At 38.6% G+C, this 60,126-nt stretch overlaps 3 protein-coding genes across 3 annotated transcripts; 1 reads left to right on the top strand and 2 right to left on the bottom strand.

The window, feature by feature from the left end:
• Nucleotides 1-12,289: 12,289 nt before the first annotated feature.
• Nucleotides 12,290-14,324, bottom strand: LOC133709551 (tropinone reductase homolog At1g07440-like). The gene is made up of 5 exons (XM_062135329.1): nucleotides 14,166-14,324; nucleotides 13,702-13,912; nucleotides 13,114-13,333; nucleotides 12,908-13,014; nucleotides 12,290-12,790 (listed from the first exon to the last, which is right to left on the bottom strand). Exons 1-5 carry the CDS (start codon nucleotides 14,240-14,242, stop codon nucleotides 12,605-12,607), a joined length of 801 nt encoding a protein of 266 aa, XP_061991313.1. The 5' UTR covers nucleotides 14,243-14,324; the 3' UTR covers nucleotides 12,290-12,604.
• Nucleotides 14,325-20,426: 6,102 nt separating this feature from the next.
• Nucleotides 20,427-26,188, bottom strand: LOC133709549 (uncharacterized). The gene is made up of 2 exons (XM_062135327.1): nucleotides 25,818-26,188; nucleotides 20,427-24,588 (listed from the first exon to the last, which is right to left on the bottom strand). Exon 2 carries the CDS (start codon nucleotides 24,456-24,458, stop codon nucleotides 23,247-23,249), a length of 1,212 nt encoding a protein of 403 aa, XP_061991311.1. The 5' UTR covers nucleotides 24,459-24,588; nucleotides 25,818-26,188; the 3' UTR covers nucleotides 20,427-23,246.
• Nucleotides 26,189-40,289: 14,101 nt separating this feature from the next.
• LOC133708204 (uncharacterized) lies at nucleotides 40,290-42,509 on the top strand. Its single transcript, XM_062133654.1, has 4 exons — nucleotides 40,290-40,615; nucleotides 40,792-40,852; nucleotides 40,976-41,085; nucleotides 41,580-42,509. The coding sequence occupies exons 2-4, from the start codon at nucleotides 40,841-40,843 to the stop codon at nucleotides 41,944-41,946; spliced, it is 489 nt and encodes a 162-aa protein (XP_061989638.1). The 5' UTR covers nucleotides 40,290-40,615; nucleotides 40,792-40,840; the 3' UTR covers nucleotides 41,947-42,509.
• The last annotated feature ends 17,617 nt before the right edge of the window (nucleotides 42,510-60,126 follow it).

Below are 60,126 nucleotides of genomic sequence, written 5' to 3'. Positions count from 1 at the left end.
ATGATTGTTATTCGTACAGGACGAGAGGAATCTCCATCCGAGGAGAATCACGAGCGACGTCAGGATTGACCGCATATTGTGAGTGGACTTTTATTTTTAAGAATGATGCATGCATTTATTTTCCTGAAATAATAATTTATTTATCATTTTATTATCGAGCATAATATTTTGTCTTGGATTATAATTTTGAGATTGTTTTTTTTATATAAATTTCGGATACGAATTTATTATGCTCGGAGTTGGATTTACTTGTTTTCGGGTATACAATTAAATTTTTGGAGATTAATTATGAGTTATTCTCAATTATGATCTAAGAAATGGATTTGTGATATATTTCGTGGATACTAAGCTTTTGGTGTTTATATCCGATATATGATCATTATTTGAATTTATGATTCATGCGATTTTCGACGAATTATCTTCCGAAGTATTTCCGGAATTTAAAAGTATAATTTTATTCGTCGATTTTAAGATATTTCTGGAATATCATTGGAATTGAGATTTCTCGAGGGAATTATTATATATTATTCATTGCTTCTTCAATTATGTTTTAGAGAATATTTTTGGCGTGTGGGACACGCCGTCGTTTCGTTATTATTTTCTCACTTATATATTTTAAGTTTTGGCGTGCGGGGTCACGTCGTTGGATTACATTTTATCTCGTGACAAATATGGGGAAGCCTTATGGATTTACTGGTTTTTGAATGTTTTTCCTCACCATACTCGGGTCATTCGATTAGGTCTCCTCCTCATTTACTTTGTGTTTGTGAGTGGCAGTTGAGGTAGCTTATTCTCCTCCTCACGTGGGTGGCAGTCGAGGTTATTAGTTCTCCTCCTCGCACAATCTATGTGTGAGTGGCAGTCGAGGGTAGATAGAGCCTGAGAGGCTCCATTCCCGTATGGTGAACTCTCTTCCCCGTATCCTTTTATTGTTGTTCTTGACTAGCGGGGCTAGTCCGATTTCCGTTTAACCAGCGGGGCTGGTCCTATTTCTCGAGCATCGGAATTTATATTCTTCTTTGTGGCTATTTGTGACTAGCCCCATTTCTTGAGAGGAGCTTCTCGTGGCTTGTTTTCATAATTATTGCATGCATCGAAAGTTTTTAATGAAATAAATGTGGGAAAGTATAAAATCCCTTTTGGTTTAAAATTGTTTATTTTTGTCCACTCACGCTAACGTTTTTATATACTTTTCCCCTGGGCCCTTCGGTTTCAAATGCCCAGATTGCAGTATTGCTGCTCGGCGTACGAGAGTGAGCCATAGTGACCGCACCTGCTTCCGCCATCACATTCTGTAGGTTACCTGTTTAGCCTACTGCACTCCTTGTCCATTTACATTCCTAGAACGCTCTGATTACTATGGGATATGTGACCCAGACTTGTATGAATTATATTTGAGGTCTATGACCTAACTTTGGTGATTGTAGTAACTTGTACCCTTTGGAGATTATGTATGATGATATTAGCTTTGGGATGATTGTTTGAATTTGGGAGCAGGGTGGCTCCAGGAGTTGTGGTTGGATAATTAGAAGTGAATTTTGGTTTTCCGCAGGTTTTTGGGTTAACCATTTTTAAGGGAGGTTATGTCGAAATTTTTGGTAAATCTCCTTTAAAGGTGGGTCCCGCAGGGCCACTTCGGATTCCAGGGTGGAATTCGGGGTGGGTCTTGTCATTAGGAGTTTGTAAGGTTTCATTTTTGGCTGTCAAAGATGGGTTTTGATTTCGTGAACGGGAGAGAGACTAATGAGGAAGAAGAGATGACTTGAAAGTAGGGAAAAAAAAAAGAATAAAATTGACATTTTACAATTATCGAGTTGAGTTGGCATAGAAGGGATTGTCACTTCAGCGACTTAATGAAGTATTTGGACTAAGAGTTAATGGAATGGACCTATTCGAGAGAAAATTGAGAGATCAAGGAGTTTTTGGATGAAATTGAAATGTCAGGCATTGAAATGATTTGGAGTCAAAGTATAGGGACTGAACAGATATTACCCTTATATTATCTATTGAACGAAATAAATTTAAATGTATTTATAAATTATATAAAATAACTTAAAATGAATGTTTTAAATTAACAAAAATAATAGAGAGTCTCCTCTCGCTTTCTACATTTAGGAGCGAGATAGCTAAAAGATAAAATAGAGAGTTATTTAGGAGTCTGGTGCAGCTGCTAAAATTGATTAAAAAACTAAATATGCTCTCCAAAATAGCTAAAGAGTCAAGATAGCTAGAGAGTTTGCTAAAGATGCTCTAAGTATGACAATTACAATGGACATAACTATTAGACCGTTACACTAACCATAAACCTTCCTAACTCCGATAACCTATGAAACCACTAACTCACCATTATTTTCACCATAACTCTCAACATAATTCTAAACTTATTTTATTTCCAACATCCTCACTTAACTTAGAATTACTCTAACTTCAAGTTCTTCAAAAGATTCTTGCTCTATTGCCTCTTTATCTTTAACTTACTTCTTTAATGTTGCCTCTTAAAGTCCATTGCCCATTTGCTTCTTCATTCAATGCATGCACCTTAATTTTCTTGGCTTAATTTTTGAGTGACACTTCTCTGGTTACTTTGGGTCTAGGGAGTTTTTTCTCCCTCACAACTTGTCTCCTTTTTATCTGAGATTCTCTTTGCACCTCACCAATGTTTGATGGCCTTCACACCTCTCAAATTTTGACCCAATATGAGATAGCTTCTTGACTCTCAATATTTTACAATCTTCTTCTTCACAAATACTAGGGTGGAAATGAACAAGACACCATCTTGTGAAACTTCTTGTTGGAGTTTTCTCATTCATCTTCTTTTCTTTAACTTCCTCTTTGCTACTTACTTGGAACTTCCATAGACTTTAACTTGTCTTTGTCTTCATCGACTTCATTGGAAAAACAAGTATCTTCATGTCGTGCCCTGAGGGAAATATTTTCTTCTGCCTACCATTAGCCACCAATGAGTACTTTTCTTTGGGACGTTCACCCAATCTTCATTGCAACGTTGTGTGTTTAGGGAGTCTTGTCAACCTCTTTGCACCATTGTGCCTTTAGGGAGCTCTGTCAATTTGACACCATTGTGCCATGCATCTTCATCTTCATTTTGAGACTTTTGCCACATCCAGGGAGCATTTTTCTCTTGGCAGCTTTGTGCCATGCTTCTTTTAGGGATTTGTGTTCTTCATTCCTTCTGTTAGGGACGTTAACTCTGTAGAATATTCTGTAAATATTTACTTTTCTTGTATGTGTAGATTACGTATTCTGTATAGTTGTAGGAGATTTTTTCCTAGTAAGACTACTCTTGTACCTCTTTATAAACCTCCTATTTGGAGATGAATAACATTGAAGTATTCCAAACACATCGAATTCTTATTTTCTACTTGGTATCAGAGCAGGTTCAATCTTTTGAACTTGCACTGTACTCTTTTTGAAACCCAAAATCTTAATCTCGAAGAACGTGCCTAAATCTCGAAAGTCTAAACAATTCTTGAATCATCAATCAATCTGTCTATCACCATAGGCCGACATCACTAAACCGAAATTGTTGCACCTTTTCTTTGATTGAGTACTAGCTAACAAGCATTGCTGCATACTTTTGTTTTTTGATTAAGTACACTAGCCAACAAAGCCTTGTTTGATTAAGAACTAGCCGACAAAGCTTTGCTGCATACCTCTTTTTGGTCACGTACAGGTTGTTAGTCTTACTCAATGGAAGACGACGCTGCCACTCTTGCACTCCATAACATGCCTCCAATCATCAATCATTATCATACCACCGCTCAAGACAATTTGGCGTTTTCAACTGGAATTGCCTTAATTGACTGAATCCAACTATACCATATGGGCACCTCATATGAAGATGAGGATTGGAGCACAACGAAAGGTCGACTACCTCACTGGAGCCAGAGCTGCACCAGAGGAGAACTCAACTGAATTTGAAGGTTGGGCCATGGACAATGAAAAAGTGAAGAGTTGGTTTATTGATTCCATGGAGCCATCACTCATGAATCGGTATATCCGACTCCCAACAGCCAACGATGTTTGGGAAGCTGTTGAGAAGACCTTCTATGATGATTATGATGAAACCAGGATTTTTGAATTAAACAAGTAGTGCTTTGGAGCGAAACAGAATGGTCGGACTCTTCCTACCTACTACAATGAATTGGTGGGAATGTTTCAGGAGATTGATCAGTGTATGGCCTCTCAAAATAACACGGTGGCTGCAGTTGTTCAAGAAACTACTGCCATGGCACGGATGCGAGTTCACATGTTTCTTAGTGGACTCGATTCAAAGTATGATCAAGTCTGCGGTGAGATTTTGCGCAAAGACCCGAAATTCGACTTGGAGCAAAGTTATGCATATGTTCGGAAGGTGCATTCTGAGAGGCAGGCAATAGGACACGCCTCTGAATCCTCTGTCATGGCTGTCCAACGCAAACAGGGTCCTCCCCCGGGTTTCTCAACTCCTCCACAATGCCGCCCTCTGGGTAAAACAAATCCATATGCAAATACCAAGTGTCCAATCTGTGGAGATTTGGGTCATAGGAAGCAACAGTGCTAGCTATGAAGTAATTGGCTACCCTGATTGGTGGGATTTCACCAAGAAACCGCGGAAGAGCCTTAGAAAAGTTGTCGTGGCTACTACAGAGGAAGAGCAACCATCTAACGCCTCCGCTAATGTAGCACAGTTAGGTATGAAGGGTAAGGTATCTATGAATAGTTCTTGGATAATTGATACAGGTGCATCTGACCATATGACTAATGATCCTAGCCTCTTGAAAAAGTTGAAACCCTCTTCTCAAAATATTGTTTCTACTGTTGATGGTACTCCAACTCCAGTTACCGGAGAAGGATCTGTTGTCCTGTCTGACACATTAACCCTTGATTCTGTGTTGGTTGTTCCTTCATTGGCATATAATCTCTTATCTGTTGGCCAAATTATTCTAGCACTAGCATGTATTGTGACCTTTTATCCCTCTTTCTGTGTGTTTCAGGACATTCTGACTCAACGGATTCTTGGTTATGGTGTTAGAAGGGGGAAACTCTACTACTTGGATCTGACAGAAAGTGGAGAGCAACAGTTGTTAGGACAAGTGAATCAGGTCAATGGAGTAGAGAATGCTAAGGAAACAATGTGGCTGTGGCATCGTTGTTTGGGTCATCTATCTTTTAGTTATCTTAAGAAATTGCAACCTCATTTGTTTTCGGTTGTTAATTATTCAGAGTTTCGTTGTGATGTATGTGAACTGGCTAAGAGTGTCACGCCCCGAATTTTGAATAAAGGAATTCAAATCCGAAACACGAGAACAAGCAATCACAAGAAGACTCTTAGAAATTTTTTCAAATAAACTAAGCAACAAACAAACTGAACTCACAATGTCAATACCGACTCGTTCTTTAGAGTCACATATTACATTACAATAGTTTACAAATTAAACTGAATATCAATTCAACGTGTAACCACTCTCACCAACTCACTACACAGCGGAAGACTACAAGTATAAGCGCCCTTCTACACCCACGTGACGGAAAGTCCACCTCAGCTTCGATAACGATCACCCGATATTCTAACCTGCACAATAAACCCTACACCATAGAATAGTGCACCGGGATTGAACAAAACAAACCCGGTAAGCTTTTCAGCCCGTATGAGTAAACTCAATTAAAGTGACTCACGTCACTCATGCTTATAATTTCTCAGCTCGTGAGATAATTAAAGCAACAATATTTAAGATCACAAACACAACCAAACATACAATCACACAAGATAACAATTAGTAATCCCTGCATCGAAAGTTTAGTTCAGGAGATCACCAAAGTCACCCAATTCAAATTATAGTAATCCCTGCGTCGAATTTTAGTTCAGGAGATTACAATTAAAGAAAACAATAGAAATCATATAAATCCCTGCATAGAGTTTAGTTCAGGAATTTACATGAAGACAAACAAAAGAAATCATATAAATCCCTGCATAGAGTTTAATTCAGGAATTTACATGAAAACAAACAAAAGAAATCATATAAATCCCTGCATAGAGTTTAGTTCAGGAATTTACATGAAAACAAACAAAACAAAAAGCGGTAATCCTTGCATATAACTTAGTTCAGGAGATTACAATTAAATCAACAATAGAATTCATAGAAATCCAAATCTCACGTAAACACAAACAAAAAACCCCAAAAACCTTCCCTGAACTACGACAGACTCGAGCTCAACTGAATCATAACCTGTCACATCTGCCGAGGTTCAACCTTACGACCAAACTTCAGACCCTTCGGTCCTCAGAATAGAAATCCAGGTTACCACTGTAACCTTCAAACTTCAGACCCTTCGGTCATCAGAATAGAAATCCAGGTTACCACTGTAACCTTCAAACATCAGACCTTTCGGTCCTCAGAATAGAAATCCAGGTTACCACTGTAACCTTCAAACTTCGGACCACTTGGCCCTCAGAATAGAAATTCAGGTTACCACTGTAACCTTCAAACTTCAGACCCTTCGGTCCTCAGAATAAACCCAGGTTTACCACTGAAACCTTCTGACTCACAATTGTCACATCACAACTCCAAATAACTCTTTCAACAATATAAATCAACAAAAGTCTACATATCACATGCCACACCTTCCAGATATATATATATTCCACGTAAATATATATATACGTAGTCACCCACGCAGGAATGACCACTAATACCAACTATAGTTTTATAAATTAACTACTCGAAAATCATTTAATATCAAAACCATGTTTTAACTTACCCATGAACCGTTGTCGATCAAGTTCATATATTTTAAAACAAAAATTGGTTTCGAAAATGATTTTTTCATGCTAACAATAAAATATACTAAAATAAAACATAACTAATTTATCAACCGAAACACCGTGAGATTTACTCACCTCCAAATCTTGCTGCGTCTTCACACAAACCAAGACAAGCACAAAATCATCCATACTCCGCTCACACAATTCCGTCAATCACCTAATCACATCAAGGTCACACTCAATACAACACAAAGCACACAATTCACAACACACAATTATACGACGATCCAACTGTCGGATCCTCATCCGAGACCATCAAACATCCTCGGAACACTTCTACGATCAATAAAACAAAACTACAAGTCGATTGGACGGCCGAATCCTCACGGATAGAAAACCGAAACGAATCGAAAAACCCAAAAACTTGGAAAATTCATAACATGCTCATACGATTTCCAAAAATTACAAACTTTATATCAAAATGCTCGTATTGACGAGTAGATCGAAATCAGGAACAGAAACCATCCCTGAGGTGGCCGGAAACCGCCAGAAAACACCACCACAGTGGCGGCACCGCCACCGGCCCAAAGTCAAAATTTGACAAAACTTCCAACATCAAAGTTCTTCATCTCAACTCCAATTGAAACATTCATAACTAGCACAAAGTCAGAATCAAAGCCATTTGGCCGGAATTTACCTTGCAAGTTCAGAAATTCGAAGAACCCTAGAATTTCAAAGCTTCGATTCGTCCTCCACAAGTGAAATCGTCCCAAGCCGCTTTGGGAGAAGCATCAATGTCCTATGGGCTGCAAAAGCCCTCAAGAATCACCGTCTATGGTGGCCGGAAACGTGATCTCCGATCTGGGTTCGAAGCATCGCCGCCGCCAAACTTCCCGACCTTGCACCGCCCTCCACAACTCGTTTCATGCTCCAATTCTTCCACAGACCTCAAGAGGGGGGATTGAGACGAAGAGATCATGAGAAGAATCGCGGCATATGGTGGCCGGACGGCGGAGAACGAAGCCGGCAAAGGTCGCTAGGTGAAACTGGGCTCGGGCTGAAGAGGGAGAAAAAGTTTCCCGTCTTGGAAACTTCTGATTTTTCTGATTTTTTTCCTATTTAACCAAAATGGAAACTTTTTCCGACGGTCATAACTTCATCATACGAACTCCGATTTTCGAGTTCCGCATGTCCACGAACTCGTATCGACGCGCTCTACGACTTTCGTGAAGAAAGTTCTCACAGAATCTAAACGTATAAAAAGTCAAACTTTGTGAACCCCCTAAAACGTGCACTTCGAATAATTATTCGTCCGAAAATAATTCCACTCCACCCTCGAACCACGAAATGGTACAAACGAACACCTTATTAATCCCAGGAAACATTTAGGAATTAAGAACAAATTTCCGAGGTCTTACAAAGAGTCATCGAATTTCATATTCACATAGTTTTAATAAAAGTCCTATTCCATTTATGAAAATTCATTCTGATGTCTGGGGTCCTACCAAGATACCTTCTCTCTCTGGAGCTCTATATTATGTAACTTTTATTGATGATTGTACTCGTATGACTTGGGTGTCTCTATTGAAGAGCAAGAGTGATGTGTGTTCCATGTTCAAAGACTTTCACAAGACGGTATCTACACAGTACCAACAGGCTATTCGAGTCTTCCAATCTGACAATGGCGGAGAGTATGTTAATGGCCCTATGCAGGAGTTTATGCAATCTCATGGAATTCGACATCAGACTTCGAATTCGTATACTCCTCAACAGAATGGACTGGCAGAAAGAAAGAATCAGTAGTTACTTGAAGTTGTCAGTGCTTCTTTGTTTGGCATGCATGTTCGGTAGTTAATTATTCAGCTGCCTACCTCATTAATCGTACTCCTTCTCAGGTAATTGAATTTCAAAACCCTCAGCAGTAACTTCAGAAACTTCTTTCACTTCTGTCGTTACCTAACCTGGAGCCTTGTGTGTTTGGATGCGTAGCCTATGTTCATATTCCCAAGCCTCAATGCAGCAAGCTTGATCCCCATGCCCGTCAGTGTATATTTGTTGGTTAGGCTGAATTTCAGAAGGGTTATCGATGTTATGATCCTCTTACTGGCACTATACATGTCTCTCTTGATGTTGCGTTTCGTGAATCCGAGCCTTATTATTCAGGGGGAGATTCAGAGTCTTCCCTTCAGGGGAGAGAGGCTGTGAAGGAAATCCTCGAGATTTATTTTCATTTGAAGAGTTTGAAGAATTAGAAGCTTTGGAATCGAGGTTTGGAGTTGGGAAGTCTCCAACATCGGCTGAAAACGAAACAAGGGAAGTAAACGAAGACGAAACAGGGGCAGTAACCGAAACAGGGGTAGTAGGAAACGGAAAAGAAGATGAACTAGTTGATGGTGAACCAATGAATGGTGATGCCGTAGGGTCCTCCACCTGTGAAACAGAAACAGAAAATAGGACAGAAAATTGTGATGCCGTGCGGTCCTCCAATGAGATAGAAAATGGTGCGGCCGTGGGGACCTCCAATGGGACAGAAAAGGCTACTGTCGTGGGGCCCTCTACCTGCGAGATTACTAAGGATGCTGCCAACAGACCATTGTTTAGTTCCAGCGGTGGACCATTGGGTAAACCAAAGGGGTCCGCCACCTACGAGAACAGCAAAAATGTGGCCAGCCGACACCATGTCATCTGTGATTCCCAAAGTGAAGCCACTAAGCGCCAGAAAATTGCCACGCCCCTTGAGGGTGACAATGACCCTTCAATGCGTCCTCATCTATCAGAGTTCTTCCCCCTCTCTCCATCGTCAACTGAAGAATCTGATGTGAATGTTCCTCCTCAGGTAACTTTAATTTCGAATGAATCATCTGGGCTAGATAATATTAGCCTAGGAAATCACAGAGGGTTACCAAGGGTATTCTTAAGAAACATTATGAACCAGACATCAAAACCAAAGCTAAGTATCCTATAGCTAATTACATGTCTAACCATAGGTTGTCTAGGTCACATGCACTTGTTGTTAATCAATTATCCACTGTATCTATTCCTAGTAGTGTACAGGATGCTTTGACAGATCCTAAGTGGACTCAAGCGATGAATGAAGAACTAGAGGCTTTGCAGAAAAACTTGACTTGGGATGTTGTGATTATGCCGGCTGGAAAGAAGACTGTTGGATGTCGATGGGTGTTTACTGTGAAACTTAAAGCGGATGGGAGCATTGACAGGTACAAAGCAAGATTAGTTGCCAAAGGATACGCCCAACGCTATGGAATTGATTATGAAGAGACGTTTGCCCCTGTAGCAGAGATCAATACTGTTCGAATCTTGATTTCACTTGCAGCAACTAAAGATTGGCCTCTACATCAATTTGACGTGAAGAATGCTTTCCTCAATGGAAACTTGGGGGAAGAAGTGTATATGGACATGCCGCCAGGAATCAGAAATATGCCTTGCGATACTGGCAAGGTTTGTAAGTTGAAGAAGTCTCTGTATGGTTTGAAGCAGTCTCCTAGAGCGTGGTTTGGAAGGTTCTCCAAGTCTATGAGGGTGTTCAGATATAGACAAAGCAACTCGGATCATACCTTGTTCATCAAGCGTAGTCAGGGTAAGATTACCGCACTGATAGTATATGTTGATGATATGATTGTCACAGGAGATGATCTAAAGGAGATGGAGGCTCTACCGAAGTATCTGTCTAATGAATTTGAGATGAAGGACCTTGGCCAGTTGAAGTACTTTCTTGGAATTGAAGTTGTAAGGTCTAGGAAGGGGATTTCTTTGTCTCAACGTAAGTATGTACTTGACTTGTTAGCTGAGACCGGGATGCTTGACTGCAACCCCATTGAGACACCGATCAAAATGAACCACAACCTCGCCATCCATCCGGATCAGGTTCCAACGGATAAAGTAAGGTACCAACGTCTAGTAGGGAGGCTTATTTATCTTTCTCATACTAGACCTGATATTGCTTATGTTGTGAGTGTGGTTAGTCAATTTATGCATTGTCCCAGTGAAGAGCATATGGATGCAGTCTATCGCATTCTGAGATACCTTAAGATGGCACCTGGAAGAGGTTTGTTGTTTGAAAAAAGGGATGAGTTGGAAGTTGTGGGGTACACGGATGCAGATTGGGCTGGTGATAAGACAGACAGACGGTCCACATCTGGGTATTTTACATTTGTTAGAGGAAACCTTGTGACTTGGCGCAGTAAGAAACAGAAGGTTGTTGCTAGGTCAAGTGCTGAAGCTGAGTTTCGAGGTATGGTACACGGAGTTTGTGAGATGTTGTGGATTCGTAATGTGTTGAAAGATTTGGGTTTTAAACTCAAAAAGCCTATAGACTTGCACTGTGATAGCACATCTGGTATTGAAGTTGCTCGTAATCTTGTACAGCATGATCGGACTAAGCATGTGGAAGTAGATCGGCATTTCATTAAGGAAAACCTAGATAGAAAAATTATTCATTTCCCTTTCGTGTATACAGAAGATCAGTTAGCAGATGTTCTTACTAAAGGAGTGTCAAGGAAAGTGTTTGACAACTCAATTGACAAGTTGGGCATGATTGACATCTATGCACCAACTTGAGAGGGAGTGTAGAATATTTTGTACTTCCTTGTACGTGTAGATTACATATTCTGTATAGTTGTAGGAGATTCTTTCCTAGTAGGACTTCTCTTGTACCTCTTTATAAACCTCCTATTTGGAGATGAATAACATTGAAGTATTCCAAACACATCGAATTCTTATTTTCTACTAACTCTTCACCTTCTTTCAGGGACTTTAACCCTTTCATCTTCTTTCAGGGACTTTAATCCTTCATTCATTCTCTCAGAAACTTTTACCATTTCACCGAAAACCATATTATCCTCTTTTTCTTCTTCTCCATCTCATCTCTCTCTCCCTTTTTTTTTTCCTCATTTTTACTCCCTTTCTTCCTTTATTTTCCTACACAATCTTCTCTTCTTCAATTTTTCTTTCTCCCTTCGTTCATCTCTCTCTCCTTTTTTTTTTCTTTCTCATCTCTCTTCTTGCTCCCTTGTTTCTTCTACCACCTAGCAACAATAACCGCAACAACCAAACACGCCATAAGATCAAGCATTCGGCTCTGATACCACTTTGTTGGATATCAGTGGAAGCGTAAATATTAAAAACTAATTTTGGGTGAAGAGATATGATGCATGATTGACACACAATATCAGAAATGCACAGCCCAAAGGCATGTATAGAGCTTATAGATAGAGATATATATGGAGAAGACTTTCAAAATACATGATAAAACTTCTACAAAATACTCTCCTCTACACACCTTACTCAACTAGACTACCCTACTTATATAAGCCGCGGCCTAAACTAGACAATATTATAAGTATGACAATTAATGGACATAAGTATTAGAGCGTTACACTAACTTTAAACCTTTCTAACTCCCATAACTTATGAAGTCACTATCTCACCATTATTTTCACCATATATAACTCTCAACATAATTCTAAATTAATTTTATTTTCAATAGTTACAAGAAATACAAAAAAGTGAGACTTCAAAAGACAATTATTATTGATTTAATTTGATCTACAATTGACATAAACGATATACACATAACCCGTGTTCACTGTATTCTGTGACATGAGACAATCGGGAAAGGTGGACTTTCCAGAAGGCAAGTGTCATTTGCTATTTCTAAAAGGCTGCTTGCCTTTATATGACTTGGCTTGGCTATCGCTCTTATGCAATGGGTGGCCTAAACTGAGTATTTCATACCATATAAGAATGCCTATTATTTAGTGCTAGAAGCTTCGCCATATATTCACCTATTATTCTTGCATGAGCAAATCTCAGCATATTTCATTATGCTTGGAACTGGAAGCCATTGACAGTTAGCCCTCCATCGATGCAAATAGTCTGCCCTGTTATGTATGAGGCTGCAGGAAGGCATAGAAATGCCACCAAGGCAGACACCTCTTCAGGCTCTCCTATACGTCCTAATGGGGTTCGAGAGATGATAGCCTTCATAAACTTTTCCTCATTCAAAATCTGCATGTGCAAAAAAAAAAAAAAAAAAAAAAAACTGTGTCGTTGATCAATTAGGTGGAAAAGTGAAGGTCTACGATCACATACATTTGAAATCATTCATCTATGAATGTATCTTACAGGTTCAACAAGAGGAGTTCTGATGAGCGCAGGTGCAACACTATTAATCCTAATCTTGTCTTTTGCCCACTCACAAGCCAAAGTTTTGGCCAATTGATTCATTGCTCCTAAATTGAAATGAGAAAAGATCAGCAGCCACATTTAATCTTCAATTTATGGCGTAAAACATTTTGCGAAATATATATTTAAGGAAATTAAAAGTGTACCTTTAGTTGCACCGTATACACTCGTACCCTCCCCCATTGAGACCACACCACCAACAGAAGACAGAAAAATAATGTTACCAGCTCCTGAAGTTTTTAGAAGAGGATGTGCTAGTTGGCACATAGTGTAAGTAGATTCAAGATTGGTACTCATGATAAATGAGTAGTCTTCAGCTGTGTACTTAGTTGTTGGCTTTCCTATTTGAGCTCCCACGTTGTTTATCTACAAGATATATATATTAATAAGTTGATTTGGGTTTCTTTTTATATCTTCTTTTAACTAATCTCAGATGGTCTATCATTATAGCATATCAGATAAAACCCATCACATGCTTATCATACAACTATTAGACTCTTTTACTTTTCTTAATTTTCTTTTCTTTTTTTATCAAAACCTCGACAAAGCGAGGAAATACCATTCAATGATGTAGAAGATAGCACGATACATCTAATATTGCTCTCGCAATTTAAACACCTTCTTCGTCATAGTTATAGGGTTTGTCGCAGACTACCCTGGTGCGCGCTTTTAATTAGTACTGAACCCTATGTGGTTGTATTTGCTTTCAACGGATTGATGATTAAAGTACTTACAAGAATATTAAGTTTCCCATGAAACAGTGATGAGACCTTCTGTATTAGTTCCTCTCTTTGGATTTTTGAGACCACATCACACACTGAACCAGTGACTTGATGAAAACCCTTCTTCTTCCATTGATTCAAGCATTCATTGAGTTGGGCTTCATTCCGTGAACAAGTATGTACACTGGCACCTAATCCAGCCAATTCTTCAACAATCGCATACCTAGAAACAATAGATACACGGTCTAGCTAATTCACTAAATTTGTGGCTGTCAAAATGGCCGGTGATGCATGTGTTGGTGTTTGTGTGTGTATTACAGCAGAAATAAATGATAATCTATAGTGAACCTGATGAATACGTGTGCGAACAAAATTTCGCAAACAAATTTAACAACTATAACAGTACCTAAATACCAAACAGTACTGAACTTAAGCACAACAAAAATGAGGAAAATTGAAATGTACAACCGACTAACCCGATCCCTTTGGTTCCACCAGTGACGAGAGCAGTCATTCCTTCAAGAGACCATCTTCCTCCGCCATATTGAGCCATCTCTCTTTGTATAGCTCTCTGCTACTTCGAGCACTATATATAGAGGATTCGAGTTTGATGTCAGTGTATTTTTGTGATTAATATTCACTAGTACGTAGTGTGAACTATGAAGATATAAAGTCCATGTGTTGTTGTATTATTCTTGACTTTGCAATCATGTAGTTGCTTTCATATATCTAGATCTGTCAAATTTGTTTCTGTCCACAAAAACATCATACGATCCTCATCCTCTACGACTTGAAATACTGGAGAGAAGTGCAAAAACACAGAAAATGTCACCTTCAATAATAAATTGCAATTATATCATTATGAATTTCTGATGAAAGCTAATAGAAATCCGGGTCGTCCACGGTACCTTACCTTGATGTATATCATATCTTTATTTTTTTATTTTTAATAATGTTCCAGGAAATCTAATATTTATGTGTCTAGTCCGATGAATTATTATCTCATAAATGTATTCAATATGTATACTCTTATTTGTTTTCAAATGTATTAAGGTTATGTGCTTTTACAGCTACTTGCATGAAGTCTTGAAGAGAGCAAAGATGTCACACATGGTTAGCTTTGTGGACCTTTCACAAATTGGAGCAGCTGGAAGTGGAAATACAACGGAAAGATCGCATTTTCTAGCAAATAGGTTCACAACTGCAGAGAAGGGCCAGATTTTTTTGTTGCCGTATAATGTAGGGTGAATGACTTATCTTTAACTTGTCTAATTAATTACTTCAAACATGTCGTTTAGTAAGTAATATATATATATATATATATATATATATATATATATATATAAAATAAAAAAATTGGAGCTGACTTAATTTCTTAGTATAAAATTATAAGTAACCATTGGATGTTGACTGTTGTCAATCCGGAGGAAGAAACTATCTATTTCATGGATCCATTGCGGCGTCGACTAGTTGGTGGAGAATGGCAAACTGTTGTAGAAAAGTAAGTCTGCCTAAGTCTCTGATTTTGATAAAATACTGGAATGATGATTTTTATGTTGGTTTGTTTGTCGCCGATTGATTAAACTTACTGCTGTCTTCTATTTTATTGTTGAAGTGGGATCAAAATTTACTATGCTCAAAGAAATAGGTCTGGCCGGAAATCAATAGTGTGGCAAAACATGGGGGTATGCTAGTATTCATAATTGTAGGTTCAGATTTTGTACATGCTATGGTTAGTGCACTATTGAGATTTTGTAATGACTGTTTTTAGGGTATTCCGGCACAACAAAATGTGAAGGACTGTGGCATATTCATCATGCGGTACATGAAGAAAATAATTGAGGATAAGAACCTGGGTTTTGCTTCAAAGGTAAAGCCTTAAATTTTAGTTCGACAGCTTTATAACTTAATGTTCTTGTTGTTGCATGATTTTGTGATGTTGAGATTGTACTATGCCTTTTGTTTCAGTGGCAGCGATGATCCGAATTGATCTACACCCAAAAGGATATTGATGTTGTGAGGTCAGAGTGAGCTAAGTTTGTGATGAAGTATCATATTTCATAGCTGTGATGGTTGTTCAAGGCAGGGCTCTTATTTTGGTATTTTGATCACCCTCCTGCTAGCTGGTTTTAGTTTTTGCTTTAGTTATAGGCATGGTTAATGCGCATTGGACGCGTTTATGTTTTCCGGCTTTATGCAGTTATAGGCACTTAGGCAATGTTAATTCTTATGTAAATGTTGGGATGCATATTGCTGATGGAATGAAATGGCTTTTGGAATCAAGGATGTGTTCAATTGTACAGAATGTATGTCTTCTCTTATATCTCAGACAATTCAAAACCACCAGCAAACCATTGTCTAACAAATGAATATGAAGAAAAAAGAAAGAAAAATTTGTTGTCTGAATCATCTATCTACAATAGTTATTAAACATATTCAATTGTCTAACAAGATATAACACAAAAAAATAATAATATGTTCTGTTGTCTGATGAAAAGGAAGACCACAGAGAATTGAAAAGCTACAATTGCATGAATTGATCAACTAGTACAGCATCTTGGAAGGCCATATGGTTGAAAAGAGACTTTAAGGATCCATAAAGCAAGAAAGCTGTAGTTCAAGAAAATCTCAGACAACAGTTTATTTTAGGATGCAATAGTATGAAGCAATGATACACAATGGCTTTAATAGTTTTGCTCTTGTCTTGTTCAAAGTCAGTCAATAGTATTCAATTACTTTGCAGATGTACAAGCTTCCTTTAGACAACAGTTTTTTTACAAATCAATGTTCTCTAAATTTTCATTACACGTCCACATTCTTCTAGGGTCTGTCAACTGAAATTACTTTGCACAAGAGTTAAGGTGCCAATTGTTGTTGTTCTTCGTGGTATTCAAACAACAGACAGTATAGTAGTCGCTGTTGTAGTAAACTTTATCAGACGACAGTTTTTTGGTATTGTCTGATTCATGTATCAGACGGCATTGAGATAGACAACAACAAACTCTATACTCAGACAACAGTGAAAAACTATCGTCTGATTGAAAAATTGGTGTAGTGTATTCTCGTAGATATCCTATTTATGAATAGGATTCATTATTTGCTTGTACATCATCACTATGCCAATAAAGCCTTCAGATGACAGATATCATCTGTCGTCTGATATGTAAATTATATGTTGTCTATCCAGCTGCCGTCTCTTACGGCATCAGACGACAGATATCCTCCGTCGTCTCTTCTCACTCAGACAACAGAAGTTTCGCAAGGCTCTGTCGTCTGAACAACCCAACATTGAAGGATTTGGGACTTTCTGTGGTTAATAATCATATACAACGACACATTAATGTTGTTCAAATGAATTACAAACTACAGTTTTAATAAAACTTCTGTTGTCTGAAAATAAAGGGTTTTTTACTTCAACAGTGTTTGAACTCTTCGAGGACTTTTGAAATGATACCTGAACTTTCAAAGTTATCAATGTGATACCTAAACTCATTTTTTCGTATCAACGTCGTACCTGCGGTTGATTTCCGTCACAGAACCGTTAACTATGACCACGTGTCCAGCACGTGAGGCACAAAATAAGGTTAAAAGACTAATTTACCCTCAAAAGTATATACTTCAACAGTATCTGAACTCTTCGAGGACTTTTGAAATGATACCTGAACTTTCAAAGTTATCAATGTGATACCTGAACTCATTTTTTCGTATCAACGTCGTACATGCGGTGGATTTCCGTCACAGAACCGTTAACTATGACCACGTGCCCAGAACGTGAGACACAAAATAAGGGTAAAAATGATCTTTCCCACTTCCTTTAGTTCTTCACTTGTCCCGTCGTACCTTCAGTTCTTCTTCTCCATTTCTATTTCCTTTTTCATCTGCAAAATGCAATCAGATGGGATGATGACATTTCCTAGCAAAATGCAAAACCCAAAGCAAAACTTGAATCTAATTCTTTGATGGACGGACACCGCCGGGGACTCCATCTCGTCAGAGTTCTCCAAGCACAACTTGCTCGACAGCTTTGCTTCTCTGAATTTATTGCAGGCCGGAGCGGTGTAGACGGTTTCACGACTCTTGGCCTCCAGATCTGAGACTTGGAATTTACCTAAGATTTCAAACAGAGGGATCAGAGAGAGAGAGAGAGAGAGAGAGAGAGAGAGAGAGAGAGAGAGAGAGAGAGAGAGAGAGAGAGAGAGAGAGAGAGAGAGAGAGAGAGAGAGAGAGAGAGAGAGATAATATGGTCGGCGACAATCCAGACCTTCTTGTGCAGCTTGCCGGAGATATGAAGGAGGCAGGCCACGCTGTCGTGGCACTCGGCTTCCTCACCGCAACTAACATCACAACATAAGTTCATGAATTTCCAAAATAGTCCGTGTCTTTGTAATTGAATCAAAATCTGCAAAAGTGAAGGAGACTGAGTGTCTCTCTCTTTCTCTCTCTGCAACTCTCTTTCTCTCTCTCAACAGCGACGAAAAGGCGAAGGATGGTGATGATGGGAGAAAACCCAAAACTGATTTTTCCGCGACTGCGTGTTTGTGTATAACTATATCTATCTGTATATGATTTATCAAACAATGGGGCAATGATCATTTCACTGATTCCAGCTTCTAATCAATTTGTCCAAAAAAGAACCGGCCTTTGGTTATTCGCGGTTGTAATATCAGTACTTAGTGGGAGCCTCGGACGAGGTACTCCGGCGAGGCAATCGGCGGCGGTCGGGGCGGGTGATGAACAATGACTTGGATACACATTTACACAAGCGTACGTATCATTGTCAAGATAGGGAAATATTATGCCCAAAGTTATCGTACCACGGGGATTAGTGGCTAACCCACAATCCTTGGGTAATCGGAAATAAAGACACTTAGCAAACAAAAGAAAAAGAAAAAAAAAAGAAAATAAATAAAAATGCTATTCAAAGGCACCAAGCCTTAGCAATGCTCGGCTTTGGTTTGTACCGAAGCCTAATCAAAACTAAGACCTAGTGATGACTATTTACAATGAAGTAGGAAATGTCACCGAAAATGTAATTTGCATCTCTAATAACTAAAGTGCAAGAATTTAAATAGAAACTTTAATTAACAACTAAATTAAATAAAGGGAAGAAAACTAAAAAATGAATATAAATATGGGATTGGTAGTTAGGGATGATTCCTAACCCTAATTCAATGCTCTAGATGCTAATTTAATTTATATGCAATTTATTAAAGATGGTAGAAGCCGTACCCAAGGCTTTTCAAGGCTCAAGGGCCGAAATTCCCTTAATGGTATTCCTACTCCGGTTCAACGGCTGTAGGAACTCACTTGACATGAATTAGAGCCGGTTCAAGGGTCACTAATTCGCATTAAGAGGCCTAGAGATCGAGGAATGAGGCAACTAAGCTCACCATAACCGCGATCAAGCTAATGATGTAGTGAACCATGCTTGTATTTCCCACGATTATTAAATCGGGGTTCTAGCTCTAAAATCTAAGGATGTCATCGCCTAAATTTTAATCTAGAAATATTAAAACACATACCCAAGAGTTGACAATTCCTAAACATGCATTCTAACAAATTATCACAAAATACAAGCATCCAATAATTAACAAATTACATATATAAATTAAATTAAGCATCCATTACATCAAATTTGGGTTATGGCACACAACCCTAACTCCCAACAAAATTTCTACTCACTACCCATAAATATATATATCATCAATTTCATCAATTTCATATAAATAAAAGAGGAAAAGGTATAGAAGAGGAAGAACAACCAAGACAAGTTACAAATGCTAAAAAGCAAACATAACAAGCCTTGGAATTATAATTTCTCCCTTTTACCTAAGTGGTGATTAAATCCCTTATGCTTTAAGTGCTTCCCCTTAGTGAGGAAGTGTGGATCTTGGTGAGGTGAAGAAAAGATGAAAAGAATGAATCTTAGTGAGGTGGATCTTAGTGAGGAGAAGAAATCTTGGTGAGGAGGTGGAATTTTGGTGAGGTATGTTGTGATTCTTGGTGAGGAGAGAAAAAATGGAGAAGGAAGGGAAAGAGAGCAGCCCAAAGGGCTGCTGCTCTGTTTGGTGGTGCGGCCCTCTCTCCGGGGTATGAACCCTCTCCCTTTTAATTGTGAGGAGGAGGATTAAATATGGGGCTGTCGTTTTTGGTCAAGATACAAGAAGGGATAGGGTAGGCTGACGTGTCAGCATCTGAGAGGAAAGGTGAAAGGAAAGAAACAGGAAAGGGAAAGCCACCGGCCACAATTATACAATTAAACATGCTGACATCAGCATGACGTCATATATATATATATATATATATATATATATATATATATTAATTTCCTTTCCTTTTCTATTCTATTTTTTTTTTCTTCTTGTTCTCTTCTCAATGTACTTCCGCACAAATTATCCGAAGCAATTGGATTCCGCTCCCTTCATGCCATTGATCACGGTCGACCCACATTGACTATTTCGACCTTCTATCCAAACTGCAAATTGCTCCATTTTCGCTTTGTTTCCTCGCAATTTCCGTAACTCCATTTATTACCTATAAATAAATAAAAATGGATTAACTATATATTAATTAACTTGAGGATTAGCTTAATTTTAGTATTTTAGATATAATTACACGTATAAAAATGCATGTAATTACACTCCCACACTTGAACTTTGCTTGTCCTCAAGCAAACTAAATGAAATCTAATCCGAAAATTTACAAACTCAACATGTGTTCAATGAAAGAAAATGTGGTATTAGCCTTTCCAACCATAACCCTCAGAGAACTAATTATGTATATGACTGTAAAGTTGATAAAGCACAACATAGGACTTATGAATTTCTAAGGCAATTAAGATGCACATGTGAGAAATGCTCAAGTATATGCATGTATTGACCACGTGTCAAATCAATCCACCATAATCAAATAGGCATATAGAAGACCCAATATAACCCACTAAACTCACATAGGTTCACTAAATATTACCGCTAAAGTGTTTAGGGGCTATATGTGTTTCACTCAAAAGCAATTTCACAACATGCGCCGCCATATGCTTGCTCTTCGATCTCATCTCCGCTAGGTAACCCACAACATTCAAGATTAAGAGGTCTTTTATTTGGTTGTAATAGGGCTAAGGGCAAGTGGCTATAAGAAATGAAGGATAAAGGAAATACAAAGTTCATAGAAATCGGTGAAGCAACTCTCTCTTGTAGAGATATATGACTTTTGTTTTCGAATGCTAACTCACTTGCTCTAAACCCAATATACAACCCACACTACACTATACACAATACTTTACTTTCTTTCTATTTTTGGATTTTCTTCTATTTGACTTTCTCTTTCTTTTTTTTATTTCTTTCTTTTTTTTCTTTCTTCTTTTTTTCACCCTTTTTTTTTTTGTTTTCTTTTCAAACAACTTTTTTTTTTCTTTCAAAACTTTCTTTTCTAAACAATATCACTCACCCTCACACTTATTCTTTTGTAACCTTACACTTTTGACTTTTTCTTTCTTTTGAAACACTCAAACATAAAGTCATTCTCTTGAATCGCTTCACCAATTATCATGGAATGGTAGGATAGGAGTGTATAGGCTAGGTAGGAATATGTGGTGGTAATGAACAAAAAGGCTAAATATATAAATAGGCTCAAAGTGGCAATCTAGTGGTAAATATCTTTGGGCACATGCTTCTTTGGCCATGGTGGTATATAGTCCTAATGCCTCGATCCTTTCTATCATGTCGCAAGCTAAAAGTAGCCTCGAGAGGTCTCAAGCAAGTTCTAGATACGCAATGTCATGAAATTGTACACACATGAAAGAATAAGTGAATGAACGATACATACACTATAGATATTAGGCTCAAAAGCTCACAAATAAGGCATGCAAGTAAATCGAATAATCTATATGCTTCTCTAACTATGATGAACGAACCTAACATAGGCTATGTGCACACATATAATCAAGCATAGATCACATATACAATTAATCACAAAACAAATTCAAAGTCCTAGATCATGCTCAATCTATCCACAATCATAACAAGTTAAGTCCATGTCTCGTCATTGGGGTTGGAAAAGGCATTAACCACTAAATTCTAATTACAAAAAGCTAATCTAAAAATGGAAAATCATTTTTTTTTTAGGGCGCCCGATTCCTCACCCCCACACTTAAAACCAACATTGTCCTCAATGTTGTCAAATGAGCTCGAAAGCTAAATCCATGTCGGATTTAGGCATGAGAGTGAAGTCCGGGAAAAGGCACAAAAATTAACTACGAAAATGAAAATCTAAATGCGGAGAAAAAATACGGAAAACCCCATTTGTCGACCCTCCATTGCTCATGACCTTCGAAGAAGACCAAAATGAGACACCAACCTCAAGGCACAAGGCCTTGACTTCCTTTACGTATGCTCCATAATAGCTCAAGATGCTCATGTAAAGATCAACTCCATTGAGAAAAATATAATGTCCAAAGAGCAATGCGTCACAAATATCCCATCAAAGAATAAGAACAAAGGTCCTCCATTAAGATCATAGGCTTTGTCACCTCCAATACACCCAAAACTGCCCTATAATGGCCTCCATTGAAGAATTGAAGTGCAACAAGTTCAACCACCTAAGTGAACAAAAACTAGTGAGTGCAGTGAAATTCCAGCAATGACCATTCTGTCTTCAAATACCCATATCTCAAACTCAGAAATAGATAAATAAGTGAGACTTCATGGAATAGAAAGTAGACTTGGAGAACTTATTATCCATATAAAGTGAGCCACCTATATCTAACTGAGATGAAAAATAAAGATGGTCAAAGTTGCCAGCTTGTAATGAAATCTGCTGCTGACCCTCAGTCACCAAAACTGCAATAAGTTGGGCTCCAGAGGTGAAAAGAGAGTGAGACCAACTGAAAATGAAAGTAGACTCATCGAGACACCTTCTATTAAAATTTCACTGTAAAATCAATTCTGAGTCAAAAATCGTTGGCCTCCAAACTCACTGTTGTGTTCTACAGTTTCTGCTGTGCCCTGTTTCTGACCTCTGTCACTTGGAACACTATATCTGAAGCTAGGAAGGTTCAAATCAAAAACTGTTTCTCCTGTATATAGAGAACATGTGAAGACACATCTCTGAAAAATTTTAGCTCCAAATTGCTTGGGATGTAGAAGGTGTAGCTTCCCAAAGTCACTCTACAGTAGCTGTCTCTGTTTTGACCTTCACATATTGACCACCAAATAACTGAAGTTTCAGAGACTCAGAATGGCTCAAATTTTGGCACAAGATAGCAGACACACAGTAGAATATCCCCAGAAAATTTCAGCCAAAAATAGCATGTAAAATGGAAGATATAGTCACCCAAATTCAACTGAAATTTCTGGACAGAAACTGCTCACTGCCAAATTTGTTCTCCTTCACATTTCCAATTCCGGGCACCTCCCATCCACCCAAAAATGACTAAAATTCTTTATTCACGACAAATAAAAACTACCAAAATAATTAGTACCAATGATGTGCTAAGGTTGTCTCCCTAGCGAGCGCTTTGTTTAAGGACTTCATTGCCGGTCCATAGAATGAGATCTTTGTCAAGGTGGATACTTCTTAAGTGCGACCACCCTATTGTTTGGGGCTAAGGGACTCCTTGACATGTCATAGAGGCAAGGCCAAGAGCTACCCATAAATATTGTAATTGGTGACCAAAAGTGCAGCTTCTTAATCTTCCTCTTCTCAATTTTTCTTCTAAGAGCCAATCTTGCCCTCTCCTTCAAAAGTGGTGTAGAAATGATGCTCATAGGAACAATTGGTGGTAGAAGCTCTTGAGTGTGATGGGAAAGGTTGAGTGCAAGTGCTTCACTTCCTTTCCAATCCATCACCTCATTGTAGAAACATTGGCCACTTAATGGTGGATTGAGAGGTAAAAGTACCTTAAGCTCAATCTTCTTATTAAGTACATAAGTGCTCAACGTTCTACTCTCCACCTTGGGAAGCTCATGATGGATCTCCGTGGATGTGGGATGAGAGAGAGTCAATGGCTCTTCAATTTCTTCATTATCACAAGGTGTTGAAGGACTCTCTTCCTCCTTGGGAATATCGGCCTCAACAATTAAGGGAATATGGTGTAAGTCTTCAAGCTCCACATCCTCCTCACTAAACAAGCTATCCTCTTCTTTGGAATCAACTTCATATACCTCCTCTTCATTGTGAAAATTGGAGTTCCAATATTGCACCGATTCCTCCAAAATGTCATCTCTCACCCTACTTGTGTTGGAACTTTCATATCCAAGCTCACTTTCTTGTACATGAACATCACCCTCTCGATCTTGAATAGGCAACTCTTGCTCATGATGCTCATAATATACTCCTTCTCTTGAATTAGGCTCCACTTGATCAAAGAAAGAATCTTGGTCATGACAAATGGTGAGTGGTGGCTCTTGTGCAAAACTAGGCTCAAGTTGCTCATTGGAATGTGAAATCATTTCTTGAGAAGCTTGCAATTGAGCATTAAAGGCTTCCAATTTAGCATGCAACCGAGCTTGGGAGGCTAGACATTGAGCTTGGGAGGCTTGCAATTGAGCATTGGAGGCTTCCAATTGAGCAAGTTGTTCTTCAAGTGATAGCTTCCTAGGCTCAAAAGCTTGCTCTTGTGGATATGCTTTGGGTACAAATATCTCTTGATACACCCCCATCTTGTACTCATACTCTCGCATAAAATCCGGATACTCAAATCTCAAAGAGCATTCAAAAGGTGAGTGCCACGGAGAATTACACAAGGCACAAGCTTGGTTGTAACAAGGCATAGGACTCTCGACATAGGTATTCCGCTCTTGATAACCTCCACTATAGAAATTTTGTTGCTCATATCCCCTAGGATCATCCCATCCATAGCTCTATTGATCCATAGCTGAAAGTGATATTAAAAATAAGTACCTATGGATTCCCAAGAGTGAGATTAGTAACCAACAATTAAAAAGAAAATAGAAAACGAAGCACACAAAACATAACAACTAATTAGAATAACAATTTTTTTTATTTTTTTTTATAATAAAGAAACAAAAATATGCCAATGTGACCTAAAGAACCGATTCACTAAGGGATTAAGGCTATTAAACCCTAATCCCCGGCAACGGCGCCATTGACTTGGATACACATTTACGCAAGCGTACGTATCATTGTCAAGATAGAAAAATATTATGCCCAAAGTTATCGTACCACGGGGATTAGTGGCTAACCCACAATCCTTGGGTAATTGGAAATAAAGACACTTAGCAAACAAAAGAAAAAGAAAAAAAAATAAAAAAAATAAAAATGCTATTCTAAGGCACCAAGCCTTAGCAATGCTCGGCTTTGGTTTGTACCGAAACCTAATCAAAACTAAGACCTAGTGATGACTATTTACAATGAAGTAGGAAATGTCACCGAAAATGTAATTTGCATTTCTAATAACTAAAGTGCAAGAATTTAAATAGAAACTTTAATTAACAACTAAATTAAATAAAGGGAAGAAAACTAAAAAATGAATATAAATATGGGATTGGTAGTTAGGGATGATTCCTAACCCTAATTCAATGCTCTAGATGCTAATTTAATTTATATGCAATTTATTAAAGATGGTAGAAGCCGTACCCAAGGCTTTTCAAGGCTCAAGGGCCGAAATTCCCTTAATGGTATTCCTACTCCGGTTCAACGGCCGTAGGAACTCACTTGACATGAATTAGAGCCGGTTCAAGGGTCACTAATTCGCATCAAGAGGCCTAGAGATCGAGAAATGAGGCAACTAAGCTCACCATAACCGCGATCAAGCTAATCATGTAGTGAACCATGCTTGTATTTCCCACGATTATTAAATCGGGGTTCTAACTCTAAAATTTAAGGATGTCATCGCCTACATTTTAATTTAAAAATATTAAAACACATACCCAAGAGTTGACAATTCCTAAACATGCATTCTAACAAATTATCACAAAATACAAGCATCCAATAATTAACAAATTACATATATAAATTAAATTAAGCATCCATTACATCAAATTTGGGTTATGGCACACAACCCTAACTCCCAACAAAATTTATACTCACTACCCATAAATATATATATCATCAATTTCATCAATTTCATATAAATAAAAGAGGAAAAGGTATAGAAGAGGAAGAACAACCAAGACAAGTTACAAATGCTAAACCCCTTATGCTTTAAGTGCTTCCCCTTAGTGAGGAAGTGTGGATCTTGGTGAGGTGAAGAAAAGATGAAAAGAATGAATCTTAGTGAGGTGGATCTTAGTGAGGAGAAGAAATCTTGGTGAGGAGGTGGAATTTTGGTGAGGTATGTTGTGATTCTTGGTGAGGAGAGAAAAAATGGAGAAGGAAGGGAAAGAGAGCAGCCCAAAGGGCTGCTGCTCTGTTTGGTGGTGCGGCCCTCTCTCCGGGGTATGAACCCTCTCCCTTTTAATTGTGAGGAGGAGGATTAAATATGGGGCTGTCGTTTTTGGTCAAGATACAAGAAGGGATAGGGTAGGCTGACGTGTCAGCATCTGAGAGGAAAGGTGAAAGGAAAGAAACAGGAAAGGGAAAGCCACCGGCCACAATTATACAATTAAACATGCTGACATCAGCATGACGTCATATATATATATATACAGTAACTATTCAGAGCGGAGCTCCGCTTTGAAAATTAAGGTATGAAGTTCGAGTTTTCGATCACTTTTCGGTCGCATATCCACATCTCGACCGTTCAGTTTTTAGGTACTAGTGTATAGATCGTCTCTGCAAATTTTCAGTCAAAATGATGATCGTTAAGGCAATGATAAGTACCTTAAAGCTAGTACGGTTCAGGTTGACAGATTCAGTCCGTCCATTGGTTTAAACGAGTTAGATGCCTTAATGATCATCAATTTGGCTGAAAATTTTCAGAGATGATCTATACAGTAGTACCTAAAAACTGAACGGTCGAGATGTGGATATGCGACCGAAAAGTGACTGAAAACTCGAACTTCACACGTTAATTTCAAAGCGGAGCTCCGCTCTGGATTGGATCTGTATATATATATATATATATATATATATATATATATATATATATATTAATTTCCTTTCCATTTCTATTCTATTTTTTTTGTCTTCTTGTTCTCTTCTCAATGTACTTCCGCACAAATTATCAGAAGCAATTGGATTCCGCTCCCTTCATGCCATTGATCACGGTCGACCCGCATTGACTATTTCGACCTTCTATCCAAACTTCAAATTGCTCCATTTTTGCTTTGTTTTCTCGCAATTTCCGTAACTCCATTTATTACCTATAAATAAATAAAAATGGATTAACTATATATTAATTAACTTGAGGATTAGCTTAATTTTAGTATTTTAGATATAATTACACGTATAAAAATGCGTGTAATCAAACAATCTGAGGGTTTTACGGCGGCAGAGGTGGATGACGAGGCTGGCGGATGGGCTGCCCGTGGGGCTTCAGGCGACGACGGGGCATTGAGTGGCGAGGAGCTTGAATTTTTGCAAGGTAGCCATATCGATCTAGCTTAGTTCAATGTGGTTGTAGTCAGGTAGTGCTTGGAAAGGGTTGGGTGGTTGAGAGAGAATGTGAGATCTGATTTGCGGCCATGGCTTCCAATCGGAGGGGACAAATCAGAGGGAAGAAGACGTCTAAAAAGAAAGAAAGAAGAAAGAAAGAAAAAAAAATAAAAAACAATACTTTTGAGGGTAAATTAGTCTTTTAACCTCATTAAGTGCCTCACGTGCTGGGCACGTGGTCATAGTTAACGGTTTTGTGACGAAAATTGACTGCAGGTACGACGTTGATACGAAAAAATGAGTCCAGGTATCACATTGATAACTTTGAAAGTTCAGGTATTATTTCAAAAGTCCTCGAACAGTTCAGACACTGTTGAAGTAAAAAATCCCGTGAAGAACTAAAGGAAGTGGGAAAGGTCATTTTTTCCCTTATTTTGTGCCTCACGTGCTGGGCACGTGGTCATAGTTAACGGTTCTGTGACGGAAATCGACCGCAGGTACGACGTTGATACGAAAAAATGAGTTCAGGTATCACATTGATAACTTTGAAAGTTCAGGTATCATTTCAAAAGTCCTCGAAGAGTTCAGACACTGTTGAAGTAAAAAACCCGAAAATAAATAAGAACACATCTATATGTTGTCTGAAGTTACCAAAATAAAGGCTTGTTTGACAATATATTGTCTGAATGCATTTTTAAAGACATTTAACTGTTGTTTGAAAATCACTTATAAATGGGTAAATTATGCTCATCTGTCGTCTAAATAGTTTTAAGACTTTATTTTTATGTCTTTTATTTTGTATTCCAACCACAGTTTTAAGTATTTATGTTGTCTGATAGACAATATAACTATATGTAATCATGTAGTTGTGTAGTTTGATTGAGGTCAGAAACTCACTCTTCTGTTGTGTGATAATTAAATGAACTACGCGTTTCTGTTGTTTGTTTGAAGAACTTCTGTTGTTTGATAATGAATTGAACTTTAGTTTTATGTTGTCTGTTAAAAGTATTTCTGCTGTTTGATAATGAATTGAACTTCACTTTTATGTTGTATGTTAGAAGTATTTCTGTTGTTTGATAGTGAATTGAACTTCAGTTTTCTGTTGTCTGGTAAAAGTATTATGTTGTTTGATAATGAATTAAACTTCAGTTTTCTGTTGTCTGTTAAAAGTATTTATGTTGTTTGATAGTGAAATAAACTTCAGTTTTCTGTTGTTACAAGTATGAAGGAACAACATAGAGATATTCTTTTATGTTGTTACTGTATTTGTGATACAACATATCATAAAGACATAAACCTGCATTTGTTGGATTTGATCCATAGCAAACCTCATTCTGTACACTAGTCATGAAAAAGGCATATTATAACATCTGAAATCAGCAAATTCCTCATTGCATCAATTAACCCACCAAAATACATTCACATCAGTAGCATAATACTAAACTAGCTAGCATGCTAGCCTTTACATTAACCGATTTTAATTACTGCCATTGTTGCATGGATCCTAATCTAACTAAGACAAAAACCTAGTAGCTTCCATAGAGTAGTTACAGCAACTGCATGCATTATATTGTTCAACACTTTCCATTAGTTCTGTCAAAATGCACAAAAGCAGTTCCTAGACACTACTACTACTCATAACCTACCAGAAACAAAAGCAGATATATAGGCTGATACTTAATTTTCTGGGAACTTCAAAACATGCTTAGCCCATTCCGCTCAGATCTCATCAATATCCTTGTCTGTGTAAACCAAATTTGACCTCGTTCCCCACTGTAATAAGGAAATGCAGCAAATAAAATATGAAAGTTATATGCACAGAGCATGCACTATATCATTAAACAATAAAGTCCATAGGTAAGCAGTTGATCAATTTTACCTTAATACTAAAATCCAAGTTCTTGTCCTCCACAATTTCTTTCATGTAACGCATAATGAAATATCCACAAGTCTTGTCATTTTTTTGCTCCGGAATACCCTGAAAATAAAGAATTAAGATAAGCGAAGGTGAAATATACAATGAAGTACATAAAACTAACCACTATAAAAATTTCAACCGACTCACAGCAAGATTCTTCCATTGAATTACTTTCCTTCCTTTCCGATTCTTGTGGGCATTATAGATTTTAATGGAGCTTCAAACATAAAATGATAATTAATAAAGAAGTCCAGTACATGAACAAGTAACACCAACTGATCAATCACTATAGTACAATATCAGACACTTACTTGTTGACAATAGATTTCCATTCCCGAGTCGCATTTTAAGTGGATCCATGAAGTGCACGACTTCTTCATTTGGGTTCACAACCGTCAACATCCAATGAGCACTATGGGATAACATAAAAAAAAAAAAAAATCTATTATATTACCATTAACAATATAACTTGGCAGACCAAATGCTTTAATTACTTTTTACGTACCCCGAGTTATATGGAACCACAAAGATTTGCCCTAACCTCCCTTGCCTATACCGATCTGACAAAGACCGAGCCCTTTCAGTGGGATTTCCACACCCAAGTGTACCAGTCTGATCAGGATCGACAAAGGCAACCATATCCACCATCTTACACTTCTTCAAGACTTCATGAAGTTAGCTACAAATTATTTTGGAATATGAAATTGTTAAAAGAACTTCAAAATAAACAGTGATACATGCCAATCAAAATTCAATCGTATAATGAATTATTGACTATATGCACCCAGCTTGCTTTAATAATTCTTTACCTCATGTAAAACACAAGTACACGATTTGATACTTCTAGCTTGTTTGCCATGGTATAGAGATCACTTCTAAACAGAAAGACTTTCTTTGAATGGCCGAAAAGGTCCATAGCAAATGTTGTGTGGATGGTGACCCCGTCTCTAAGAAAATTGTTCCCCCACGTGCACAAATCCTTTAATGTCGTTGGCAAATTCGGTGGCAAGTTTTGAACGTCTTCATTCATTGTCATCAAATACATCTCTCATTCTCTTCTTGGTATTAGCACGATTTATTTTCTAGTTGTGTAAACCAATAAGACTACATGTTATCAACTTTTCCCAGATTAACATATTGCAATAGTACATGAAACAAAATTGCATATTGAACAAAACCATTTTCAAACTAGCTAAAATCTACATAAGACTGATTGATTACCTTCTACTCAATGGCTTTAGGGGGTGCATTTTCTACAGGGATAACAACCAGGTTTCTTGGCCGGGCAACACAAGTACTAATAGCGTCGCTGATAGTGACAATCTCATCCTTCACTGGAATAGGTAACAAGGCATCATAAACAATGGCTCGAACAACTGAGACGCGCATATTGTCCTTTCTCAATGGAACACCATGTATCAGTTGATCGCTCGACCCAACATTCACTTGAATAATTGTTCCAATAGCAACAATGTTGTCCACCCTATTTACTGCCAGTTCACACTCATGCACCGCAGCAGTCATCTCCTAAGACAAACAATGAGAATAAACAATTAGTTCATATATTTTAGTTTCATTCATAGTTCCACTAAAGATGCAAACTATAGGACATGAGAAAAGAGATAAATGAAGGGAATAATGGTGTTACCAGATCATCATTTGCTGAAGTTTTGGGAGCCATGATGTCTCTATCCTCCTCGATTATTGTCGTTAGTTTGTGCTTCCCTTCTGGAACTTCATGGTTCTCTTCAACTAATAGTCCTGCATCATCATTTAAAACCAACCTCTTCTTCACTGCATTATATTGAGCTCACCGTCCGGATTATTTTGCATAACTTTCTCAGCATGTCGGAAACAGCTCCCTTGTCTTGAACCAGGATCCTAAAGTGGTGTGACAGGTTTTGGTGACTCTATTGGCAGCTTGTTTCCATCAATCTTTGTCGCCAATTCTGCAAACTTGGCTGTCCAATATCCACGCTCCTCAGCAACCACTCTTTCTCTCTCCTGCTGCCATAAAGCTCTTTCATTTGCAAGACTGGTTTCCTTCTCTTCCTCCATTATCATCTTCACACTTTTCCTCACTGTCTCTTCAACACTTTTCTTTCGCCGTTTAGGCAGGTCAAAGAATGAAGCTGGTTTGATATAACCTCCAAATCCTCGTACCCTACCAGGATGCTCGGGTCTCCCCAATGCCAAAGTGAGCACATCATCAGAACCTTGTGTGGTAATCGATCCATCAGACTCTTTCAGCTTTAACTTTTGTTGACACAAATATATACACACACTTATAATTCAGGATGTAATACTTTCATGTACAATACCAATAAGCATATTCAAAGTACCATAAAATGACTTACAATTTTATTGGTCGTCTGCTGCACCTCAACTGCTTTAAAGTTACCATTCTTGTCTTGCCGTGCTTTCACCCACATTGTGGCACGATCGAGTTTCTCTATCGGGATTGTCGCAGACTATGACATATGAGAAACATATTAGGAGTGGAACAACATCACGCTTTACCTAGAAAATTTATGTTATGAACCAAGAACTAACCAATTCTTCTTATAAATTAGCGTATCCCTTACGCGCCATACGGTGAGGATACTTGTTTTCCTTTTTTTTTTTTCTATTTGGGCTTCACGCAGCTCCTACAAAGCAAATGATTAGGAACAAAATTGGATTCAACTTATTCAACATAGCTAAACTGAAACCAACAGATGGACTTAGTTTGTAACAGTTCACAAACCTGAAATGCATCTGAAATCCTATCAGCAACAAATTGTTCCCAATGTTCCTTGTTAATGCATCGATAGTCATTTGGAGGATTTTCCAACAGCTCAGGTGTATCGATATATGGTATAATATACTTGTTGGTCAGTTTGCTTTTGAATTTCTGCCATTTGTTTGCAGCGGAGGATATCACCAATTTCCTACATTCTTTAGGAATCACAAATGCCTCCTGCATAAAAACAGAAGAAATAAGGTTAGTTTACATCTAAAACTAGTGAAACTCAAAGCTATAAGGTTAGTTTAAGGGATAGTATAAATACCTCAATCGATTCCCATATTTTATGTTTTTCATCCGGGTCCACTTCTCTCCAATCACCAATGATAATGGGGATCTTTGTACGTGCTAAGATCCCAATGTAAGATTGCATTTCTTTTGCAGTCTTAATTACCAATTGGTTCCCCTTTATCATTAATCTCTACAGTTAGCCGCTTCCCTCTGATCAATCGCCTCGTAATGTGACTCATTGTCACCATTCCTCGCTTTAGCAGCCCCAAACCACCTGTTATGTTGATATCTTCCATTCTTCCTCATTACTAGCTGCTGCTCTCTGTGCTATCTTAGTGGACTTAACATTCTTTCCAGATTTACTGCTTGACACATCATTCATAGACCGATCACTAGAACAGGATGTGCCCTTCTTCTTTTGGGATGCAGCCTTCTTAGTTAGCGACAAAGTCCTCTTCTTTGGGGATCTAGCCTTATTCTTTGGCGACAAAGTCCTCTTCTTTTGGGACACGTACATCCTTCTTATTTAGAGATGCAGCCTTTTGCTTCTTAGACACAGACTTCTTCAATGGTGAAGTTGCCGGCTCCATATCCTTAGGTGTAGCCCTCTTCATTTGCACAGCTTTCATTCTTAAAGTGACAGCTTTAGCAGCTGCTACTCTATTCTTTGATGCCATGATCTGAAACGCATAAGCAAATGTGGTCAACTACATGTTAAGTAAGATGATATATGCCGCATTTATTATGATAATTAACATGATATATTATGAAAAAGCACACACTGAGGTAATAGATAAATGATTATGTCAAATATATTTCATCACCTTATAACTTAAACTTTAACAGGTAAAAGCAACAATTAAAAAATAAACCCTAAACCCTAATAAGCATAAATATAAAAAACATGATAACCCTATTAGCTACCTATTCCCATCAGTCACGAGGCTAGCTTTCATTGTTAACCCATATTCCTTCATCGCTATCTCGCATATGTATGCTAGGCTGATGACCATCTACATCATCAAAGGTATCGACTGATGGCATTGTCGGAACAAATGGACTTTCTTCTACTTCTATGTCATGCAGCTCCTCTTCATCATCAACCTCATGGTAGTCTCTATCTGGGCACTTCACAACGACTGACCATTCAGCATCAATGGGGTCTTGAATATAGAAAATCTGCTTCACGTGTGTAGCTAAAACGAAAGGGTCATTCACATGCCCTATCCTATTCAGTTTCACCAAAGTAAACCCCAGTTCGTCTACTTTGACGCCCCTAGTACTCTCTACCTAGAGGTGGCAAACGGGCAGGCCCGGCCCGACCCGACCCATTTTAAGCGGGCTTAGTCGTGCTTCGTGCCGTGCTTGGGCCAGCCCATTTATTATCGTGCCGGGCTCGTGCCGGCCCATTTACTTAAACATTAAGCCCGGTCCGGCCCATGGCCCGAGCCCATATCGTGCCGGGCCAATAAACGGGCCGTGCTTCGTGCCTACCCACTATAAAGCACGATTTTAAAATCTTAATTTGAATAAATAAAAAATAATTTTATTTAATTATTTAGAAAATTCAAATAAATTAAGTTCTACAACGTTTTTCTCAATCTTAGCTTTTTAAGATTAGTTTTCTAATAATTTTTTATATTCTACTACAAGAAAAAAAGAAAGAAAAAAATAACTCAAAATATATTGCTTTTAGTATATTATTGTGAGATTAATCTTTATTATATAATGAAAATTTAGTATCATATTATTCTTTCCTTCATTCTATAGTTGTATTATTATGAGATTAGTCTTTATTAATAAACATATATTTAATATTTAGAAAAAATACTTTATGTCAAAACAAGGATATAATGTGTTTTATTTCACTATTTTGATAACATAAAAGAAATAGTATTGGTGTAATTGTCATGAGATTTTAAATAAAAAAGTATAATATTCAAATCTCATCATTGTGGTTTTTTTATATTTTTAAAAACAAAATGAAAGTTTGTGTTTGTAACGGGCCGGCCCACAATATGTCGTGCTCGGGTCGTGCCGGACCACTAACGGGCTTAGGCCGTGCCGGACTGCTTTTAAGCGTGCCGGGCCCATGCCGTGCTCGTGCTTAGTGGCCCGTTTGCCACCTCTATCTCTACCCAATCACATTTGAACACTAGTATCCTAAACTTATAGTAGTCTACCTCCCATATATTTTTTTATAACATCATAGAAGTCTATATCATTAACCCTTGGGTTTTGATCCTTTGCACTTGCAACTTGCATTGCATCGGCAACCAAAAAAATTCCACTATTCTGAACTGTTCAGGTATTGTCCCGATCTTTAGTGTTGAAGTCAACTCCATTGAGATGGTATGAAGCAAAACTTGGCACTTCATTTTTTGGGCCGCCAGCCATCCACCTTATTGTTTCCGAAACATCATTGTCCGGAAACCTCATTTGATTTGCAACCTGCAAAATGGACTCCCACATTAAAAAAATGATAAAGTTCACATAAAAGTTCATTTACACCATTGTACGGGTGCAAACTAAACTTACCCTCTCCTTTAACCAGTCTCCAAATGTCGCATTCTGTTTTTCCCTCATCCACTTATTGTTCTTCTTGAACTTAGGGAACGTTAACTCCAATAGTTGCATATGCTCCCTAAGTAGAAGAACAAGATAACCAATCAGCAAGATTAATCAAATGCGTAAATTATTGTAGGTATTGAAATGACAAAGGAAAAAATAGTAGCTACTGTTGAAAACACTTACACGAAGTATGGCTGAGCATCTTCAGTATTTCGTAATACACAAAGGTGTGCTAGCATAAACTCCTTTCCATAAACTGCAACCATGGTTGCGCCTGATAAGGGTTTGCACTGTTTGTAGTGTTCAGGAAGGCTTGTAGAGGGAATTCCCACAGTGGTAGCATCTTCTTCAAGGATATGATCTGAACAAAACTCTATAGCTTCTTCAACGATGTAATTCTCAGCAATACACCCCTCAGGAAAATGTCGATTTCTCACATACCCTTTGAACACTTTCATGTACCTCTCAAAGGGGTACATCCATCGGAAAAATACCGGACCACACCACTCAACTTCTCTAACAAGATGAACTGTTAAATGAATCATTACGTCAAAAAAGAAAGGTGGGAAGAACTTTTCCAGCAAACAAATTGTATCAACCAAATCTGCTTGCATTTGTTTAAGCCTTGAAACATCTATAACTTTACTACAAATTGCCTTAAAGAATAGGCAAAACCGAATAATGACATACCTAACCGGCTTCTTTAAAACTGATCTTAATGCAACCGGGAGAAGAAACTGCATCACTGTATGGCAGTCATGTGATTTAAGACCAACCAGTCTTAAATCTTCCATCGAGACCAGATTCCTCACATTTGAGGAGAACCGCACAGGAACCGTCATACAGAAAAAGGAATTGCACATTATTTTCTTCTCTTCTACCCGCAAGTTCCAACTAGCCAAAGGCAACTTGGCCTTTTTTGGACCAGGTGTAGGCTTCAAATAAGTTTTGATGCCCATATCGACCATGTCCAAACGAGAAGTACCTCCATCCTTTGTCTTCCTGGGAATGTTCAAGAGGGTACCAATTATAGCATCGCAGCAATCACTACTAGAAAACTTGTTTTTTATGACGAGCAAATTACGGCGTGCATGGCATGCACACCGTAAAAGATTGTCTTTTACGGCGTTTTTTTTTGTGCGCTGTAAAAGACTTCTCTTTCTGATATTTTATGGCGTGCATTTAGTGTGCGCCGTAAATGTTACATTTTAAAATGTGCGCAGTATAAGACTTCTTTTTCTAATATTTTACGGCGTGTTTTTATTGTGTGCCATAAAAAATATTACATTGTATTTTACGGCATGCTTTTATGTATCCGTAAAAAACTTTCTACTTTTATTTTTAGCGGCGCATTTTTCATGCGTGTCGTAAATGCCAAAAAAGTTTGAAGACCCCGCTATTATTTTAGCTCAAATTCTAATTTCCCTCTTTTTGAAGTTTGCTATGAAATACCAAGAGATTGAACCGAGAAAAGAAATAAAAAAAAAAACTCAACTGTCTCTCTCGCCCTCCCTCTCTATCCATCATAGCAAACACCCAAATTCACCTACCCATGTAATCCTCGGATCTTCCACCTTCGAATTTCCGATGGCGTTTCCCTACACAAACGTCACGCTCTCTCTCTCTCTCTCTCTCTCTACCTCTCCCTCGCCCTCTCCGCCTTCTCTCCCGTGGACAACTACGTCTTCGACTTCGGCTCCACCGTGGACTCCACCTTCGACGATGGCCGCCGCTTCATTCCGGACTTGTCCATTTAAGCTCGCTCAATCTCACTCCGAAACCAAAACCCCAATCCCAATCCCAATTCCCACCCCCCCCCCCCCCCCCCAAATTTACCAAACCGCTAGGGTTTGCCGGCGGCCATCTGAGTTCCAGATCTGCGAGCCGGAGACCCACATGGTACGACTCCATTTCCAGAGCTTCAATTATTATAATTTTGATTGAAATAGTGCTCAGTTTCATGTCTTGATCAATGGGTTTGTGGTTTTGAAAGTCAGTAACTTTGGATTTGGGGGAGGGGGTATTAGCTTCTCTTTTAGTAATACCACAATCACACAGCTCCGTTATTAGCTTCTAATGCATGTGGTGTGTGACTGGGTTTCAAATTCTTTTAATGCATTATCACTTGAAACTCACAGTTCCAGATTTGCTTTATCAATGATTAGCTTTTACTATTTTTATTACCAGTATGGCTGCAAAAGCGGCATAGCTGCTGGGTAGTCTCTTGTAGACACAGACATTTAGATAATGGAAGGTAGAAGAAGAGAAAACCCTGCATGCCTACAAGTACTGAACCCATTTGTTCTTGTTTAATAAGCTGTTGATTAACAAAATTTGTGGACTACATTTTAATTGGGCAATGTCATGTTGTTCCAATGTTCCTGGCATAAAGGTTGTCTTGCTGTTATTTCATTACAAAAATGATTGAAGCTAACTGGTACTGTCCCAATTAATTTTGTAATGGAGTCTATAGTTTGATCATTATCTTACTAACATAATGGCTCTGTTTATATGATGATGCAAATCAGTACTCCGGCTGGAAACCAAACTCCAAGTTATTTTGTGTGGGAAGTCCTTTTTACAATGGCCATTATTGGCCTAGGTCTCCTGCTTTTCACTCTTCTCATAGGAAATATGCAGAACTTTCTGCAGGCTCTTGGCCGGAGGTACAACTTTTTCACTCTGGTCATTTGTTCTTAGTTCCTCCTACACTTAGTTGCTTCCCTAATTAAATTCAGATCTACTTTGAAAAAGAATAAGGGAAAATTGAACTTTCTTGTTGGTCTTTCTCTTTACAGAAGCTTTTCATTTTTCAGTGTTCTCTTATTAAATTATGAGAAAAATTCAGTCACCATCCCCAAACTATGCTGCCAAGGCCAATTTGATACCCGAACTCTCAAAAGTATCAATGTGATACCCAAACATGTATTTTGACATCAACGTGATGCTTCCGTCAAAAATCTCTAACGGCTCCGTTTGTTTGCTGACGTGGCAAGCACATGGATCCCAAAAAAGGTTAAATGACCAATTTACCCTTTTCTTTTGTTAATTAATTTTTTTTTTCAATATTGCTTTCATTATTACTGCCGGAGCCGGTAAAGCCGATCGATCCAGTTTTCTATTTTCCAGACTTTCAATCTCTCTCCCCATCCCAAGCGAAAGTAGATTGTGGTCATATAAAATCATCATACATTCATGTCCATAACATTTGCTCGGCTTCATTCATATAGGTACCACGCTCCTCCTCTTCTTGTCCACGAATCCTTACCAACTCCAACTCTGCAGCAGAACATCTCACGAGTCATTGTCTCCATACCTTTCCATGACCCAAAAATCAACATAACCAGAGGCAGCAAGACTTCCATAAAGCCACTACCTATGTATGAAGTCATGGGTTCGAGTCACCATGGGGGCAGGAGTGAAACCCTTTGATCCTCTTTTGAAAAAAAGAAAAAAAGACTTCCATAAAGCCATAGACACAGACACCCTTCACTGCAATAAACCGCAACACTGAAATTCACACTGTCATCTCCTTCAACCTTAGGAAACGGAAGCCGCAGTCTCCGAAACTCCTCCATCTCCAAATCAAAGACAACAATAGGATCCTCCTCGTCATCAAACTCGGGATTGTAGTCCTCAATTACCCAATGCAGCTTCTCGTTTACAATAACACCTTGATACCTCAATCACCCAATCCGGACATCAACGCACTCCAATCCGGCGAGCACCAATCTCAGATTGCAAAAAAAAAAAAAAAGGGAAAAAATAACAACAACTACAACACCAACTCCTCAAATCCCCCAGCGTAGCATCAGTGCAGAACAACACCTCTTGCCCACGTTCTTTCACCGATCTTCTTTTTGGGAGAAACGGAGCCCATTGCAAGAGCCCAATAGCAAGACGTCGCAGTCGGGTCGGGTTAAAGGGGAGGCAAGCTTTACGGCGGAAGTACGGTCTCCGAAGGGAAGCCGATCCAGTTCTAGGGATGCGAGCTGCAAGGAAAGAGGAAGACCATAAGCCTCCAGCCAAGCCTGGCCCATCCCCACCACGGCCACCGCCGCTTGACTGCCAAGTGTTCTGCCCCGCTGGTATCTGCAGACCGCCGCCGGACCGCCATCTCCGAGCCATGGGTGAGCGTTACATCTACCGAACATCACCCTCCCCAGATCGAATTCAAGAAACCCCAGATCGGTTTCGGTGGAGATTGAAAGGAGGAGTGAGAATTCAAGAAACCCCAGATCGGTTTCGGTGGAGACTGAAAGGAGGAGTGTGCAGGTTAGGGTTTGGTTCATATAGGCCGATTCGAAGTGGGATTGAGCGAATTTGGAGGATCATCTCATCAGGGGATGAAGTCCGACATTGAATTGCCTCTCTCTCTCTCACAGGTGATTTGGGGAAAATGAGAGTCGAGAGAGTGTGTAGTTGCACCGATCCAGTTTTTTTTTTTTTTTTTAATTAGTTCTAGTGAAAGACCATTCTGCCCTTGATAAAAATATCACATGGGACCCACGTGCTTGCCACGTCAGCAAACAAACGGAGCAGTTAGAGAATTTTGACGGAAGTATCACGTTGATGTCAAAATACGTGTTTGGGTATCAGATTGATACTTTTGAGAGTTCGGGTATCAAATTGGCCTTGGCAGCATAGTTTGGGGACAGTGACTGAACTTTTCTCTTAAATTATTTTTGTTGTAGTTGTAGATTTTAGGTTAACAGAGTGTGACTGTGAGGAAAGTAAAGGAGGTGATAGTTGGTAGATCATAATTTTCTTGCTGATAGGCTCTCATTGCACCCATTGCACCTTGCTTTTCCTTATTATCTTTTGTTTCTTTTGGTAGATTTGATCTCAGAATTACAGATGTTTTGCAGTTAGTCTACTTCCCTATATTACAAATTCAACTTGCTTGCTTTCTTATCACCGTCTTTTATAGCCTTTGAATTAGTTTTTTGAAGCTTAGAAGTTGGTTTGCATTCTGATGTTGAATATTCCAGCGGCTAGTAACCTGATTACTCGTGAGTTACCTATTTTCCAATCACTCTTCTTGATTCTATACCGCTTCTTTACTTTTATGGTTTTTCAGCTAAACTGGGTCCATTCTCGTCCTACATCACATTCTATTTCGAAAATTGATATTTGATATGCAATTCGTAAGTCTTCAATAGGATTTTTGTAGCTGTTATACAGAATGATAGGAGGAGTGTTAGGTGATATTCCACAAATATGTTGAGCTCTATCAATGAAGTTGATAATTAATAGGGATCACATGTTTTTTTTTTGGGTCTTAAAGAATGCTGGACTTATAGCATCTTTTGCCAGCTCCTATTGGTATTGTTGACAGCAAGACACAAGTTACTCGGTGGGAAGAAGAGGGGAATGGTATTGGTAGGATGGGCCGTTTTGGCTCTATCTTGTGCCCCATTTGGATGGTAAGATGGGCAGAGTTTCTAATTCTGTGTCCTCTGAAAAAAAAATGAAAAAAAAAGGCACTGCCTAATTGAGTTTTGTGGTTTACAAATTTGTTTAGTTTGTTATATGATGGTGACCATCTGATAATGGCCTTCATTTATATATTGGTTCAGGCACATAACTTAGCTGTCTCAATTTCCTGTTAAGATTATATATCATTTATAAGCTGGAATTGATCATGTGTAGGATTATTATATATCATTTATAAGCTGGAATTGATCATTTGTAGGATTTTTGGGTGTGAGAACTCTAGCTGGAGAACAAGGAGAACAAGAGGATGATAGACAGTTCTATTAGAGAAATAGAGAGGACAAGCCTTTTGAGGGTTGAGGACACAGAGAAATGGAATGAACATGTTGCAGTCCTCTGATATCAGAATGAGAGGAATCAAAGAGAACTCAATCCTCTCTTTCAATACTGCTGCACAATTCCCAATTGATTTTGTTGAGTTTGACGTTCAGGTAATTAACTAAGCATAATCTTTGTACTTTTGGGTTCCCGATTTCTAAACAAAATCAAGAATCATGATGCACCTTCATGCATTTGGTCACTGTTTGGTTTCTTAGTAGTATTGCTTTTACTGTAAAGAAGTGCAGATTGCGACACATTAATTCTGGTTTATTGTCATACATTGCAGATTGATAGACATATATTGATTCCATCGCTATAATCTGACACATCACACTATGGAGCCGGAGGTAATGTTAATCTTATTTCCTTATGGTTTTAGTGACACTCAATTTATGTATTTCCTCCTTGATCATGTGATGAAAACTCTGTGCTTATGTACTTAATTAGTTATGTATTCCTTATATATGTAGAAACAAGTGAAAAAGTACAAGGAAGAAGAAACAGTTTCTGGACCGTCATCTATAAAGAATGATGCTGTTGCAAAAGTACTTGGTCCAGATCCACGAGGACGAGTAAGAGGGTATGGGTTCGGTGCACTACCTTCAAAAGTCGATATTTAAAAGGCCACAGCAGGGATCACTGACCATTTATCTTTTGCAATCAACAAAGACAATTCTAATCTAGGATGCTCTTTGTTAATCTAGAATTTTTTACATTTTAGGACGGTGATGATAAATTGTTGGTTTAATTAAGTTGTTTTTATACAGTATTGTTGTTGGCATATTAATTTACATTTTGTAATGTGATATTGCAGTTTGTTATCTCTCTTTTCATCTCAATAAATTGTATAGATTTATATAAATTTTGAAATGGTATCACAAAATTTACAGGAAAAAAAAGGCAAATGAAATCTGCACTCCAATAATTGAAATCCACACTCTCTTTGAATATTTTAATAATATTTTCTCTCAACCCTCTTCAAACTTCCTGAAATGCCCTCAGACTTATTGTGTTTTTTTTTTTTTGTCTTCAATTCTCTGAAAACATTCCTCCTCCGCTTTGCTTCACCCGCAGAGACTCCATTTTGGACCAAGCCCAGGGCTTCAAGTCCACGCCGATCGGAGATTGCAGCTTGGGTTTCCTACCGGAAAGCTTCGATTGGGCTAGCCACGGTGCCGCTGACGCCACTACTTCTTCTTTTGCCTGCGTTGGTGAGGAAAATGGAAAAGGGTTGTCAAAACCAAAAGGGGGCTATTTGTGCAATTGGATAAAGTCTAGGTTGGTTAAGCCTGCAGCCGATTGGGGTTTCGATTCCGGTAATGGCGAGGATTTGGAGGAGATTGATGTGCTGCTACTGAGGCTAAATGGGATTGGGGAAGAAGGGGATAGAATTGTTGAGGATGAAAATGGGGGTTTGGTTCAGTGCTCTATGTGGGATTGACAATTCTGAGTGGAGCAATGAAGAAAGACATCTCCACACCAATGATTGTCTTGACAAAGAAGAATTTCAACCGCTACATGTAAGTACAAGTGTCTACTACTGTAAAGATTTGGGCTTTTTGATTGTGAATGCTAATTTTACTATAGGGTATTTCATTTCCAATTCCTGATGACTTGCTGGGGCCTCGAGTTTCTCTCTGTCGTGGTTCCGTTGATATTATTCCCAGCAAACTCAAATGTAGACACAATAATAACTGAGACGAGGTTCTGGTACAGCATCAAAGAAATTTTAGAGAGAACCCATCAAGCTTCAGAGCAATGTGGCGAGAAAGGTGAAGAAGAATCAAAAGGGATTTGAATTGGAAGCGAGAGAAATAGAAGGGTGAAGTCTTTAAGAAGAAAGATCAGTTGGGAAAGCCAGAAGATTTAAAATCTTGTTCTTTCTCTCTGTGGTGGTTTTGGAGAAGAAAGAGATAAAAAAGAAAAAAGAAATAAAACAATAAATATGAGGGTATTTCAGAAACTAAGAAGAGAGTTGAGAAAAATATTATTAAAATATTCAAAGGGAGTGTGGATTTCAATTTTTGGAGTGCATATTTCACTTCCCAGAAAAAAACATCGGTGCAAATATTACATGCTGTAAATATATCCTACAACCACATTTAAGGCATGCTTCAGATATCAATTACGGCGTGCTTTTGATATCAATTACGGCGTGCTTTCCTATTTCAAAATTGAAAATAAAAAATCTCTAAAATCCTTTTACGGCGCTGTAAGACCTCGGAAATTTGTTATTAATTTCTAAATGTTTCCTGGGATTAATAAAGTATTCGTTTGTACGATTTCGTGGTTCGAGGGTGGAGTGGAATTATTTTCGGACGAATAATTATTCGAAGTGTACGTTTTAGGGGGTTACGAAGTTTGACTTTTCATACGTTACGATTCTGTGGAAACTTCCTTTATGAAAGTTGTAGACCGCGTCGATACGAGTTCGTGGACATGTGGAACGCGGAAATCGGAGTTCGTATGAGAAAGTTATGAGCGATTGAAATTTGGGGAAAATTCTATAAAGATAAGAAAATTCTGGATTTTTTCATAAATCCCAAAAGTTCCGAAAATCTCATTTTCTCCCCCAGAATTCTCTCTGTTCTCTCTCCTCCGTGCGACCTGACCCGACCCGAGACGAAACATGAATTGATAATCTGATTTTGTGTTTATGTGTTCTTGATTCAATCAAAGAATGGAAACTTTCCTAAACAGAGTTTTATTAAGGAAATAACGCAGAAAATGTAGGGAAATGCAGTTAAAACGTCGCATTAAAATGCTCCTATCACCTGCTGACCCGTCGCTTGTGGCGGCGCGTGGTGGCGTGTCAGACCATATTTTTGGGTTCTGTTTTATGTTTATGCATCTACGCATCGATACGGTCGTTTTGATATATTATAAGGTTATTTTGGAGAAAGTTGATGCATGTTAGGGTTGTAGGGTTTTCGATTCGTTTCGGTTTTCAATCCGTGAGGATTTAGCCGTCCGATCGACTTGTAGTTTTGATTTGTTGATCGTAGAAGTGTTCTGAAGACGTTGGATGGTCTCGGATGAGGATCCGACTGTTGGATCGTCGTATAATTGTGTTTTGTGAATTGTGTGCTTTGTGTTGTATTGAGTGTGGCCTTGATGTGATTAGGTGCTTGACGAAATTGTGTGAGCGGAGTATGGATGATTTTGTGCTTGTCTTGGTTTGTGTGAAGACGCAGCAGGATTTGGAGGTGAGTAAATCTCACGGTGTTTCGGTTGATAAAGTAGTTATGTTTTAATTTAGTATATTAATTGTTAGCATGAAAAATCGTATTTATCGAAACAAATTATTTGTTTTAAAATATATGAACTTGATCGACAACGGTTCATGGGTAGGTAAAACAAGGTTTGGATATAAAATGATTTTCGAGTAGTTAATTTGTAAAACTATAGTTGGTATTAGTACGTGGTCATTCCTGCGTGAATGACTACGTATATATATATATTTATGTGGAATATATATATTGGATGGTGTGACATTGGTGAAGTAATGATTAAGAGTTGGTTTGGATTATTATTGCGAGCATTTACTCTTTTCGGGTATACAATTCATCATGTGAGTGATTGATGTAATTGTATGAGTGTAGCAGCATACAATTCATCATGTGAGTGATTGATGTAATTGTATGAGTGTAGCGGTATACAATTCATCATGTGAGTGATTGATGTAATTGTATTAAATGAGTATTTGGAGTTGATGGGTGATCATCTACTTTAGTCAAAGTCGATGGGTGAACATCGACTATTGACTTTAGTTTGGTATTGATGGGTGATCATCGACTCTAGTGTGAGTTGTTGACCTGTGTGGTGATCTGTGTGATGACCTGTGTGGTGACCTGTGTGATGACCTGTGTGGTGACCTGTATGGTGTTCTGTGTGATGACCTGTGTGGGTGTGATGAGCTGTGTGGTGGTTGGCGTTATTAATGGATGTTTTTAGTAAATGTTTATATTTATTTCTTCCTTTTTTAAAAAGAGGATCAAAGGGTTTCACTCCTGCCCCCATGGTGACTCGAACCCATGTTTCTATTTATTTCTATTATTGTATTGTTTGTTTTCTTGGTAATCTCCTGAACTAAATTCTATGCAGGGATTACTGTTCTGAATTGATTGTTTTTAGGGTTCTTGACCAAAAGCACCAAAATAACAAAAAATTATCCCACTTACCCCAGCAACAGTTTTTTCTTCCCACCTACACAATTTAACAACAAATGACTATTTTTCCCTAAACACAATTAATAAATTACAGCTTCACCACTCAATATCAATCTCTCTGACTCTCTCTCCTCTCTCCCCCATCTCTCCCAACTGACCTCGGGCTCTCTCTCCTCTGGCTCCGGCACTCGACACGACCCTCTCTCTCTCTCTCTCTCCTCTGGCTCCGGCGCTCGACACGACCCTCTCTCTCTCTCTCTCCCCTCCAGCTCCGGTGACGACGCAGCAACTCGGAGATCGGAGGAATCCGGCTTCGTTTCCGGTTTCATGTGGTGTCGCCTTCCGTCCTCACCGCCCTCAGGGGCATCGCCGCGGACCTCAGCGCCGCCCTAAAAACAATGTCGTCTTACTCCAAAGGCAAAATCTTCGTCCTCATCCACTGCCTCTCCCTCTGCAAATCCCTCAACGAAAACACCGTCGCCGTCTCCGGCTGGCTGGCCCTCCTCGACTCCGCCGTCGAGGACCTCCCCGATCTCCGCAAAAAAATCGCTGATCTCTCCAGAGACATGAAGCAAGCTCAATTCAAAGTAAGTGAAGTAATCCAAGCTCTGTAAATCAATTCCTCACTGTTGTTCGAAATTGAACCTCTCAGTATTGAAATTTAGGTCACAGAGAACGAAGAGAGAACTGATTTGGACCAGGCCGATCCCGTCACGGCGAAGCAGACGACCATCATCCACGAAGGACGTCAGCGACATGGAAATGAGTGAATCAAATCGGGTTTCGAGGAGGCTCTGGGCTCGAGCTCCTGGAGGACGTCAGCGACATCATCCACGATCTTTGCCTCGCCGGAAGACTACTTCCGGTCTCGGGTATGCAGTCGGAAAGATGGGAGAAGATGACATGGGTGCCCAGATCATTTTCTGGTGCCCAATCAGTTTTTTTTTTTTGGAGATTGTGGGAAAGAAGATAAAATGAACTGAGAGACAGAGCATGTGGGTTTTTAGTTGGGTTGAAATTATTGAGCATGTTATTGTTTAATTTGAACTTGATGTTCTTGTTGCTTTAATTCTTCTCACGAGTTGAGAAATTATAAGCATGCGTGACGTGAGTCACTTTATTTGAGTTTACTCATACGGGCTGAAAAGCTTACCGGGTTTGTTTTATTCAACCCGGTGCACTATTCTATGGTGTAGGGTTTATTGTGCAGGTCAGTGTAATCATCATCGAAGCTGAGGTTTTGTTGCTGTCGTAGCTTGGACGTAGTATGGTATCTTGGTTCTAGTCTTCCGCTGTGTTGTGAGTGTAGAGGGTGCGTTTACTTATTGAATTATTATTCGGTTTAATTTGTAAACACTTGGTGATGTGACAATTTTCTAAGGGTCTTCTTGTAATTGTTTGTTCTCGCGTTTCGGATTTGAATTTCTTTATTCAAAATTCGGGGCGTGACAGGCGCTCATTGTTGTCTTTTACCGCGTGCTTTTGAGATCAATCACGACATGCTTTTGAGATCAATTACGGCGCACATATTTGGTCATTTACAGCGCGCTTTGTATTTGAAAATCAAAATTAAGAATCTCTAAAACCCTTTTACGGCGCTCTTTTATGTCTTTCACGGCATGCTGGTAGGGTCTTTTACGGCTTTCCAGAAACACGCCGTAAAAGAGTTTTGTCTTTTACGGCATGTCCATTTACGGCGCATTTTTGTGTGCCGTAAAATGTCTTTTACTGCGCTCTTTGTGGGCCGTAAAAGACAATTTTTTTGGTAGATGTGCATCACATCAAGAATATTTCGTACTGGAAGATGTTTCCAGTAATCAAGTTCAAAGAAAACCGATTTCTTTTTCCGGCAAGGTCTAGTCTCTTCAGTACCCTTGTAAGGGGCAGAAGGGTTTTTTTTTTCCAAACTTGCTTGTTTTCAAACCTTCAACTCTTGACAACACTTCCTCTCCACTTAATGGTGAAGGGGCAAAATCTTCGTCTATGGTATTGTCGAAGGCAGCAGCTTGCTTGCGATATGGATGATGTCTCGGCAAAAAACGGCGATGCCTTATAAATGTAATTTTCTTACTATGTTTCAACCTATGTGGTCGGGTTTCATCAACACAAACAGGCCAAGCATTATATCCTTTGATAATGCTGCCCGAGAGGTTCCCATATGCGGGAAAATCATTAATAGTCCAAAGTAGGACTGCCTTGAGTGTAAATGACTCTTCTCTTACAGTGTCGTACACACCTTCAACCCCCTGCCACAGTTGTTTCAAATCATCTATTAACGACTGTAAATAGACGTCAATATCATTTCCAGGCTGTTTCGGTCCAGATATTAACAATGTTAACATCATGTGCTTCCTCTTCATGCATAACCATGGAGGAAAGTTATACGTAACGAGGATAACCGGCCAGCAAGAGTACCGGCTACTTAAAGAACTATGGGGATTAAATCCATCTGAGGAAAGGGCTAAACGAAGGTTCCTAGCTTCTCTACCAAATTCCGGCCACTTTGTGTCAACCAATTTTCAGGTCGGTGAATCTGATGGATGCCGCATCATGCCATCTTTTTTCCTATTCTCAACATGCCAAGTCAAGTCCTTTGCTGTCTTCGTTGATTGGAACATCCTTTTGAATCTTGGGATTGGTGGGAAGTACCACAATACCTTCACAGGCACCCCTTCCTTCTCAACTTTATCCCTTCCCAGTTTCCATCATGATTCACCACAAATCAGACAGCTTGTAGCTTCAAAATGCTGCCTTCTATACAACATGCAGTCATTTGGACAAGCATGAATCCTTTCATACTCCATCCCTAATGCTGCAAGTGTTTTTTTAGCCTCATATAGAGAACCGGGTACCTCATTCTTTTCAGGAAGCAACATGCCAATCATGACTAGCATGTCGGAATAACAAGCATCAGTCATCCTATGTTTTGCTTTCAAGTTGAACGTTTGAATAAGACAGTTCAACTTTGTTGTCTTTGTACAACCGGGGTACAAAGGTTTATCTCCATCTTCCACAAACCTTAGAAACTCATTCGAGTCGCTAGATATCTCCTCATCCTCACTTTCCCCCATATCTAGGTTATAATTCATATATACTATTTCAGATTCACCTACTCTATCGGTATTCTTGACAGAAGGTTCTCCATGCCATTTCCAATTCTTATAACTAGTCACAATGCCATTAAAAAATACATGGTCCTTAATAACTCCAATGAAAAATCCATTAGTGTTACAACACTTCAAGCAAGGACAGCAGATATTTGATTTGTCAGCAGCATTCGCCAAAGCAAACTTAAGAAAATCCTCAAACCCTATTTGAAACCTCAACGATCTCCTATCCGCATGCATCCATCCTTTTTCCATCTTATACATACACAAAAACAACAATTAGGACCTAAACTATGACCTAGGATCATAGAGCACTGAACTCATACATCTATATATAATGTAGAATAAAGAATAAACACCCAAATCGAATTGAAGAATAGTAGTAACAAGGCAATCCAAAATCCCAGTACCAAAATGAATTTTCAGCAATAACCCAAATCGAATTGAAGAACAAACCCCATCCCCAAATTCATAAACCCAAATTCACCAAAAATTCATTATAAGTCCAATTGACATGAAATCAGTTTTGAAACAACCATTAGAAATGCATAATTCAATATACATAAGAACCAGAGGTTAAATGATTCAAATAAGAGTTCAAATCCCAACAGATAATCAGAAGATACATTCAAAATGCTGTAATTTTCCCAAATGCAGACCAAATTTGGAAAAATCACCGAAAAATCACTTTGCTTCAGAATAAGATGAAACTTTCCAGATCTTTTGTTAACTAATAGAACAAAAACATGTCAAAATTTCAGGATATTTGAAGATCAGTAAGTAGGGTAAAACAAATACCAAAAAGAGCTGTGCTGCAGGGCAGTTTCTGCAGAATTCTAGCTAATTGTTCTTTCTTCAAGGAGCTAAGGATTCAAACTTATCTTTCTTCGGGAAGTTAGCACATTTCCATGACTTCTTGGATCAACAACTTGGTGAACTTTTCTGTTTTCAGCACCGGAATACTGCCTCACTACACAGGCATAAGCTTTTCTATTTGTATCCTACACATTTGTTAACACATAAACATACCATTAGGAGAACTTTCAATGCAGCAATTCTATTACAATAAATTCAATCTTAAGAATAAAACATTCCCACACCGGAGAAAAGGCATTCTCCTAACTTAAAAATATATCTTATCTTTATGTACACCACTATAATTTCAGTTAGATACCACATGTTAAAGTTCATTACTGTCCGACTAATATGTTATGGAGAAGCCTACAGAAAACCCAATCTGCACCTTACCCTCTTCATGCATCAAAAGAATGGAAGTGGGATACTAGAATGGACAATAATATACAATAATATACAAACGCACACACACAAGCTAATAAGGGTCACCGCTGCATAATAACAATAATATACAAGCACACACACAAATTTCCTTTTTCAATACTTAGAAAAGATGACAGTCAACTAATAGATATAGCTTAGTTTAAACTCATCAATTTCTCAAATGCAGAAAAGATGAGAATCAACTAATGACAACAACAACATTCATACCCAACGATCAAACAAACAATTACATTCATATATATACTATTTTTGTAATAAACTAAAATGAACTAAAGTATTCGAGCCATCCCTAAGGCCCCTAACAGTCAACGAATTATGCTCTTCACAAGACTTATTGCATCTACATGCATTACTAATAACTAGACAAATTAAAACCCAATTGAAACTTACAATCTAGACAACACAAAAGGCCCATTGTACTGAACTTTAACATCTTCCAGAGTCAAATTAAAGCCTTCCAGCAAGTTCACAATGTCGGTCTTTAATGTTTTCCTCGAAGTCCCAAGCAACTTCCTATACACCACACCTATAATTTCAGTTACATACCACATTTTAACTAATGAAATTGAAATCCTAAACCGTAGAAACCCTTACTAGTTTTGTACCTCTGCTTGGGTTTTGAAAAAATTGGTCAACTGTTGCCTCTAGAGACTGTGGTGGTTGTACGGGTGCCAATCAAAACCTAATCAAAACCCAATCAAAACATCAATATCACAAAACCCAATCAAAAAATTTGAAGAATTGAATCTTGTCTTGCAGTACAAAGAACTTACAAGAGAGAGGGAGAGAGAGAGCTGGAGGTTGAAGATTAAAGCAATTCGCGACCGAGGGAGAGAGTCCACTGAGAGTGTATCTAGTAAGAGTGAGAGCGACTAGTAAGAGTGAGAGCGATAGTGAGTGAGAGCGATGTTGAGATGCTAAAAGAACAAACCATCCCCAAATCAAATTTTCAGCAAATTTTAATGAAAACGTATACCCATAAAACACCCAAATCGAATTCAAGAACAAACCATTCCCAAATCCATTTCTAAACCCTTAGCAAAACCCCCAAATCAATATCCAAGAAAACCCTAAAACCCAAAACAAACCAAAGTCGAAACCCTAAGATTGACGAAGAAAGAGGCTTACCAATGAACAACAGTGAATGAATTCTTTGGGCTCGTTCCTTCTTCAAGTTGAAGAACTCCACCAACAACGACGAGAGCCACAAGCTCGGAGAGAGGTTGAGAAAACTCTTCTCTCTCCAAAAACCCAGCTCAGGAAGTACCTCTAGGTAGATTGAGACATGAATGAATCGATTTGAGTTTCTATGGAATGAACCTCTAGGTCGAGAGAGGCGCGATAGAAGAAAGCTGAGTTTATGAAAGTTTCAGTTAAGTGTGGGAAAAACACGGGGTCTTAGGGCAAAAAGGATGGATAAGTGTAGTTGTGCCAAAAATTTATTTTTGGTCAGACTGGGGGAAATTATTTTTCTGTCTAGTCAGACAACATATAAATGTTGTCCTAATTTTCAACCTTTAATGAGAATTTATCAGTTTTTTCAAACGACAGTTATCTATTGTCTGAATTTTCCAACTTACAAAAAAGATGAAAAAACTGAAATAGTATGGATTCTCATGCTATTCAGACAACAGAATTAATTTATATGTTGTCTGAAGAAGTTTAAAAACTTCAGACAACAGAAAACAAGAATTCTGTCGTCTGAAGTGTGTCATCTGAAGGCATATTGGCATAGTGCATGAATATTGTAATTGTAATCCTCAATATATAGAGGCCCTGTAGTCAATGAAATACATCTCTACATTGTCCCAAATTCTTGTTCTTACAACACGTTATCACTCATGAGTCCTAACCCTAACTTCGAAAAGCCAAAAACCCTAGAAAAATAAAATAAAATAAAAACTTTCACTACAAGAGATAATAGCAAAAGCGAGGAATTTCATTGTGACAACCCAAAATTCGTCGCAAAAGCTTGGCAAATGCTAGGAAATTTCAGTTGTCACACATGATTCCATTGGCAACAACCAATTTGTCGCATAAAGTAGGTATTTGCGAGAAATTAACAGTTGTCTTTCATATGACATTATGCGACACCCAATTCCTAGCAAAATGTTAAGTAGGTGACAATTTCTACCAATTGTCGGTTAATATTTTTGTGATAACTTTAACTTCCTAGCAAAAGATTAATTAGGCGACGACTTCTGACAACAACATTTTTGTCGCTGAAGACTGATTTAATGACCAGTTCTGTAAGTTGTCGGTTAATGATTATGTGACAACCTTACCTTCCTCGCTGAAAATCAATTTGGCGACAATTTTATCTGGTGATACATTCAGAATGAGTGCCAATTTAAAACCCTGAAAAAGTAGTTGTTAGTATAGAATAAGCAGGGATCGTTCAAGCTGGGGATTGAGGGTACTCACATACAAGTATAAGTCACACGAAATTAAAGTATATATAAACAAAGAATTCGACATTTACAACAAAGAATTAAAATCCAAGTACAACACAAACACAAATACAAATTCTAAACAAACACAAACACAAAACTAACGAAAATAAAACCTAAAACTAAAACAAAATTATGATTTCTTTTTAAGGTATTTTCAGATTACATTTAAAATATTTACATGTATAGAAAACCAAAAACACAAATTTATATACAAGAACAATAATTAAGAAATCAAAGAAAGGTGTTGGGGGTTTTTGGAAAGAAACTTTCAGAAAATAAAAGTGCAAGAAAACGGTTAAGATGAATGAAATCATGAATGGAAACTTCGAAAACAATTTATCCACCACAATTCAAGATCAATTCGTTACATGCATCCTTAATCCTTTACTAATACCATGAAAAGTTATCAACCAAGAAACAAAGATCAAAGCAACCAATATCCCTTATTTTACTTTCCTTTACACAATTGATCAAGCAAAGCACCTAACCAATATATTTCGAAAACAGGTATCACACAATCAAAGCAATTTGCAATCTCATGTTTCGAATCATTAAGAACAAGTGAAAGTTTAGTCAATAAACATGCAAATCCAAGTACTCAAAGCAAGTCAATTCAATGCATGCATAATCTGATTTCGACCTTTGTCCAATGCCTTTACTACTTAATTGAATTAGGGTTACAAAGTATAAACCTAATTACTATAGCTCCAATTACATGCAATTACTCATTGTTGGCCACCAAAGAACAAGAACATGCAAAAGATATTCATCAAACAAAATCAGATTATCAATTCATGTTTCGGCAAAAGCATTGAATCAAGAACACATAAACACAAATATCAAATAGAAAAGCGCATCAAAATTGTCCTCAAAATCAGATTTAGCTACTCATAGGTTCGGATTACACATAGAAATTCCAAAGCAGAAAATCTATTACAAAAAAACACTAAACCGTAAGGATATAATGAAGATGGTGGTATGAACAACCCTTGAATATGTCCCAAAGATCCAAATCAACTCCAAGGTGTCGCAACAAGGTGAAGATCACCGCTAGGAATGGTAGTGAGCACGGCAAAGCTTCCTTGTGATGTGAAAATCTGAAAACTAAAGAGAAACTTGTGAGAATACGAAATTGTGTAGATGATAGGAGCATTTTAATGCGACGTTTTAACTGCATTTCCCTACATTTTCTGCGTTATTTCCTTAATAAAACTCTGTTTAGGAAAGTTTCCATTCTTTGATTGGGAAAGTTCCTATTTGTAGAAAGTTTCTATTTTTGTAGTTTCTATTTATCATTTTTAGTAAGTTTCCATTTTCGGTAGTTTCTATTTTTCATTTTTAGAAAGTTTCCCATTTTCAGTTTAGGAAAGTTGCCATTTTTCATTTTAGGAAAGTTTCTATTTTTCTTACTAGTTTCTATTTTCAGGACCTCCGAGCTAAAAAGTGGAAATGAACTCATAAATGGAAAGAGGAGCTTGCGAACGTCAAGGGGAGCAAAAATGAGGAACAATGGACCACAGAAATGAGCAGAAATGAAGAAAAGAAGTTTTCCTCCTTCAACCAGGAAACCCTGCGAAAGGGAGGAAAGCTTACCAATGAAGTTTCCAACGTTACCATGAAAAAGAAATGGAAGAATGAAGTGTTATGGCGTTGGAATGTATAAAGGCTTGAAGTTGAAGCAACAAGGCCCAAAAACTCTCAAGACTTATTGGATTTTCGGCAAAATGGATACAAGGCCCACAAAGCCCATGCAATTAGGGTTTGTGACGCATGGAACAAACCCTAGGAGAGTTTGCCGTGAAAATCAAGAGAGAAACAAGGAGTTTGCCGTGAGAAAAATCAGAAAATAAAAGAAGATTTCGGTTGAGATTTTCTAGGGCAAATTTTTATGGAAAGAAAATATTTTTGGGAGACTTAAGAGTCTTTGCCGTGCAAAGAGAGAGAGAACAACGTGAGAATCAAGAAAAATCAAGAAGAAAACGTTGGGAGAAGAAATAGGGAGAGTTTTAAGGAAAGAAGAAGTGTGGACATCAAGAAAAGGTTCAAAACGTGTCTAGGTTCATCCCTATATTCCCTAAAGGAGTTTTGGCCGAATTTAAAGTATAAAATCAGAATATATCCATGGAATTTCGGCAAGATTATTTAGGGAATTAAATTGGAATTATATGATTGGTTGGACCACATCATAGGGCTTATTTGGCAAGCTATCATTGGAGGAAACTATGTGGCATTTTCAGATTAATTCCATGGAAAATAAAGAAGAAATACACGGCTTGGAGACCAAGTTTGCCGTCCCCTATATATTCCCTCTCCATTGTGACGTTTTGGGTTCCTCTCCTCCCTTCCTTTGTGTTTTACAACTTTAGAAAAAATTCAGAAAAGCTCTCTAGCCTAGCCGTGCTCTTCTCCATCCTCTAAGGCAACCACGAAGTGCAAGCAAGGCCAAGGAAGAAGAAGACAAGCCGTGAACACCATCCATCCTCCACCTTGAAGATTGCTTTCGAAATTCAAGAGATCACATCACCTTTTCGTTCATCACCATCTCCATCTCTTGGTGTAATTCGATTCTTCCTTGTAACTTTGTTTGTATTTTCGTTGGTTATGCCTTAGTTGACACATATGTTTGAACAAGTATTGTTTTCTGAAATTTTATGATTAATAGTTAATTTTCAGATTCATACTTTGCGAATTATGGTTGCTTATGTGTGAGTGTTTGATTAAATTTGCATGATAGAAATCTTTTGTATGTTAATCTTAAAGGGTTCGAAACTTTTAGGGTTTTTATATAATTGGTGCTACGAATTTAAGAACATGAATCAACTTTTTGGTTTTGTGTTCTTGAATCAATAAGTAGTAAAGGTTTTGTACAAAAACCGAATTTAATCAAAGAAGATTGCAATTAGGTGGACTTTTTCATACTAAGTTGCACATTTGAATTGATAGCCTTTCTAGATGCTTAATGCGTTAAACATGTATGATTGACTAGCTTTCTAGGGCTTGAATGCATGTTTGATAGGATTAGTCTATGTGCTTTCACTTAGATTAATTAGCGTTGAAAGTAAAATATGGGAAATTGTTTGCTTTGAACGTTTCACATGATCAATTCCTCTTGCATGACTATGATGAACTTGAATCAACTTTAATCATGGGTTTCGATTTGATCTTTGTTCTTGCATTCCATTTATATTTTTATGTTTTAGCATTTTAATTATTTTGTTAACTTAGTTTAATTTTCAGAAAAAAAAAAAACCAAAATCAAAAACCCCCTTTTTATTCGTAAATAATGTGCATGTGTGTAAATATTATACTTTGTTTTAATTTTAATTGTTTAATTGTTTGACAATGACAGGTGTACCCTCAATCCCCGGAATAGAACGATCCCTATTTATTCTATGCTACTAATGACATTTCAGGGTTAAATTATGCGCTTGCTTTGAGCGTATCAGTAGAGTATGTGCTGACCCTTGACGTCAAAACATGATGTGTATATTTATTACAACGTCCAAAGGCTCTCCCAATTCGTATCTACTTGCTCTCTCTTAGTTTGTATTGATTCAGGCTTTCTTTTGAATTTTTTGATTGGTTGACACATCCTTTGACCAAGAAATTAATTTCACCTCATAAAAGCTGCATACAAGTCCAATTCATATCCTATATTTTCTCTTTGAAGTATTGGACGTCACATGCCAACCTAGAACCTTCCAAATATCACGGCAAAACAAAGCAGATTCACGGACAGATTGACCATCGTGTACTAAATCAGCCATAACTTCTTCTAGAAAATTGATATTGATGAACCGTAAAAATTTCTGAAAAATAGACATCCGTAGCTTTCCAACCATATAAGTATCATAATCTGGTTCATTCTGAGCTGCTCTCAGGACTATGTCGAAGTTGATTGATCTGCACAGGCAGATTTTCAAATTTGAAACAGATTTTACTTTGCTGCGTATCTTGTGTCCAATTAGGATTTCTTTCTCTATATTCATTCCAACTTCTGAATTCTTTTTATATTTGCACGGCACACACTTTGCACATGACGTCTAGTACAATTCTAGAAACTCCATGATCCTTCCAAGACGTCTCCTATCTTTCCACAGGTCTCCATCTGGAATCAGGTTTCCCAGTCGAATACGAACTCCTTTTCCGAGATGTTTCTACACTTTTCCAGAACCTTCTTGAGTAATCCTTATCCAACAGGGATTCCTTATCACACTAGGTTTCCTTATCCGAGTTGGATTGGGTTTCCTGATTCAAGTAGAACTCCTAATTTCCGCGACTTAAGAGTTTGAGTCCAAGTCAGCTTCTGATTCCTACTCCAACTGGGATTCCTTTTCCTAGCCGAACTGGGAGAACTTCCATTTCTTCATTTCTCTTCATTTTATGTGTCCCTTGTAGCATTTCTGGTCTTTGAGACTCCATTTTACCTATAATACACTAAATTAAATTGATCAAGTTAAATGAAATAACTTAGCAAAATATAGGGTTTAAACATTGTAAACGTCACATTTATGCTCCTATCATCGGGTTGTCGCTTAATATTTATGTGACAATTTGAATTTTCTCACTGACAACTAATTAGAGGATGACTTCTACTAGTTGTCGGTTAATGCTTATGTGACAAGTTTAATTTTCTTGCAAAAGACCAATTAGGCAACGATTTTTACAGGTGGTCGCTTGATGATTATGTGACAACCTGAACTTCCTCACTAAAAACCAATTAGGCGACAACTTCTACCAGTTGTCGGTTAATGTTAACGTGACAACTTTAATTTTCTCGCAAAAGACCAATTAGGCGACGAGCTCAATATTATCGCTTAATGTTTATGTGACAACTTGAAATCATCGCTAAAAACCAGTTAGGCGACAACTTCTATCAATGGTTGATTAACGTTTATGTGACAACTTTAATTTTCTTGCAAATGACCAATTAAGTGACGACATGTACAGGTTGTCACTTAATGTTTGTGTGATAACTTGAACTTCCTCTCTGAAAACCAATTAGACAACGACTTGTATGTGTTGTGGGTTTATGTTTATATGATAACTTTAATTTTCTCACAAAAAAAAAACAATTAAGCAACGACTTCTACAGGCTGTCGCTTAATGATTATGTGGCAGATTTGGGTGAGGCGAAGATGAAACCTCTCAAAGCGAATTTAGGTGAGGCGAAATCTCCACAAAGTGAATATCTAGGTGAAGTGAAACCTCTCAAAGCGGATTTAGGTGAGGCGAAATATCCTCAAGGTGAATCTAAGTGAGGTGAAAGCTCTCAAGACCGATTTGGATAAGACAAAATTCCCTCAAAGTAAATCTGTGTGAGGAGAAATCCCCTCAAGACGAACATGGGTGAGTGTTATCCTCTAAAGGGAAACCTAGGTGAAGAGAATTCCCTTTGAGGAGAATCTCGGTAAAGAGAAATCTCTTCAAAGCGAATCTGAGTGAGGCTAATAAATTAAATATTTCAAAAGAAAATTCTTTTTCTGTTCAATTAAATCCAAAATATGTGTCTGGCCAAAACTCTAGGTTACTTGACCTAGTTGTAATAGGGTTATGAATTAGAGATATTCTCGGAGATATTCATAGATATCTGATTAATTGTATGATTATCTTTCCTTGTACAACTCTGATTCTATGTCTTGTAATCCTCTATATAAAGAAGCCCCTATTATCAATGAAAGAATGACTCAATTCTCTCCCAATTTCGGTTTTCCTGAAACATGTTATCAGCACGACGCCCTAACCCTAAAACCTAATAGCCAAAACCCTAAATCCGAATACAAAACCTTGAAACCCTTTCAGCCCCCACCGCACATCTTAAAGCCCTCAATCCCAGGAGTCCAGAACCGGCGGCGCCACCCCAAGAACCGACTTATCGAACTAGCCACCGGAAGCTCCAAACCACCCTCAGCAAATATTCCACTGATTCACCACCTTTCAAACCTCCAATTGCTACCAATTTTTTCCACAGGCAGCCTCCCGATCCCAGAATCCGAGAACCGGAGAAATTTTCCCCTGAACCGGCCTAAAAGTAGGTGAATCGGCCACTTGACTGCTGCTAAAAAAGGAAGTCAAAGCCCAAAGATCAACGACCCAGAAGGAGTCAAAGCCCACTGACATCAGATCCGCCACGTCAGCATCTCTGCCACGTCATCCGCCATGTCAGCAACAGCGCCACGTCAGCACCATTGCCACGTTAGCACCGGTCAACGCTAGTCAACTCTGGTTGACTGTTTCCGGTCAACTTTTTGGCGACTTTTCCAACCACATTTCCGGCGACTTTCCGGCCAAATTTTTAGACGAATTTTTTCGGCCAAATTTTCTGGCGACCTATTTCGATGTAATTTTTACTAAAAGTTCTCGTTTTTGAAGTTTTTATTTCTTTTCTCTTCTTTTTCTCGGGGACTTGCAAACTCCCTTCTTCTACCCCCTTTTCTTCATCATAGGGGAGACCTAATTAAGCCGAACTGTGGGGGTTCGTGCTCACTCCAAGCTTGGAGCTTGTTGAGATCTTCAAACTTAGAGTTTGTAGAGAATTTATAATCGACCACTTACGTCATTGTTTCATTCTAATCCAATACCTCTTGGAATTGAATTTCTTGGAAGTGATTACGCTAAGAAATTCCTAATTTCTTGGGAGCGATTACGCTAAGAAATTTTATATGTTTTCGTGGTAGCTTTTCCCGCTCTGAAACTAACCCTTTTTCTTGTTCTCTTTCAGGATGAGTAACCTGAATATATTGGACTTTGCTCCATTGGGAACAACTGGCTCTGGATATCACTGGTGGGTTCGTGATGTTCGCTAGCATCTCAAAGCCGATGGAATCCTAGATACGATTCTCGAGCCTAGCCAGAACGTGCTAACTAAGGAGCAAGCTCAAGCTTTGGAAGCAAATAGAGCAACCTTAGAGGCAAATAAGGTGTGTTAATGTCTAAAAGTTCAGCGGTAGCTAAACCTTTGTTAACGCTGATCCGATGGGCGGATCGATACTTGTGATGTTCTCAAAGTTTCCGCTACCTGTCAAGTAAAATACAGAGGGCGTCAGAGGGAGACCGCGCTGGGCGGTCTTCAACTCTCCGATGCCTAAGTTAGTCAATGTATTTATGTTGACAAAGTAACAGCAGGTAAGTATTAAATGCGTAATTAATGAGGAGAGAGGAGAGAACCTTTTATAGGTGAGGAGGAGGCTGATCTTCTCCTTGTTTTCGATGTGGGACTGATGTGCTTCAGTCCCCAGCTTCAGGAGCTTCTGGTGCCATCTTGGCACGGCGCGTCGGCGGTGATCTGGGGGTGATCCGAGGTTCAGGCTGTAGCTCGCCTGGCGGTGTATCTGTATGTTATTCCTTTGGCAGGAATTAGTATCTCTGGCGGTACAATGAGCGTAGCCCATTATAGCTAATTATGCTTGTAAATGTACATGTATGTACAAGTCCCCCAAGTCCCCAGTAAAGGAGGGCAATCTTGGTTGGGGAGTTGTTCGGCGGTTTGAAGCGTTGTCTTCCGCTAGACTTGCAACAGCATAATTAGCGTCAGTGCGTTGTCAACCATGGATTTACTGAGCAAACGCTTTATACCCTTTCGGGTGGGCCCTTGCTAGGCCCCCCAGGGAGTCCCCCACTCCCCGACTAAGATAGACCTCCGGATGGTCGGCAAATTGTTTGTTGAGGGGGAGCTGCACGGAGCAGAGGGTGTTGGGTAGCGAGCCCAATCTTAGTACCCGAGTGACGGGGGTCAACGTGCCTGATCAGGGCCGTCGTAGACTGTTGACAAGTCCCCGTGTCCCGTAGGGACTGTCTGACCGTAACGCCGCGTGGCGGTCGTTGTCAGAGTGAGGCATGGCCTCGGGATCCGCCGCTGGAGGATGTCCCTCCGCTAACTGTAGCAGGAAGCAGCGTCCAGTAGACGTGCTTGGCGGTATTTTATTTAGCGGTATTGCGCTGAACAAAGTACGCTGTTTGCAAGATGAACAGGGGGTTCCGCTAGAGGTGCGTAGCGGAAGACTCCCCGCTTCCAGGATGGCAAGGGAGAAATTCCGCTGGCGGAGTTTCGCTCACTAGAGCCTTCGTCACTTGGAAGATGACAAGGGAGAAGTTCCAATGGCGGGGTTTCGCTCAGCGGAGACTTCGGACGGTTGGTGAATTCTTCCCAAGTGGTTACTTCCATTATACACTTCATCTGATGGTGGTCGACACATGTCCAACCCCTAGAGGGTTAGCGTCTGGAGGCTTGGCTCCTAAGCCTGGCCGTCTTCTCGCCATTAATGCTAGTAATTATGGATTCCGTAACCGAGGCGACGCCTCGGTTAATCCGGAGAGTAAGTGGAGACATGGGACACGTGTACGGCTGGTGCGCGATGTCGTTTTTGAGTGGACGGTTTAGAATGCGTTGATGTTGACATAAAAGGGGGGGAACTCAGCGAGATTTGACACTTTGCTTCAAACTCTTACTCGTCGTCCTCGCGCTTTGTTCGTCCGAGACTTAAGAAAGAGGCTGCCGGAGTTTGGAGATATCGTTCCCGGAGAAACGAAGATTTTCCCCACTGAAGACTATTGCTCAACATCACATCGGAGTTTCGTCAATATGGTTGGTGTT

The sequence above is a fragment of the Rosa rugosa genome, chromosome 5 (genome assembly GCF_958449725.1).
Source record: "Rosa rugosa chromosome 5, drRosRugo1.1, whole genome shotgun sequence".
In the NCBI taxonomy this organism is placed as follows: Eukaryota; Viridiplantae; Streptophyta; class Magnoliopsida; order Rosales; family Rosaceae; genus Rosa; species Rosa rugosa.
The sequence above is the reverse complement of the archived record's forward strand: the minus strand, read 5'-3'. Positions and strand labels throughout refer to the sequence as shown.

Bases quoted from the DNA above. Each gene is read 5' to 3' on its own strand.
- LOC133709551 (XM_062135329.1), bottom strand. From the start codon at position 14,242: ATGGCTCAATATGGCGGAGGAAGATGGTCTCTTGAAGGAATGACTGCT. The intron at 13,913-14,165 runs GTTAGTCGGTTG...TATTGTTTCTAG, and splicing joins GGTGGAACCAAAGGGATCGG to GTATGCGATTGTTGAAGAAT. The intron at 12,791-12,907 runs GTAAGATACATT...TTGCACATGCAG, and splicing joins GAACTCCTCTTGTTGAACCT to ATTTTGAATGAGGAAAAGTT.
- LOC133709549 (XM_062135327.1), bottom strand. From the start codon at position 24,458: ATGCCTTGTTACAACCAAGCTTGTGCCTTGTGTAATTCTCCGTGGCAC.
- LOC133708204 (XM_062133654.1), top strand. The intron at 41,086-41,579 runs GTATGGGTTCGG...CTTCACCCGCAG, and splicing joins CCACGAGGACGAGTAAGAGG to AGACTCCATTTTGGACCAAG.